This window comes from Triticum dicoccoides, chromosome 6A (genome assembly GCF_002162155.2).
Source record: "Triticum dicoccoides isolate Atlit2015 ecotype Zavitan chromosome 6A, WEW_v2.0, whole genome shotgun sequence".
NCBI classification, from domain to species: domain Eukaryota; kingdom Viridiplantae; phylum Streptophyta; class Magnoliopsida; order Poales; family Poaceae; genus Triticum; species Triticum dicoccoides.
Genome location: NC_041390.1, coordinates 182,492,261 through 182,560,839, shown reverse-complemented (window position 1 = coordinate 182,560,839; position 68,579 = coordinate 182,492,261). Strand labels below are relative to the sequence as shown.

General features: G+C 42.7%; 1 pseudogene; it reads right to left on the bottom strand.

The window, feature by feature from the left end:
* Nucleotides 1-31,783: 31,783 nt before the first annotated feature.
* LOC119315785 lies at nt 31,784-33,306 on the bottom strand (annotated as a pseudogene).
* Nucleotides 33,307-68,579: the final 35,273 nt, after the last annotated feature.

Below are 68,579 nucleotides of genomic sequence, written 5' to 3'. Positions count from 1 at the left end.
CGCCGCCGCCGCAGCCCCGCCGCCCCGCCGAACCCGCCTCCGCCCGCCGGACCGCCGCCGCCACCGTTCGCCGGAGGTAGTTTTTTTTGCTCCGGTTTTTCCGAAGGTTTTGCTCGTTTTTTTTTTGTTTCGGTTTTTTTAAATAGATCGGTTTTTCCGGTTTATTTATTTAGCGAGCGTTCGCCCGTTAGGTCGTTTTAACGAACGTTCGTCGTTTTTCTTTTTCTCGGATTAATCTGCGATTTTTCTGTTCGCGATCTCTGATCCGATTTTCGTTTTAGTCTAATTTTTTGCTCGTTTATCGGAATCAGGCGATTCAAGCGCCTGGAGTTTCGTCTCGAAACCTTCTTTCCGATTAACCAACTTAAACAAGTTTTTACCACTGTAAAAATTGCCTTAGATCCAGAATAGTAAATGAAGCATGTTTCTTTTGCCGTTTGTCTTTCGTTGCTTCGTTCGATTTGATTCTTTTTGCCAACCGGAGTTCTTAAGTTGAACTTTCTGGTTAGATCTCTTATTTGAGTTTACATGTGCATTAGTTGAGTACTTATTGTATGCTTGTTTGCTTGCGATAGAGTACCCGGAGTGCACCGCTTGCTACCGAATCGCTAGGTTTCCCGGATCATCAGCAAGGCAAGTAACACTTTGATCATGTTTTCCCTCTACCCAGTTTTATTGCATTAGATCAATCCTCACACATTGCATGATTAGGATCTAAATAAATTGTGGGTTTGGGAAGTAGTTGAGGTAGTACATATTACCTGTTTTTATCAAACCTTGGGAGTTACTTCTATGTTTGCTTATTATTGCCATGCTATGCTAGTAGACGTGGATTGGGAGAGTGTTTCCATGACAGATGTGAGATTGTTAATTAATGGTTTATCTAAGGTGGCAACTTAAATACACATCTGGGTGGATTGAGTCACCTGGGTATTCCAGCGATTGCCTGTTTTTTTATGGACCGCCACCCAGGCTCAAAGGGATCATGAGATTATTCATGCTAGAAACTTCCATGTGCAGCCACAAGCTATTATGGGCTCTAGCATAGTTGACTAAGTTGTGCGAACTCTTACAGTGGTGGACTAGCAGATGTAGGGGAAAGTAGGTGTAACGGTCTACCCGATCGTAAGGTGCTAGCGCTTCTGAAAGACTATGTCTCGGTCATCCGTCTTCTCAAACACCATGTAGTGCGAGAAACCAAACGGAGGCGATCGAGTCTTGTGGGGAAAAGTGCGCAAACCTCTGCAGAGTGTATAAACTAATCATGATTAGCCGTGTCCCCGGTTATGGACATCTTGAGTATCTAGTACCTAGATTATCATGTGAATCTCAACATGTTACTCTAAAATTAATTTTGTTGGGTTTTGTTTAATGATGATGCTTAATTGGGATTGAGAATGTTGTCAACCATTCTCAATGTTTAACAACTACCATGATAGTTAAATAAAAATTTATTCCTTTGCAGTAGGGAAAAATTGGCTTTAGGAAAAACTGTAACCATAGAGCTTTCCACCAGCCAAATTTGCATATAGAATAGCTGTTTCATTCCATTACTCTCTATGTGTTACTTTGCCAGCATATTCCATGTGCTGACCCATTTCGGGCTGCAACGTTAATGTTGTAGACTTTTCAGACGATGATTAAGGAGTTTTTAGGTCGTGGTTCTATACTCAGTGATGCCGTTGGAGTTGATGGACTCACTTATCTTCCAAGCCTTCCGTTGTTATCGTTATTAGATGGCCTTAAGCCATATTTATTGTAATAAGTTCTCTTTTGAGACACTCGATGTAATAGGTGTGTGATTGCTACTCTGTTATAAATCCTTCAAGTACTGCATGGTGTCGGCATTATTGATCCAGGGATGACACCTGAGCACAGAGATTGGACCGTTTGAGGTCTGGTCGCTACACTCCCACTTGCAATTATTATGAGAGAGGAACTATATCTCCACCTCTCTATGTTTCTAATATGATAAAATTGCAAGAAATTGTTTATACTATGCATTGGCCTTTACTAGGTGTGCATGAATTGTTTTCTTTTATGACATGCCGATGCATAGGAAGAGAGTTAGACTTCGTTATTGCATGATATATGTTACTTTGTGCTCACTACTAAATTATAAATCATTGTTAATTAAAATTGGCTTTGATATACCTTGGGATCCGGGTGGATTCATTACTTGAGCACTATATGCCTAGCTTAATGGCTTTAAAGAAAGCGCTGCCAGGGAGACAACCCGGAAGTTTTAGAGAGTCGTTTATTTCTGTTGAGTTCTTTCATATAGTTTAGAAACAACAAAAATAAAGAGGGGAACCCAAAACTTTTTCAAAAAAGAAAGTGAGAGTGAGAAAGACAAGCATTGTTGAAGTGGGAGAGCTCCTTGAACTTTGTTCATGCTCACTGAAACTTTGTGAATCTTGATTACAGAAACTTTTCAACAAAAATAATTATCCCCTTGTACAATTCCATTGTATTGTTGAAGTGGGAGAGCTCCTTGAACTTTGTTCATGCTCACTGAAACTTTGTAAATCTTGATTACAGAAACTTTTCAACAAAAATAATTATCCCCTTGTATAATTCCATTGTATTATAAAAATAATGTGCCAAGGTTTGCCTTTAGGATGTTTACGATGCTTGTTGGTTTGTGCGGTGCAGGACAGAAACTTTGGCTGTAGTGCATGAATTTTAATTTTTTACTGGAACGTCAAATGGTTCTGATTCTTTTTGAAATGTCTCGCTGTACAAATTTTTTATTTTTCCTAATTTTGGTAGAATTGTTCAAGTATCAGAAGTATGGTGAATGTTCAGATTTCTACAGACTGTTCTGTTTTGGTCAGATTCTGTTTTTGATGCATAGTTTGCTTGTTTTGATGAAACTATCAACTTATATCAGTGGATTAAGCCATGAAAAAGTTATACTACAGTAGAAACAATGCAAAAACAAAATATGAATTAGTTTGCAACTGTACCTAGAGTAGAGATTTGCTTTATTATACTATTAGATCTTACCGAGTTTTCTGTTGAAGTTTTGTGTGGATGAATTGTTCGATGATTGAGGAGATTTCGATGTGAGAAGAAGGAAGAGAGGCAAGAGCTCAAGCTTGGGGATGCCCGAGACACCCCAAGTAAATATTCAAGGAGACTCAAGCGTCTAAGCTTGGGGATGCTGGGAAGGCATCCCCTCTTTCTTCAACAAATATCGGTATTTTTTCAGATTCGTTTCGTTCATGCTATATGTGCAAGTCTTGGAGTGTCTTTTGCATTTAGGTTTTTACTTTTCTTTTAGGCACCATGATGGTATGAGATAGTCCTTGGTTGATTTATAGAATGCTCTTTAAACTTCACTTATATCTTTTGAGTATGGCTTTATAGAATGCTTCATGTGCTTCACTTATATCATTTGAAGTTTGGATTGCCTGTTTTTCTTTACATAGACAACCGCCATTTGTAGAATGCTCTTTTGCTTCACTTATATTTGTTAGAGCATGGGCATATCTTTTGTAGAAAGAATTAAACTCTCTTGCTTCACTTATATCTATTTAGAGAGATGACAGGAATTGGTCATTCACATGGTTAGTCATAAAATCCTACATAAACTTGTAGATCACTGAATATGATATGTTTGATTCCTTGCAATAGTTTTGCGATATAAAGATGGTGATATTAGAGTCATGCTAATGGGTAATTGTGGATTGTAGAAATACTTGTGTTGAGGTTTGTGATTCCCGTAGCATGCACGTATGGTGAACCGTTATGTAACGAAGTCGGAGCATGATTTATTTATTGATTGTCTTCCTTATGAGTGGCGGTCGGGGACGAGTGATGGTATTTTCCTACCAATCTACCCCCCTAGGAGCATGCACATAGTACTTTGTTTCGATGACTAATAGATTTTTGCAATAAGTATGTGAGTTCTTTATGACTAATGTTGAGTCCATGGATTATACGCACTCTCACCCTTCCACCATTGCTAGCCTCTCTAGTACCGCGCAACTCTTGCCGGTACCATAAACCCACCATATACCTTCCTCAAAACAGCCACCATACCTACCTATCATTGCATTTCCATAGCCATTCCGAGATATATTGCCATGCAACTTCCATCATCATCATATACATGACTTGAGCATTCATTGTCATATTGCTTTGCATGATCGTAAGATAGCTAGCATGATGTTTTCATGGCTTGTCCGTTTTTTGATGTCATTGCTACGCTAGATCATTGCACATCCCGGTACACCGCCGGAGGCATTCACATAGAGTCATATCTTTGTTCTAGATCGAGTTTTAAGTAAATAAAAGTGTGATGATCATCATTATTAGAGCATTGCCCTAGTGAGGAAAGGATGATGGAGACTATGATTCCCCCACAAGTCGGGATGAGACTCCGGACTTTACAAAAAAAATAAAAGAGGCCAAAGAAGCCCGCAAAAAAAGAAAAGGGGCAATGTTACTATCCTTTTACCACACTTGTGCTTCAAAGTAGCACCATGTTCTTCATATAGAAGGTCTCTTGAGTTATCACTTTCATATACTAGTGGGAATTTTCATTATAGAACTTGGCTTGTATATTCCAACGATGGGCTTCCTCAAATGCCCTAGGTCTTCATGATCAAGCAAGTTGGATGCACACCCACTTAGTTTCAGTTTGAGCTTTCATACACTTATAGCTCTAGTGCATTTGTTGCATGGCAATCCCTACTCCTCACATTGATATCTATTAATGGGCATCTCCATAGCCCATTAATACGCCTAGTTGATGTGAGGCTTTCTACCTTTTTGTCTTCTCCACATAACCCCCATCATTATATTCTATTCCACCTATAGTGCTATGTCCATGGCTCACGCTCATGTATTGCGTGAAAGTTGAAAAGGTTTGAGAATGTCAAAAGTATGAAACAATTGCTTGGCTTGTCATCGGGGTTGTGCATGATTTAAATACTTTGTGTGGTGAAGATGGAGCATAGCCAGACTATATGATTTTGTAGGGATGAGCTTTCTTTGGCTATGTTATTTCAATAAAACATAATTGCTTGGTTGGTATTCTTGAAGTGTTATTGTTTTTATGTCAAAGGATAGACTATTGCTTTGAATCACTCGTGTCTTAATAATCATGCCATGATTAGACATATGATCAAGATTATGCTAGGTAGCATTCCACATCAAAAATTATTTTTTTATCATTTACCTACTCGAGGACGAGAAGGAATTAAGCTTGGGGATGCCAATACGTCTCCGTCGTATCTATAATTTTTGATTGTTCCATGCCAACATCATTCAACTTTCATATACTTTTTGGCAACTTTTTATATTATTTTTGGGACTAACATATTGATCCAGTGCCCAGTGCCAGTTCCTGTCTGTTGCATGTTTTTGGTTTCGCAGAATATCCATATCAAACGGAGTCCAAACGGGATAAAAACGGGCGGAGCTTATTTTTGGAAAATATGGAAAATTCGGAAGGAAAATCAACGCGAACCAGTGCCCGAGGTGGTCACGAGGCAGGGGGCGCGCCCCCCCTAGGGCGCGCCCCTACCCTCGTGAGCCCACCGTAAGGCGGTTGACGCTATTCTTTTGCCGCAAGAAAGCTAATATTCGGAAAAAATCACGGCGAAGGTTTGAGGCCAATCGGAGTTACGGATCTCCATATATATACGAAACGGTGAAATAGAGCCAGAACAGAATGTAGAACCAGAGAGAGACAGAGAGACAGATCCAATCTCGGAGGGGCTCTCGCCCCTCCCGTGCCATGGAGGCCATGGACCAGAGGGGAAACCCTTCTCCCATCTAGGGAGAAGGTCAAGGAAGAAGAAGAAGAAGAAGAAGGAGGGGGGCTCTCTCCCCCTCGCTTCCGGTGGCACCGGAACGCCGCCGAGGGCCATCATCATCACCGCGATCTACACCAACACCTCCGCCATCTTCACCAACATCTCCATCACCTTCCCCCCTCTATCTACATCGGTCCACTCTCCCGCAACCCGCTGTACCCTCTACTTGAACATGGTGCTTTATGCTTCATATTATTATCCAATGATGTGTTGCCATCCTATGATGTCTGAGTAGATTTTCATTGTCCTATCGGTGGTTGATGAATTGCTATGATTGATTTAATTTGCTTGTGGTTATGTTGCTGTCCTTTGGTGCCCATCATATGATTGCACGCGTGGATCACACCATAGGGTTAGTTGTATGTTGATAGGACTATGTATTGGAGGGCAAGAGTGACAGAAGCTTCAACCTAGCATAGAAATTGATGCATACGAGATTGAAGGGGGACCAATATATCTTAATGCTATGGTTGGGTTTTACCTTAATGAACATTAGTAGTTGCGGATGCTTGCTAATAGTTCCAATCATAAGTGCATAGAATTCCAAGTCAGGGATGACATGCTAGCAGTGGCCTCTCCCACATAATACTTACTATCGGTCTAGTAAAGTAGTCAATTGCTTAGGGGCAATTTTGCAACTCCTACCACCACTTTTCCACACTCTCTATATTTACTTTATTGTTTCTTTATCTAAACAGCCCCTACTTTTTATTTACGTACTCTTTATTATCTTGCAAACCTATCCAACAACACCTACAAAGTACTTATAGTTTCATACTTGTTCTAGGTAAAGCGAATGTCAAGCGTGCGTAGAGTTGTATCGGTGGTCGATAGAACTTGAGGGAATATTTGTTCTACCTTTAGCTCCTCGTTGGGTTCGACACTCTTACTTATCGAAAACTGTTGCGATCCCCTATACTTGTGGGTTATCACTTGCCCGATGATCGGCAAGCCATAGAGAATAAATGGATGTTCAAGAAGAAGGCTGACGCTGACGGTAATGTTACTGTCTACAAAGCTCAACTTGTTGCGATAGGTTTTCGACAAGTTCAAGGAGTTGACTACGATGAGACCTTCTCACCCGTAGCAATGCTTAAGTTCGTCCAAATCATGTTAGCAATTGCGGCATTTTATGATTATGAAATTTGGCAAATGGATGTCAAAATTGCATTCCTTAATGGATATCTTAAAGAAGAGTTGTATATGATGCAACCGGAAGGTTTTGTCGATGCAAAAGGTGCTAACAAAGTGTGCAAGCTCCAGCGATCCATTTATGGACTGGTGCAAGCATCTCAGAGTTGGAATATACGCTTTGATAGTGTGATCAAAGCATGTGGTTTTATACAGACTTTTGGAGAAGCCTGTATTTTCAAGAAAGTGAGTGGGAGCTCTGTAGCATTTCTGATATTATAAGTGGATGACATATTGTTGATCAGAAATGATACTAAATTTCTGAATAGCATAAAAGGATACTTGAATAAGAATTTTTCAATGAAAGACCTCGGTGAAGCTGCTTATATATTAGGCATCAAGATCTATAGAGATAGATCAAGACGCTTCATTGGACTTTCACAAAGCACATACCTTGATAAAGTTTTGAAGAAGTTCAAAATGGAACAATCAAAGAAGGAGTCATTGCCTGTGTTGCAAGGTGTGAAGTTGAGTAAAGACTCAAAACCCGACCATGGCAGAAAATAGAAAGAGAATTAAAAGTCATTCCCTATGCCTCAGTCATAGGTTCTATAAAGTATGCTATGCTGTGTACTAGACCTATTGTATGCCTTAGCATGATTTTGGCAAGGGAGTACAATAGTGATCTCGGAGTAGATCACTGGACAACGGTCAAAATTATCCTTAGATTACTAAGGAAATATTTCTCGGTTATGGAGGTGATAAAAGAGTTCGTCGTAAAGAGTTACGTCGATGCAAGCTTTTGACACCGATCTAGATGACTCTAAGTCTTGATCTAGATACATATTGAAAGTATGAGCAATTAGCTAGAGTATCTCCATGTAGAGTATTGTAGACATAGAAATTTGCAAAATACATATGGATCTGAATGTTGCAGACCCATAGACTAAACTTCTCTCACAAGCAAAACATGATCACTTTTGGGTGTTAAATCACATGACGATGTGAACTAGATTATTGACTCTAGTGCAAGTGGGAGACTGAAGGAAATATGCCCTAGAGGCAACAATAAAGTTGTTATTTATATTTCCTTATATCATGATAAATGTTTATTACTCATGCTAGAATTGTATTAGCCAGAAACTTAGTACATGTGTGAATACATAGACAAAACTAAGTGTCCCTAGTATGCCTCTACTTGACTAGCTCATTAATCAAAGATGGTTAAGTTTCCTAGCCATAGACATGTCTTGTCATTTGTTGAATGGGAGCACATCATTAGAGAATGATGTGATGGACAAGACCCATCCGTTAGCTTAGCACTATGATCGTTTAGTTTATTGCTATTGCTTTCTTCATGACTTATACATGTTCCTATGACTATGAGACTATGCAACTCCCGAATACTGGAGGAACACTTACTGTGCTATCAAATGTCACAACGTAACTGGGTGATTATAAAGATGCTCTAGAGGTGTCTCCGATGGTGTTTGTTGAGTTGGCATAGATCGAGATTAGGATTTGTTACTCCATGTATCGGAGAGCTATCTCTGGGCCCTCTCGGTAATGCACATCACAATGAGCCTTGCAAGCAATGTGAATAATGAGTTAGTCACGGGATGTAGCATTACAGAACGAGTAAAGAGACTTGCTGGTAACTAGATTGAACTAGGTATGATGATACCGACGATCGAATCTCGGGCAAGTAACATACCGATGACAAAGGGAACAACGTATGTTGTTATGCGGTTTGACCGATAAAGATCTTCATAGAATATGTAGGAACCAATATGAGCATCCAGGTTCTGCTATTGGTTAGTGACCGGAGATGTGTGTCGTTCATGTCTACATAGTTCTCGCACCCGTAGGGTCCGCACGCTTAACGTTCGATGACGATATGTATTATGAGTTATGTGATTTGATGTACCGAAGGTTGTTCGGAGTCCCGAATGAGATCACGGACATGACGAGGAGTCTCTAAATGGTTGAGACATAAAGATTCATATATTGGATGATTACATTTGGACACCGGAATGGTTCGGGTCGTTTCAGATAAGTTTCAGAGTACCGGGGGTTACAGGAACCCCCTCCGGGAAGCTATTGGGCCTTATGGGCCTAGTGGTGGAAGAGAGGAGGCAGGCCAAGAGGTGGAGCACGCCCCCCTAGCCCAAACCGAATTGGACTAGGGCTAGGGGGGCCGCCCCCTTTCCTTCTCTTCTTCCTCTCCTTCCTTCTTGTCCTAATAGGACTAGGAAAGGGGAAACCTACTCCTACTACGAGTAGGATTCCCCCCTTGGGCGCGCCCCTTGTGGACGGCCGGCCGGCCTCCTCCTCCCCTCCTTTATATACGGGGGATGGGGGCACCCTATAGACACACAAGTTGATCTTTAGCCGTGTGCGGTGCCCCCCTCCACGGTTTTACACCTTGGTCATTTTGTCGTAGTGCTTAGGCGAAGCCCTGCATCGGTAACTTCATCATCACCGTCAACACGCCGTCGTGCTGATGGAACTCACCCTTGGGTTCAGTTGGATCAAGAGTACGAGGGACGTCACCGAGATGAACTTGTGCAGATCGCGGAGGTGCCGTGCATTCGATACTTGATCGGTTGGATCGCGAAGATGTTCGACTACATCAACCGCGTTACTAAGCTCTTCCGCTTTCGGTCTACGAGGGTACATAAACACACTCTCCCCTCTTGTTGCTATGCATCTCCTAGATAGATCTTGCGTGACCATAGGAGATTTTTTTAAATACTGCGTTCCCCAACAGCCTGGCCCGCGGCCCAACGCCCGGCGGGCTTTTAGCATCATGGGCCGTGCTCGGGCCTGATTTTTAGGCCCGACGGCCGGGCCGGGCTCAGTCCTGGGTTTTTTGCATCGGGCTTTGGTAGGCTGATACGTCTCCAATGTATATACTTTTCCAAACACTTTTGCCCTTTTTTTGGACTCTAACTTGCATGATTTGAATGGAACTAACCCGGACTGACGCTGTTTTTAGCAGAATTACCATGGTGTTATTTATGTGCAGGAGCAAACGTTCTAGGAATGACCTGAAACTTCACGGAGCCACTTTTTAGAAAATAAGAAAAATACCTGCAAAATATGAAGGCCAGGGGGCCCACCACCTTGCCACGAGGGTGGGGGGAACGCCTGCCCCCCTAGGGCGCGCCCCTACCTCATGGGCCCTCTGTTGCGTCTCCGACTCCAACTCCATATATTGGGTTTTGGGGAGAAAAAAATCAGAGAGAAGAAATCATCGCGTTTTACGATACGGAGCCGCTGCCAAGCTCTAAAACCTCTCGAGAGGGCTGATCTGGAGTCCGTTCGGGGCTCCGGAGAGGGGAATCCGTCGCCATCGTCATCATCAACCATCCTCCATCACCAATTTCATGATGCTCACCGCCGTGCATGAGTAATTCCATCATACGCTTGCTGGACGGTGATGGGTTGGATGGGATCTATCATGTAATCGAGTTAGTTTTGTTAGGGTTTGACCCCTAGTATCCACTATGTTCTGAGATTGATGTTGCTATGACTTTGCTATGCTTAATGCTTGTCACTAGGGCCCGAGTGCCATGATTTTAGATCTGAACCTATTATGTTTTTATCAATATATGAGTGTTCTTGATCCTATCTTGCAAGTCCATAGTCACCTATTATGTGTTATGATCCGTTAACCCCAAAGTGACAATAATCGTGATACTTACCGGTGATGACCGTAGTTTGAGGAGTTCATGTATTCACTATGTGTTAATGCTTTATTCAGGTTCTCTATTAAGAGGAGGCCTTAATATCCCTTAGTTTCTGTAAGGACCCCGCTGCCACGGGAGGGTAGGACAAAAGATGTCATGCAAGTTCTTTTCCATAAGCATGTATGACTATGTTTGGAATACATGCCTACATTATATCAATGAACTGGAGCTAGTTCTGTGTCACCCTAGGTTATGACTGTTACATGATGAACCGCATCCGGCATAATTCTCCATCACTTATCCATTGCCTACGAGCTTTCCATATATTGTTCTTCGCTTATTTACTTTCCCGTTGCTATTGCTATCATCACTACAAAATACCAAAAACATTACTTTTACTACCGTTACCTTTTGCTACCATTACCACTACTATCATATTACTTTGCTACTAAACACTTTGCTGCAGATATTAAGTTTCCATGTGTGGTTGAATTGACAACTCAGCTGCTAATACTTGAGAGTATTCTTTGGCTCCCCTTGCGTCGAATCAATAAATTTGGGTTGAATACTTTACCCTTGAAAACTGTTGCGATCCCCTATACTTGTGGGTTATCAAGACTATTTTCTGGCGCCGTTGCTGGGGAGCATAGCTCTATTCTTTGAGTCACTTGGGATATATATATATCTGCTTATGATTATGAAGAACTTGAGAGATCCAAAAACCAAGATCTATCCCTCAACTATGAGGGGAGGTAAGGAACTGCCATCTAGCTCTTCACTTGATTCACCTTCTGTTTTAAGTAAGCTTGCGACATCTACACCTGCTTCTGCTATTCGTTCTGATATGTCGCATGTTATTGATGATGCCACTTCTGCTATGCATGATACTTATGATGAAACTACCTGTATGCCTGATACTACTGTGCCACTTAGTGATTTTCTTGATGAACAAATTGCTAGGGCTAGAGAAATTGAAAATATTGAATATGATGATACTGATGAAAGTGATGATGAAGAATCATTTGTTATTCCTAAGGGTTATGTTTTTGATCAAGAAGCTTCTTTCGCTATTTTATCTTGCAAAAATAGAAATGAACTAAAAAGGTTATTAGCTAAATGGAGTAAGCAATCTCTAAGTGCTAGAATGAAACCTGACCCTGCTTTTGCTACTTCACCTATCTGTGTTACCGATAAGGATTATGAATTCTCTGTTGATCTTGATATAATTACTTTGATTGAATCTGATCCTTTTCATGGTTATGAATCTGAAACTGTTGTGGCACATCTTACTAAATTGAATGATATAGCCACCCTGTTCACTAAAGATGAGAGAACTCATTAATTTTACATCCTTAAAATATTTTCATTCTCATTAAAGGGTGATGCTAAGATATGGTTTAATTCTCTTGATCCTGGTTGTGTGCGTAGTCCCTAAGATATGATTTATGACTTCTCTGCTAAATATTTCCCTGATCATAAGAAACAAGCTGCTTTAAGGGATATATATAATTTTGTGCAAATTGAAGAAGAGAGTCTCCCACAAGCTTGGGGGAGGCTGTCACATCCCTAGCCTCTGGTGCTGCCTGGTGTTTGCATCATGTTTAAATTTTGAAACTTGAACTGAGGAACTTTGGAAGCCTCAAAACCCTAAATAAAAAAAGGGCAAAAACCCTAAAATCTCATTCATTGTTCCAAAATGCTCTTCTTAGATGTTTAATATTTTTGGCAAGGGTTTTGATCCAAACCAAAAATATTGAACATTTTTAAGGATTTATTTTTGGGACTTTGAATTTAAATCATTAGCTATTTGAATTTGAATTATATTCATATAATTAGAATATAATTTCAAATACCCCTGAAATATTTTATGAGCTTTTGGAAAAGTCCATCTAGCAAAACAAAAATATTCAGAGGAGTTTTTGGCATTGTTTGAATTATTTTTAAATTCAAAACAGTGGCAAAACAAATTTAAAAAAAAATAGAAAACAGAACAGAAATATAAAACAGAGCAACTTACCTGGCCTTACCTGGTAGCCCACCAGCAGCCCAACCACTTACCTGGCGCTCACCTGCAGCAGAGCCGGCCCAGCTTCCGTTCCGGCCCAGCCCACCGCCGCCTCCCTCCCCTGTCGTCTTCCTCCCTCGCCAGAAGGACAGAGGCGAGGCGTGGCGAGCGCCGACGCCGCCCCGGCCACCTCCTGCTTGCCGCTTCGCCCTGGCCTCTTCGGGTGAAGCCACGCAGCCCCCTCGCTCCTCTCTCTCACTCTCTCCCGACCCCTTCTCCCTTCTCTGCTCTCCCCCTCTCGCGCCCGAGCGCGCTCGTCGCCGCCGTCCACTGCCACCACGGCCACCGGGCCTCCCTCGCTTCCCCGACTAGCCCACAAGCTCCGCCACTCCGTCCTCGACCCATCTCACCGAGCCACGCCTCTCCAGAAGCCCCCGAACAACCTCACCGGGCTCGTCTTCTACCTCGGACCCACCGGCCATCACCGTCAAATTCGTCGGCCCCGGACCGTCCCCGACCTCGCCGAGCGTTCCGTCGTCATCGCCGTGAGCTCCTGCTCCTGCTCCCCCTCTCCGCTCCCTCTCTCGCACGCTGTAGCTGCCGCACCACATCCAACCGCACGCGCCGCCGCCCGCACTCGTCGCCGGTGATGCTCCGGTGACCATTTGGTCCCGGGCATGCGCCCAACGCGCTCCCCGCATCGCGTAGAGCCTCCGAGGCACCTCGCCGCGCTCGTTTGCGCACCGCAGCCCCATCCCCACTTGCACCCGAGCTTCAGCCGCCGACGAGGTCGTCGCCGACGCCGATTCCGGCCGCCCCGACCCCAACCAACTCCACCAGAAGTTGCGGCATGTTCCCAGCTACCCATAGCCACCCTCTGTGGCTCGTTTGGTTGCCGAAACGGCCAAAACCACTCTCGCCGCCGCGTCGGGCTCGCCGTCGGCTAAACGCCGGCGACCGTTGACCCTTGACCGGCGTGGGTTGACCCCACTGCCCGGTTTGACTCTCCCCTCTCTCCCACTGACATGCGGGCCCCGCCCGGCTAACCAAGTTAGTTAGGGTTAATTTTAATTAGGTTAGTTAGTCCAGACACTGACACGCAGGGCCCACAGGTCAGTTTGACCCGGACTAGCCCCTGTTGACTCTGCTGAGGTCAGCATGACGCCATGCTGACGCAATATTCCTTTTCTAGAATTTAATTTATTTTATTAATAATCAGGAAATTCCAGAAATAGCTAAAACTTCAATAAATCATAGAAAATTAACCGTAACTCCAAATGAAATAATTTATATATGAAAAATTATCAGAAAAATCCAATCTATCCATCTATACCATTTTCATGCATGTTAGAACAACTTATAGCTGCTGTTTAGCACAATTCAATTAAATGGCATTTAAATAACCACATGTGGAGTTTGAATTTGAATCCTGGATTCAAACCAACTTCATTTAATCTGGTTTAGTTGCATCAGCACAAATCACATCATATTGCCATGTCACATTCATGCATCATATTGTCGCATTGCATTGATTGCGTTCTTCCTTGTTTGCCGGTAATTGTCCCCTCTCGATAGACGTGTACCGGCGATGTGATCGATGACACCGATGAAGAACTATATTATCTTCAGAAGTGCCAGGCAAGCAAAACCCCCTTGTTCATTCCGATACAATCCCACTCTCTCGCTCCTGCTCTCTTTTACTGCATTAGGACAACAATGATTCATCTGTTATTTGCTGCGGTAGCTGAACCCCTTTATCCTTTGCATGACCTGTCATTCCACAGTAAATAGATGAAACCCACTAGTATGAGTAGGAGTTGTTTGAGCCCTGTTGTGCCTACTCATTCATGTTTGTTTGTCATGCCTGCTACTGCTTAGAGTTGAGTCAGGTATGATTCATCGGGGATGAATCAGAGGTGTGTGAACATGTCCTACTATGTGTGAGCTAAGTGTGTGAACACGATTTGGTAAAAGGTATCGGTGAGAGGCCATGTAGGAGTACATGGTGGGTTGTCTCATTGAAGCCGTCCTCAGGAACTGAGTTCTGTGTTTGTGATCCATGATTCAGCTACTACCATACATTGGGCCCTGAAATATGACCCCGCTCGACTTCTTATTCACCCTTGTCCTCTGTCCAGGAGTTGCAAGTAGTTTCTGGTGCTTGTAGTATGCTGGAGGCCGTGGACAGCGCTGACCGTAGGGGTGGGCTGTGATGCGGTAGGCACGTGGCTGGGTATACCGGGCGCCCGTTTGGTGTCACGGAACCCTGTTCACATTGTTTGGGGCTGTGAGCGAAACTCCGGCCGGATCTCCTCATGGATGGAACCCGAATAGGCGATAAACCTGGACTAGAGACTTGAGTGTTTAGGTAGGTCGTGGTCTACACCCACGTCGGCTTTCGCTTGAAGTCTGCCAAGCACATGTCGTGTGCAGACGCTAAGTGGTGGAAACATGTATGAAGAAGTACACCCCTGCAGGGTTAACATCATCTATTCGAATAGCCGTGTCCGCGGTAAAGGACTTCTGGGTTGCTTATATCAGTTCATAGACAAGTGAAAGTGGATACTCTAAAATACGCAAGATAAGCGTGAGTGCTATGGTTGGCGTTCTCGCAGGGAGACGGGAGCGGATCCATAGTGGTGTATTGATATGGTGAATATATGGACTCGTGTGCGCCACCTCGAAAGAGTTACTTGCAGTCGTAGTTCAGGATAGCCACCGAGTCAAAGCTGGCTTGCTGCAGTTAAACCCCTCCATCCCCTTTGTTGATAATGATGCATATGTAGTTAGTTCTGATGTAAGTCTTGCTGGGTACATTTGTACTCACGTTGCTTAATTTATGTTTTTGCAGAGAGACTTCGGTCTCGCTAGTAGTTCCGCGTGGACTTCGATGTTTAGCTTGTTACCTCAGCTACGATCTAGTGCCCTCGGCAGGATCTGGTAGATAGTCAGGCTTCTCAGCCTTTTTCATTTATAGATGTCTGTACTCAAACATGATAGCTTCCGCTTGTGTTTTGATTTGTATGCTCTGAATGTTGGGTCATGAGACCCATGTTTGTAATATCTCGCTCCTCGGAGCCTATTGGATAAACTACTTGAGTCGTAGAGTTATTTTGTGATGCCATGTTGTATTGCACATATCGAGCATATTGTGTGTATGTTATTGAAATGCTTGGTATGTGTGGGATCTGACTATCTAGTTGTTTATCTTTAGTAGCCTCTCTTACCGGGAAATGTCTCCTAGTGTTTCCACCGAGCCATGGTAGCTTGCTACTGCTCCAAAACACTTAGGCTGGCCGGCATGTGTCCTTCTTCGTTCCTGTGTCTGTCCCTTCGGGGAAATGTCACGCGATGAATACCGGAGTCCTGTTAGCCCGCTACAGCCTGGTTCACCGGAGTCCTGCTAGCCCAGTGCTACAGCCTGGATTCACTCGCTGATGACCAACACGTTCGATGCTGGGTCACGGATGCCTGTCCCTATAAGTTTGTGCCACTTTGGGTTTACGACTAGCCATGTCAGCCCGGGCTCCTTATCATATGGATGCTAGCGACACTGTCATATACGTGTGCCAACAGGCGCAAACGGTCCCGGGTAAAGGTAAGGCGACACCCGTGGGAATACCGTGCGTGAGGCCGCAAAGTGATATGAGGTGTTACATGCTAGATCGATGTGGCATTGAGTCGGGGTCCTGACAGCGTTGGTATCAGAGCTTGACTGCCTGTAGGATTACCAAGCCAAACTGGTCGAAGTTGAGTCTAGAAATTCTTTAGTTATATAAGGGAATTGATTGTGGGATGGAACGTAAGGCTCTTTTTACTCCTTATACTTTATGCCCTTCTGATCTGAGTCATCTTATCTTTCCTACGGGGATTAAGAACTAGGCTATCTCTTCTTTCTATCAGGATCACGTGTTACTAATCCGTAGACTTATAAGATTGTTGGATTTAAGCTTGAGTTCAGTTCCTACTACTTTTGTATGTTAACTGTTGATCTCCAAACCTTGATATTGTGCCTCTGAGTGGCTATGCCACCATTTTTGTAGCATGTTTCAAATCTTTTTGAGCATTTACAGCCGTTATGCTGTCCGAGTCATCTCAGGTCTCTAAACAGTCTGATGCACTTGCAAATTCCTTCCTCCCGTTTCAATGTTCCTTTGGGCCAGATTAACCACACTAATCAGTGAGTTGAGGTACTTTGTTACCTTGACATATATGTTGGAGATATTATTATGACCCTAGGTGTCTTAGGGGATCATCTAGTAATTTAGCCACGATTTGTGTTCCCAGTGTGATGATTCTGGCCATCATTCTCGAAAGCATCCCGTGATGCTACTTAGTAATAGGTATTCTGTTCCTGGGTTCTTGAACCCGAGATTCACTCTACCTACTTCATGTTGATAGTAATTGCTAGTGCCTTTAGGATATTAGTAACCTTTGCGATAGTCCTTGAAGTCCGTGGTATCTTCTTCTTCCAAATACCATGAACTACTTATGGCAGAAGTTCCTCGTTGCACTGAAATATCACAACAGGATTATTCTTGATGAGTTCTCCATTATATATTGTGGCTCTGCTAGTTCTACCTTTCTGCATGGGTTATCCGGCAGAAATATGTTGAACTTCGTCCGACATGCTAAACCATGCATCCACAACTCAGAAAATCGTATGTTCCTTTGAGTTGTCCCTCTTTAGTTGTCTTCTGACCCTCGTTTATCAATTGATAGTCAAGAGTATGCATGCAATCGTTCATCGATACCTATTACTCTTGTGGTCCGTCAAGCCATTCTATTCCGGAATGACTAGGAGAAACAAACTCCAGTACCTCATCCATATCTAGGATTGGGTCAAAACAATTGTACTCCGCAGATCAAAATGCCAATCCAGCTTTTGCTCTGTTCTACCTTGGAGTATTACCATCTTTATATCAAGAATGTCATGGGAATTGCACACCATCCTATGAACTCTTGACACAGTGATACTTCTCACCATCATTAGTCATTCCTCGGTCTTCGTGTTGATGCAACCGGAATGTCGACAAGTGAGTCGTGATGTGTGAAATCAATACTGCTAGCAACTCCGTTGTTTGGTAGTTAAAGGACAATAATTTCATTCTTAGCATGTTGGTTAGTGAATCATCATTCTAAGATTGATCGTGCTACCTAGTCCATTCTCCTGGTTCACTCCTCGATCGATGAGTTAGGATTATTTCAAATCCTTGCCCTATTGATCATATCGTCTTGCCCTAAAAAGCAGGATTGTCCTCGATCTTAGTAACATATCGGTGGTTCGTGATTTTCCGGATATCTTCTCGAAAGTATCACCAGGTTGTCACCTGACTGTTATGTTGAGCTCGTGATCAAGTTGGTTTATCCTGTAAACCACCCTTTCTCCAAGAATCCGTGTTGGATACCCCTGAGCTAGTTGGTTAAGCTATGCATCAACTTGGAGAGTTGGAAGATAGAACTTGTCCGATATAGTTCATTATAAGGGATGTCTTGTATGTGTTGAAGAAAGTTGATATTTTCATCGACTGAACCTCGTGATCAGTTAATGGACCTATCATTTTTATCCAACCTTTGATTGGAGTATGGTCTATCATCCAATCAGACCAGAACCAATGATATTCGTAATGTTGTCTTACTCGTGGTTGATCCCTCGAGCATACACCATTATATCTTTTGGGTCTGACCAATGCTATCACTTGTTCACTTAACTATGGAATTCCTTTTAAAAGGAAACCCAGATGAATTGTTGTTGTGCCCATTGACAACATCCTTGTCTTCTCCATAATTTTGCTGAACATTAAGCTAGTGTTGGAAACTTTTGAAAGCATTTGTTCATGCTAGCTCATGAAGCATATGTTCGGATGTAAGAAGTGACTTCCTCTAGTTCATGTGCATTTGATGCAAGTTGCCGCCATGGACTCGAGAAAGTCAATGTTGCTTCCTCTGGAATCATCGCAAGTCAGTCATGCACACGTGCGAAGTATTCTGTGGTCTGGAGACTTGCAACCTTCATTCCATATGTGTATCCTAGCACACCAAGCCACTGACTGATTTGTTCAAGGAGAAGGAGTATCTTCATAAGAGCTAATCCGGACTTATGAAAGAACTTCGATATCCTCGCTGATGGTTCCCAACCAGAACTCGGTAGTGTTTTATTGTAAGACTACCATGTGGGCATGCTTGTCTGGGACAACGTGTTCACATGTTTGTAGCAGAACCAGCTCATGTTTTGGAGCTTGCTATCGTAGTTCATCTCCCGAGAATCCCGCAACGTCATCTCGTCGATTTGTGTTGCAAACTTTCATTTTTCTTCCTAGACTCGATGAGTCTGGAATATCCTGACACCAACCAGATCTGAATCTCAGGCAGATATGATGGTTGGAACATTTCCCCAAGAACTATAATATTGGTTCCTCGATAACTGGTAAAGTGGATGTCGTGGCCAGCACCACCCAGCCGAAAGACCTATTATTGTAGTATCTTGATTGAAGAAGTTGGCCACCTCCCCATAAGGATTTCGTAGGATTTACCTCCGTAACTGTTCCTTATGGATTCTATTGCTCCCGAAGTCCGACCTTTTACTTGATGTTCTAGTTATCAAACCATATCTATGAATGGGATACACTAGCACATCAAGGAGAACATTAGAAGCGGAGTGCTAAATGTCTCTCGGTCGACCATCCAGATTTTCTTTCCTTGGCATTGCTAGGGTGAAATCTGAGAAAGTGTTATCTTCCTTTGCATCTGCATCATCCATCATCATTCATCATGGTAGCAAGTTGTGTTGCCAGGATCCTTGACACGGATGTTGGTAAAACCTTGATGATTATGGAAATGCTCAAGTTCTTGAGAGCACGCACAAGCGCTACGTGTTATCATCGGCTCTAACTGGGATTCCTCTCAGTTTCCTCGGCAATGCTATGACCTTTTCAAACAGTGAATCCACTCTCTATTGTTGGGTTCTTCCCTAGTTACCAGAATCATTCCCAGCATTTGCATTTTGTTCCTAGCTTGCACCGCCAATGTGCCATTCTACCATGGGTCTCTTCCATTTCCGGTGATAAGCAAATTCATCCATTACTTTGTCTTCAACAAGGTAATCCACATCATCCAAGTCCGAGTATGCCATTCTACCGACCCCCGCCAAACGATCGCTTGAGAATTGCCTTAGGCTGGTATAAAGGTTTTCAATGATCTCTGAATCAAAGGTAATTCTTTTTGCCACTTAAGGAAATAATCTACGAATCACCCTCCTCCAGGATGTTTCGTCGTGGTATCATGGCAACTCAACTCCTCGCTACGTGGACAATCGTTTACCACCTTCTTAAGTGTGGAATTGTTGTCCACCTAGTGAACCTTTGTCATCCGTTTCTTTCCACCCCTCTTGATGTGTATCTCGTGTCTCAACCCGAGAGATGGTTCTATGTCTCATTCCGTGAGTTGTTCGACCTTTGAGAAGATCGATCCTTCCAGAATCTTTTTTTCCCTCTCGTTGTCATGTTAGCTAGAGTTCTCAGAGCAAGACATCAAGACAAAGATGGTGATCAAATCAACGTTCCTATGAAGTGCAAGTTGGATCGTGAAGATTGCGTTAGTTGCGTTCCCCTTCATCCTACCCTACGCTTGAATCTCGGGACGAGATTCTTGTTTAGTGGGGGCGAGTTGTCACATCCCTAGCCTCTGGTGCTGCCTGGTGTTTGCATCATGTTTAAATTTTGAAACTTGAACTGAGGAACTTTGGAAGCCTCAAAACCCTAAATAAAAAAAAGGCAAAAACCCTAAAATCTCATTCATTGTTCCAAAATGCTCTTCTTAGATGTTTAATATTTTTGGCAAGGGTTTTGATCCAAACCAAAAATATTGAACATTTTTAAGGATTTATTTTTGGGACTTTGAATTTAAATCATTAGCTATTTGAATTTGAATTATATTCATATAATTAGAATATAATTTCAAATACCCCTGAAATATTTTATGAGCTTTTGGAAAAGTCCATCTAGCAAAACAAAAATATTCAGAGGAGTTTTTGGCATTGTTTGAATTATTTTTAAATTCAAAACAGTGGCAAAACAAATTTAAAAAAAAATAGAAAACAGAACAGAAATATAAAACAGAGCAACTTACCTGGCCTTACCTGGTAGCCCACCAGCAGCTCAGCCACTTACCTGGCGCTCACCTGCAGCAGAGCCGGCCCAGCTTCCGTTCTGGCCCAGCCCACCGCCGCCTCCCTCCCCTGTCGTCTTCCTCCCTCGCCAGAAGGACAGAGGCGAGGCGTGGCGAGCGCCGACGCCGCCCCGGCCACCTCCTGCTTGCCGCTTCGCCCTGGCCTCTTCGGGTGAAGCCACGCAGCCCCCTCGCTCCTCTCTCTCACTCTCTCCCGACCCCTTCTCCCTTCTCTGCTCTCCCCCTCTCGCGCCCGAGCGCGCTCGTCGCCGCCGTCCACTGCCACCACGGCCACCGGGCCTCCCTCGCTTCCCCGACTAGCCCACAAGCTCCGCCACTCCGTCCTTGACCCATCTCACCGAGCCACGCCCCTCCAGAAGCCCCCGAACGACCTCACCGGGCTCGTCTTCTACCTCGGACCCGCCGGCCATCACCGTCAAATTCGTCGGCCCCGGACCGTCCCCGACCTCGCCGAGCGTTCCGTCGTCATCGCCGTGAGCTCCTGCTCCTGCTCCCCCTCTCCGCTCCCTCTCTCGCACGCTGTAGCTGCCGCACCACATCCAACCGCACGCGCCGCCGCCCGCACTCGTCGCCGGTGATGCTCCGGTGACCATTTGGTCCCGGGCATGCACCCAACGCGCTCCCCGCATCGCGTAGAGCCTCTGAGGCACCTCGCCGCGCTCGTTTGCGCACCGCAGCCCCATCCCCACTTGCACCCGAGCTTCGGCCGCCGCCGAGCTCGTCGCCGGCGCCAATTCCGGCCGCCCCGACCCCAACCGACTCCACCAGAAGTTGCGGCATGTTCCTAGCTACCCATAGCCACCCTCCGCGGCTCGTTTGGTTGCCGAAACGGCCAAAACCACTCTCGCCGCCGCGTCGGGCTCGCCGTTGGCTAAACGCCGACGATCGTTGACCCTTGACCGGCGTGGGTTGACCCCACTGCCCGGTTTGACTCTCCCCTCTCTCCCACTGACATGCGGGCCCCGCCCGGCTAACCAAGTTAGTTAGGGTTAATTTTAATTAGATTAGTTAGTCCAGACACTGACACGCAGGGCCCACAGGTCAGTTTGACCTGGACCAGCCCCTGTTGACTCTGCTGAGGTCAGCATGACGCCATGCTGACGCAATATTCCTTTTCTGGAATTTAATTTATTTTATTAATAATCAGGAAATTCCAGAAATAGCTAAAACTTCAATAAATCATAGAAAATTAACCGTAACTCCAAATGAAATAATTTATATATGAAAAATTATCAGAAAAATCCAATCTATCCATCTATACCATTTTCATGCATGTTAGAACAACTTATAGCTGCTGTTTAGCACAATTCAATTAAATGGCATTTAAATAACCACATGTGGAGTTTGAATTTGAATCCTGGATTCAAACCAACTTCATTTAATCTGGTTTAGTTGCATCAGCACAAATCACATCATATTTCCATGTCACATTCATGCATCATATTGTCGCATTGCATTGATTGCGTTCTTCCTTGTTTGCCGGTAATTGTCCCCTCTCGATAGACGTGTACCGGCGATGTGATCGATGACACCGATGAAGAACTATATTATCTTCAGAAGTGCCAGGCAAGCAAAACCCCCTTGTTCATTCCGATACAATCCCACTCTCTCGCTCCTGCTCTCTTTTACTGCATTAGGACAACAACGATTCATCTGTTATTTGCTGCGGTAGCTGAACCCCTTTATCCTTTGCATGACCTGTCATTCCACAGTAAATAGATGAAACCCACTAGTATGAGTAGGAGTTGTTTGAGCCCTGTTGTGCCTACTCATTCATGTTTGTTTGTCATGCCTGCTACTGCTTAGATTTGAGTCAGGTATGATTCATCGGGGATGAATCAGAGGTGTGTGAACATGTCCTACTATGTGTGAGCTAAGTGTGTGAACACGATTTGGTAAAAGGTATCGGTGAGAGGCCATGTAGGAGTACATGGTGGGTTGTCTCATTGAAGCCGTCCTCGGGAACTGAGTTCTGTGTTTGTGATCCATGATTCAGCTACTACCATACATTGGGCCCTGAAATATGACCCCGCTCGACTTCTTATTCACCCTTGTCCTCTGTCCAGGAGTTGCAAGTAGTTTCTGGTGCTTGTAGTATGCTGGAGGCCGTGGACAGCGCTGACCGTAGGGGTGGGCTGTGATGCGGTAGGCACGTGGCTGGGTATACCGGGTGCCCGTTTGGTGTCACGGAACCCTGTTCACATCGTTTGGGGCTGTGAGCGAAACTCCGGCCGGATCTCCTCATGGATGGAACCCGAATAGGCGATAAACCTGGACTAGAGACTTGAGTGTTTAGGTAGGTCGTGGTCTACACCCACGTCGGCTTTCGCTTGAAGTCTGCCGAGCACATGTCGTGTGCAGACGCTAAGTGGTGGAAACATGTATGAAGAAGTACACCCCTGCAGGGTTAACATCATCTATTCGAATAGCCGTGTCCGCGGTAAAGGACTTCTGGGTTGCTTATATCAGTTCATAGACAAGTGAAAGTGGATACTCTAAAATACGCAAGATAAGCGTGAGTGCTATGGTTGGCGTTCTCGCAGGGAGACGGGAGCGGATCCATAGTGGTGTATTGATATGGTGAATATGTGGACTCGTGTGCGCCACCTCAAAAGAGTTACTTGCAGTCGTAGTTCAGGATAGCCACCGAGTCAAAGCTGGCTTGCTACAGTTAAACCCCACCATCCCCTTTGTTGATAATGATGCATATGTAGTTAGTTCTGATGTAAGTCTTGCTGGGTACATTTGTACTCACGTTGCTTAATTTATGTTTTTGCAGAGAGACTTCGGTCTCGCTAGTAGTTCCGCGTGGACTTCGACGTTTAGCTTGTTACCTCAGCTACGATCTTGTGCCCTCGGCAGGATCTGGTAGATAGTCAGGCTTCTCAGCCTTTTTCATTTATAGATGTCTGTACTCAGACATGATAGCTTCCGCTTGTGTTTTGATTTGTATGCTCTGAATGTTGGGTCATGAGACCCACGTTTGTAATATCTCGCTCCTCGGAGCCTATTGGATAAACTACTTGAGTCGTAGAGTTATTTTGTGATGCCATGTTGTATTGCACATATCGAGCATATTGTGTGTATGTTATTGAAATGCTTGGTATGTGTGGGATCTGACTATCTAGTTGTTTATCTTTAGTAGCCTCTCTTACCGGGAAATGTCTCCTAGTGTTTCCACCGAGCCATGGTAGCTTGCTACTGCTCCGAAACACTTAGGCTGGCCGGCATGTGTCCTTCTTCGTTCCTGTGTCTGTCCCTTTGGGGAAATGTCACGCGATGAATACTGGAGTCCTATTAGCCCGCTACAGCCCGGTTCACCGGAGTCCTGCTAGCCCAGTGCTACAGCCTGGATTCACTCGCTGATGACCGACACGTTCGATGCTGGGTCACGGATGCCTGTCCCTGTAAGTTTGTGCCACTTTGGGTTTACGACTAGCCATGTCAGCCCGGGCTCCTTATCATATGGATGCTAGAGACACTGTCATATACGTGTGCCAACAGGCGCAAACGGTCCCGGGTAAAGGTAAGGCGACACCCGTGGGAATACCGTGCGTGAGGCCGCAAAGTGATATGAGGTGTTACATGCTAGATCGATGTGGCATTGAGTCGGGGTCCTGACAGAGGCTTCTCTAATTACTTAATGCTTTGCCTGATCATCCTCTTAAGAAAAATGAAATACTTGATATCTTTTATAATGGACTAACCGATGCCTCCAGAGATTACCTGGATAGTTGTGCTGGTTCTGTTTTCAGGGAAAGAACACCAGATGAAGCTGAAATTCTATTGAACAATATGCTAACAAATGAAAATAATTGGACACCTCCGGAGCCAATTCCTGAGCCTATTCCAAAACCAACTTCGAAGAAGAGGGGTATTCTATTTCTCAGTCCTAAAGATATGCAAGAGGCAAAGAAATCTATGAAATAAAAAGGTATTAAAGCTGAAGATGTTAAGAATTTACCTCCTATTGAAGAAATACATGGTCTTAATTTACCGCCTGTTCAAGAAACATATAATCTTAATCCATTACCTATTGAAGAAACTCATGGTCTTGATAACCCAACACAGGTAGTAAAGGTAAATTCTCTCTATAGATATGATAAAGCTGAAATCCCATTTACTAAGTTTGCTAGCCCATGCTTAGATGAGTTTGATAAATTTATGGCTAAGCAAGAAGATTTTAATGCTTATTTTGGTAGAAAATTGAAATACAATTCAAATATGCTTGAACACTTGGGTGATTATATGGCTAATGTTAAAGGTGAACTTAAACTTATTAGTAAACATGCTTCTATGGTTACCACTCAAGTAGAACAAGTACTTAAAGCTCAAAATGATTTGCTCAATGAATTTAATAGTAAGAATAATGATTATGCTGTTAGAGTGGCTACTAGAACTGGTAGAATGACTCAGGAACATTTGTATCCTGAAGGCCATCCTAAGAGAATTGAGCAAGATTCTTAGAGAAATAATATAGATACACCTAGTTCTTCTAAAAAGAAGAAAAATAAAAATGATGGGACTTTGCATGCTTCTAGTGATCCTATTGTTGAAACACCTGAGAATCCAAATGATATTTCTATTTCTAATGCTGAAACTCAACCTGGTAATGAACCTGAAACTAGTGATAATGTTAATGATAATGTTCATAATGATGCTCAACCTAGTAATGATAATTATATAGAAATTGAACCTGTTGTTGATCTTGATAACCCACCATCAAAGAATCAATGTTATGATAAGAAAGACTTTGTTGCTAGGAAACACGGTAAATAAAGAGAGCCTTGGGTTCAGAAACCCATGCCTTTTCCTCCCAAACCATCCAAGAAAAAGGATGATGAGGATTTTGAGCGCTTTGCTGAAATGATTAGACCTATCTTTTTGCGTATGCGATTAATTGATATGCTCAAAACCAATCCTTATGCTAAGTACATGAAAGATATTATTACAAATAAAAGAAAGATACCGGAAGCTGAAATTTCCACCATGCTTGCTAATTATACTTTTAAGGGTGGAATACCAAAGAAACTTGGAGATCCCGGTGTACCAACTATACCATGCTCAATTAAAATAAATTATGTTAAAACTGCTTTATGTGATCTTGGAGCCGGTGTTAGTGTTATGCCTCTCTCTTTATATCATAGACTCGATTTGAATAAGTTGACACCAACAGAAATATCTTTGCAAATGGTTGATAAATCAACTGTTATACCTGTCGGTATTTGTGAGGATGTACCTGTTGTAGTTGCAAACGTTACTATTTTAACGGAATTTGTTATTCTTGATATTCCCGAGGACGATAGTATGTCTATTATTCTTGGAAGACCCTTTTTGAATACTGCAGGGGCTGTTATTGATTGCACTAAAGGCAATGTCACTTTTCATGTTAATGGTAATGAGCATACGGTACACTTACCGAGGAAACAACCCCAAGTTCATAGTATCTACTCTATTGGAAAAATTCCATCAATTATATTTGGAGGTTTTGAATTTCCTCTTCCTACTGTCAAGAAGAAATATGATATTCTTATTATTGGGGATGTGCATATCCCCGTTGAGGTAACATAGTGTTATTCGAAATTTCTCCGGTTCCATGTTATTCAGAATGAGTTCGCTAACAAGACTTGATCAACCTTGTTAGTGGATTCCTTTTGATGATCATGAGATGGATGAAACTAGAAGGCACAACCCTCTGTACCGCACTTTTACTTTCTGTTATTTATATTAAATAAAGTAAAAATAAATATTTTTCTGTCTGTTACCTGATTATCCGTGCAATATAAAAATACCTCGAAAATAAAAGTTCTCCAAATGCCCTGAAATTTAAATATGATTTTTTCTAGAATATTTGAGAATATTTGGCACAGAGAACACAGTAGGGGGGGGGGGGGTCAACCACCTGCCCACAAGGGTGGAGGGCGCGCCCCTGCCTCGTGGGCCCACGGTGGCCCTCCTCCACTTATCCTTTCACCCACACACTCCTTCTTCCTCCCCCAAACACGAATATCCAGCTCAAGCACGAGTTCAAGCTCACTTTGCTGCCATTTTCGATCTCCTTGCTCAAAGCACCTCTCACAAAACTGCTTGGGGAGATTGTTCCTTGGTATGTGACTCCTCCATTGGTCCAATTAGTTTTTGTTCTGGTGCTTTATTCATTGCAAATTTTTGCTGCTTAGGTGACCTTGTTCTTGAGCTTTCATGTCAAATTTATATGGTCAAAAGTAGTTTTAATGCATGATATAGGCCCTAGGCACTTGTAGGAGTAGTTTCTATGAATATTATTGAGTTTGGTTTACTTTTATTTTGAAGTTACTAAAAATTTCAGATTTTTTCAGAAAATGATGAGGAGACTATTGAGGGGCTCATCGAGCCAAAGCTCGAAGGAAACGGCACCGAAGCCTAAGTATAATCTGCCTCGCACCGCGGAGGTTCGGGCGTGTGAATGGCCTTCTGATGATTTCTTGAGAGCAGCCGGTATCTATGAATATTTTCATGAAATGGCTAGGAATGCATGCCTCACCACTTTCCTCCACGACCAATGCGATCAGTATCTCTTACTCACAAATACCTTTGTGCAAAACTTTCATTTCCATTCTAGGAACTCGCCACCTACGGTGGAGTTTCATTTATATGATGAAGCATAAGGAGATGTCACTTTATGATTTCTTCGGATTTGTTTAGTCCCTTTTGAGGGCAAGACAGAAGAACCACATCACGATGATGTGGATGGGTTTATTGATACTATCACTGTAGGGGAAACAAGGAAGGTTTTCGATGCACGAATCACTAGCATACATTTTCCTGTTTTATGTTATTTTGCATTATTTGCTAGTCGTTGCTTAATTGGTCGCGGAAACTGTGTAAACCTTAGTATCCCTAATATTATTATTCTGCTCCACGGTTTATACAGTGATAACACTTTTAGTATGGGCGGTATTATTGCCAAACGATTAAGTCTGAACCGTACCAAGGGCCCCATCTTTGGAGGCATCTATGCTTCATGCCTAGCTGCTCATTTTAACATACCTACTAGGCATTTTGAGAAGGAAGAAAAAGTGTTGCCTCGTGTTTATTTAGATTATAAAAGTATGGTGGCACATCATTTTATTGTTAAGAATAGGGGAGGAGAGCTTAGATATCAATTTTTCTTTAATAAACATCATCCTGAGACTATTACCCTGCCTGCTCCTTCTTTGTTTGATTTATCTTCAGGCACATACCTTGTTCCGTTGAAGGCTATTCACGCCCGCAGGAACCCTACACCAGCCGAGGAGCCAGAGCCGGAACCACAAGTTGATCCTTCACGACCGTCTAATTACCAGTGGGATCCGGAGATGATTATACGCCAGTGGGAATCGGAGCCTTCCTCTTCTTCATCGCAGTATGACCCCAACTACTATTATGGATATCCGCCAGGCCAGCCGTGGCCATAGACCAACTTAGGCCAAAAAGCCTAAGCTTGGGGGAGTACGTATTTCCCACCGACATTATATTTATGTTCACACACTCATTTCTAGATGTCAGTGCTCATACTTTTTCATTGTATCATCCATGCTAGTTTACTTTCCTTTTTATTGCTTTCTTCTTGTGTGTTTAATAAACCTTAAGAAAAACCAAAAAAAATTAGTTGTAGCTTTTAGCTAGTTTTAATTTCCATGCTTGTAGTAGTAATTAAAAAGAAAACCCAAAAAGATTTCCTGTTCTTCTTTTGCTTGTTGGGAGATTTCCCGTGTAAATAGTTTTATTTCTTTTCTTTTCTTTCGGGGTCGATAGGAGAAGACCATGATTAAATTGTTGAAGTGGCTCTTATATGCATTATTGTTGACCTGACAGAAGAGCCCATATTGCCTTGTCTTCTCCTGTTTATTGAATGCCCACAGATTCAAGCTTAGTCCAATGCACGTGCACTATTATTATTATTCACACTATTCGGTCGTGCAAGTGAAAGGCAATTATGATGATATATGATGGACTGGCTGAGATGAGAAAAGCTGGTATGAACTTGACCTCTTTTGTTATTGTAAATATGATTAGTTCATCGTTCCTAATTCAGCCTATTATGAATGAACATGTTTGCAAGGACAACTAGAGATCATAGTTTCTTGTGCCATGCTTGATTAGCTATGAGTTATAATGGTTTACCTTGCGTGCCAACATGCTATTGAGATAGTTATGATGTGGTATGATAGGGTGGTATCCTCCTCTGAATGATTTAAGTGACTTGACTTGGCACATGTTCACGCATGTAGTTGAAACAAAATCAACGTAGCCTTCACGATATTTATGTTCATGGTGGATTATATCCTACTCATGCTTGCATTCAGTGTTGATTAATTTTAATGCATGTTCATGACTATTGTCGCTCTCTAGCTGGTCGCTTCCCAGTCTTTTGCTAGCCTTCACCTGTACTAAGCGGGAATACTGCTTGTGCATCCAAACTCCTTAAACCCCAAAGTTATTCCACATGAGTCCACTATACCTACCTATATACGGTATCTACTTGCCGTTCCAAGTAAATTTGTATGTGCCAAACTCTAAACCTTCAAATAAATATCCTGTTTTGTATGCTTGAATAGCTCATGTATCAACTAGGGCTGTCTGTATCTTCCATGTTAGGCGGGTTATTCTCAAGAGGAGTGGACTCCGCTCCTCACTCATGAGATAGATGGCTGGTCACCGGGATGCCCAGTCCCATGCTTTATGCAAACTAAATCAAAATAATTGCAAACAAAACTCTGCCTAGGACTCTTATTAGTTGGAGGCACTCGTTGTTTTGAGCAAGCCATCGATTGATGCTTGTTGGTGGAAGGGGGAGTATAAACTTTACCATTCTGTTTGGGAACCACCTATAATGTGTGTAGCATGGAAGATATCGCCATCTCTTGGTTGTTATGTTGACAATAAAAGTATACCGCTCAAAATATTATTAGCCTCCATTTCAAAACCAAGCTCTGGCACCTGTACAAATCCCTGCTTCCCTCTGTGAAGGGCCTATCTATTTACTTTTATGCTAAGTCATCATCCTCTTATTAAAAAGCACCAGTTAGAGAGCACCGCTGTCATTTGCATTCATTATTGTTAGTTTACATTGAGTATGACTTGACTAGATCTCTTTTACCATGAATTACAATGTCTAGTCAGTCCTTGGTCTTTAAAGGTGCTCTGCATTTATGTTTTGCGGTCTCAAAAAGGGCTAGCGAGATACCATCTTGTTATATCATATTATGATTGTTTTGAGAAAGTGTTGTCATCCGAGATTTATTATTATTGCTCGCTAGTTGATTATGCTATTGATATGAGTAAACTTGAGAACTATGCGCTATTGTTAATGTGGTTAGTTATAATCTTTGCTGAAAACTTGAATGATGGCTTTACATATTTACAACAACAAGAGCAAACAGAGTTTGTAAAAGTTTTTCTTTATCACTTTCAGTTTGTCAACTGAATTGCTTGAGGACAAGCAAAGGTTTAAGCTTGGGGGTGTTGATACGTCTCCAACATATCTACTTTTCCAAACACTTTTGCCCTTGTTTTGGACTCTAACTTGCATGATTTGAATGGAACTAACCCGGACTAACGCTGTTTTCAACAGAATTACCATGGTGTTATTTATGTGCAGGAGCAAACGTTCTCGGAATGACCTGAAACTTCACGAAGCCACTTTTCAGAAAACAAGAAAAATACCTACAAAAGATGAAGGCCAGGGGGCCCACCACCTTGCCACGAGGGTGGGGGGCGCGCCCCCTACCTCGTGGGCCCCCTATTGCGTCTCCGACTCCAACTCCATATATTGAGTTTTGGGGAGAAAAAAATCAGAGAGAAGAAATCATCGCGTTTTACGATACGAAGCCGCCGCCAAGCCCTAAAACCTCCCGGGAGGGCTAATCTGGAGTCCGTTCGGGGCTCCGGAGAGGGGAATCCGTTGCCATTGTCATCATCAACCATCCTCCATCACCAATTTCATGATGCTCACCGTCATGCGTGAGTAATTCCATCGTAGGCTTGCTGGACGGTGATGGGTTGGATGGGATCTATCATGTAATCGAGTTAGTTTTGTTAGGGTTTGATCCCTAGTATCCACTATGTTCTGAGATTGATGTTGCTATGACTTTGCTATGCTTAATGCTTGTCACTAGGGCCCGAGTGCCATGATTTTAGATCTGAACCTATTATGTTTTTATCAATATATGAGTGTTCTTGATCCTATCTTGCAAGTCCATAGTCACTTATTATGTGTTATGATCCGTTAACCCCGAAGTGACAATAATCGGGATACTTACCGGTGATGACTGTAGTTTGAGGAGTTCATGTATTCACTATGTGTTAATGCTTTGTTCCGGTTCTCTATTAAAAGGAGGCCTTAATATCCCTTAGTTTCCGTAAGGACCCCGCTGCCACGGGAGGGTAGGACAAAAGATGTCATGCAAGTTCTTTTCCATAAGCACGTATGACTATGTTCGGAATACATGCCTACATTATATCAATGAACTGGAGCTAGTTCTGTGTCACCCTAGGTTATGACTGTTACATGATGAACCGAATCCGGCATAATTCTCCATCACTGATCCATTGCCTACGAGCTTTCCATATATTGTTCTTCGCTTATTTACTTTCCCGTTGCTATTGCTATCATCACTACAAAATACCAAAAACATTACTTTTACTACTGTTACCTTTTGCTACCGTTACCACTACTATCATCTTACTTTGCTACTAAACACTTTGCTGCAGATATTAATTTTCCACGTGTGGTTGAATTGATAACTCAGCTGCTAATACTTGAGAGTATTCTTTGGCTCCCGTTGTGTCGAATCAATAAATTTTGGTTGAATACTTACCCTCGAAAATTGTTGCGATCCCCTATACTTGTGGGTTATCATAGGCCCGTCCCGAAGCCCAGCCCGGCTCGACAGATGGCCAAGTATAGACGACATCATCTAGAACAGCAGCTCGCTCCACATGTCGATCGGCCCGGGCAAGCACCAGTGCAAGCAGTCCACCCATGAAGCTCCCCTCCACCCTCCCGCCCAGCGGGTGTCAGTACCGGCTCAGGTGCCAGTCCGGTCGCAGCTCCATCGCCTCTGTGATGTCCAGTAGCCGCATCTCCACGCCGTTCCGGCTCTGCTACGATGCTGCCTCTGTCTTCCTGAGTGTGTCAACCTACGCATGCACAACCAAAAGACAAACCATCAGACCACATCACGTCTCCGCCTGTTGCCGCGTTGAGAGAGAGAGAGGGGCATGTGTATGGGGTTGCATGCATGGTTTCCGTCTCCCACATGCGCGGCGCGGAACTCGGCCACCATGGCGTCGTGGGCGCGCTTGCCGCGGCGAAGTGGCCGCGTGCGGACGCAGTTGCCGCCGTTGTTCCACTCCCCGTTCGAAGTGCACGGGCATGCCCGTCCAGACCACAGCCTTGCCGTGGAACCCCTCGTGGGCCGGGGCCGTGATGGTGCCGAGCGCCGTGTGGAACACGGCGCGCGCCGCACCGAAGATGGGTGTCTCAATCGCGTTGTGGGCACCCCTGGCGCCGCCGTGGTGCCCGAAGGCCCGGCTGCCCTCGTAGTACACGCATGGGCAGAAGAACCAGTAGGTGCCGGACAGGACGATGTAGTCAAAGTCGGCGATGTGCGTCGCCCACCGGGCATCCAGCGTGTCGAGGTGCACTTCCCACACTCCACAAGCCCAGGCCGGGCACCGCGTCGGAGAGGTTGACCTTGACCAGGAAGGGCGACCAGAAGAGCGAGACGTTGAGGCCATGGCTGCCATAGTGGAAGTCTCGTCGGACGGCCCTCCCCATCACGTCGGTCTCCATCATGGTGACGAGCTCAACCGAATCTGCCACCTACAACATGTTCAAACGCCAGCTGCATCAGTAGGGAGATCTTTGATACGTCTCCAATGTATCTATAATTTTGATTGTTCCATGCTATTATATTATCTATTTTAGATGTTAATGGGATTTATTTTACACTTTTATATTATTTTTGGGACTACCAATTAACCAGAGGCCCAGCCCAAATTGCTGTTTTTTTCCTATTTTAGTGTTTCGTAGATAAGGAATATCAAATGGAGTCCAAACGGAATGCAATCTTTGGGAATGTGATTTTTGGAACAAACGTGATCCAGAGGACTTGGAGTGGACGTCAAGCAACGAACGAGGCAGCCACGACGTAGGGGGCGCGCCTACCCCCTGGGTGCGCCCTCCCCCCTTGTGGGCCCCTCGTGGCTCAACCGACCTACTTCTTCCTCCTATATATGTTCACATACCCCGCAAACATCCAGGAGCAGCACGAAACCCTATTTCCACTGCCGCAACCTTCTATACCAAAGAGATCCCATCTTGGGGCCTTTTTCGGAGCTCCGCCGGAGGGTGCATTGATCAAGGAGGGCCTCTACATCAACTCCATGGCCCCTCCGATGACGTGTGAGTATTTTTTCCTCATACCTTCAGGTCCATAGCTAGTAGCTAGATGGCTTCTTCTCTCTCTTTGGATCTCAACACAAAGTTCTCCTTGATTCTCTTGGAGATCTATTTGATGTAATCTTGTTTTGCGGTGTGTTTGTCGAGATCCAATGAATTGTGGGTTTATGATCAAGTCTATCTATGAACAATATTTGAATCTTCTATGAATTCTTTTATGTATGATTGGTTTATCTTTGCAAGTCTCTTTGAATTATTAGTTTGGTTTGGCCTACTAGATTGATCTTTCTTGCAATGGGAGAAGTGCTTAGCTTTGGGTTCAATCTTGCGGTGCTCGATCCCAGTGACAGAAAGGGAAACAACATGTATTGTATTGTTGCCATCAACGATAAAAAGATGGGGTTTACATCATATTGCATGAGTTTATCCCTCTACATCATGTCATCTTGCTTAAGGCGTTACTCTGTTCTTATGAACTTAATACTCTAGATGCATGCTGGATAGAGGTCGATGTGTGGAGTAATAGTAGTAGATGCGAGCAGGAGTCGGTCTACTTGTCATGGACATGATGCCTATATACATGATCATACCTAGATATTCTCATAATTATTCACTTTTCTATCAATTGCTCGACAGTAATTTGTTCACCCACAGTAATACTTATGCTATCTTGAGAGAAGCCACTAGTGAAACCTATGGCCCCCGGGTCTATTTTCCATAATACAAGTTTCCAATCTATTTTATTTTGCAATCTTTACTTTCAATCTATATCATAAAAACACAAAAAATATTTATCTTATTATTATCATCTCTATCAGATCTCACTCTTGCAAGTGGCCGTGAAGGGATTGACAACCCCTTTATCGCGTTGGTTGCGAGGTTCTTATTTGTTTGTGTAGGTATGAGGTGACTCGCGCGTGGTCTCCTACTGGATTGATACCTTGGTTCTCAAAAACCGAGGGAAATACTTACACTGCTTTACTGCATCACCCTTTCCTCTTCAAGGGAAAACCAACGCAGTGCTCAAGAGGTAGCAAGAAGGATTTCTGGCGCCTTTGCCGGGGAGATCTACGCCAAGTCAAGACATACCAAGTACCCATCACAACTCTTATCCTTTGCATTACATTATTTGCCATTTGCCTCTCGTTTTCCTCTCCCCCACTTCACCCTTGCCGTTTTATTTGCCCTCTTTTTCCGTTCGCCTCTTTTTCGCTTACCTCTTGTTGCTTGTTGCCCTTATGGCTTTACCAAAAGGAGTTGATCCTCACCTTAGAAGGTTGGAAGAAATCTAAAACAACGTTAGAAGTTTTATGTCCTTGCAGTTTGAGCATAATAATTTCTTTAGAAACAAGCTTAAAGAACAAAAAAGTTTTATCAGTTTCATGAGTAAAGATCTTGACGATATGTCTAAGGAATTTTATGGTTTAAAATATCAGCTTGCTCATCTTGAAAAATTAATTGTTGAAATCTCGGATAAGCATGCCACCTTAGTTAATAAGATGGCCGCTAAACAGGAAAGTTTTTATGAGAATAAAGATGAAGATATAAAAGTGATTGATGTGTCCCCTATTAAATCCTTGTTTTTCAATATGAATCTTGATAATGATGGGACTGGAGATGAGTCAACTTTAGTTAGAAGGGGTCCCAATAATTCGGAGTTTTTAGATCTTGATGCAAAAATTGATAAAAGTGGGATAGGAGAGGTCGAAACTTTAGATAGCAACGAACCCACTATCTTGGATTTCAAGGAATTTAATTATGATAACTTCTCTTTGATAGATTGTATTTACTTGTTGCAATCCGTGCTAAATTCTCCGCATGCTTATAGTCAAAATAAAGCTTTTACTAAACATGTCGTTGATGCTTTGATGCAATCTTATGAAGAAAGACATGAGTTGGAAGTTCCTATCCCTAGAAAACTTTATGATGAGTGGGAACCTACTATTAAAATAAAAAATTAAAGATCATGAATGCTATGCTTTGTGTGATTTGGGTGCTAGTGTTTCCACGATCCCAAAAACTTTGTGTGATTTGCTAGGTTTCCGTGAATTTGATGATTGTTCTTTAAACTTACACCTTGCAGATTCCACCATTAAGAAACCTATGGGAGAATTAATGATTTTATTATTGTTGCAAATAGGAATTATGTGCCCGGAGATTTCATTGTTCTTGATATAGATTGAAATCCTTCATGTCCTATTATTCTTGGTAGACCTTTCCTTAGAACGATTGGTGCAATTATTGATATGAAGGAAGGGAATATTGAATTCTAATTTCCATTAAGTAAAGGCATGTAACACTTCCCTAGAAAGAAAATTAAATTACCATATGAATCTATTATGAGAGCCACTTATGGATTGCCTACCAAAGATGGCAATACCTAGATCTATCCTTGCTTTTATGCCTAGCTAGGGGCGTTAAACGATAGCGCTTGTTGGGAGGCAAACCAATTTTAATTTTATTCCTTGCTTTTTGTTCTTGTTTAGTAATAAATAATTTATATAGCCTATGTTTTGGTTGTGTTTTTTTTGTTTAATTAGTGTTTGTGCCAAGTAGAACCGTTGGGAAGACTTGGGGAAAGTCTTTTTGATCTTGCTGTAAAAAAACAGAAAATTTAGCGCTCACAAGAATTGCTGCCATTTTTTACTGGAGAGTGCTATTTAGTTAATTATTTTTGAAGATGATTAATATATAAATTCCTCACGTCCAGCAATTTATTTTAGAATTTTTGGGGTTCCAGAAGTATTGGAAACCTACAGATTACTACAGACTGTTCTGTTTTTGACAGATTCTGTTTTTCGCGTGTTGTTTGCTTATTTTGATGAATCTATGGCTAGTAATAGAGTTTATGAACCATAGAAAAGCAGTAGGTTTAACACCAATATAAATAAAGAATGAGTTAATTACATTACCTTGAAGTGGTGGTTTTTTTTTCTTTTACTAACGGAGCTCACGAAGATGTTCTTTTAAGTTTTGTGTTGTGAAGTTTTCAAGTTTTGGGTAAAGATTTGATGGATTATGGAACAAGGAGTGGCAAGAGCCTAATCTTGGGGATGCCCAAGGCACCTCAAGGTAAAATCCAAGGACACCAAAAAGCGTAAGCTTGGGGATGCCCCGGAAGGTATCCCCTCTTTCGTCTTCGTCCATCGATAACTTTACTTGGAGCTATATTTTTATTCGCCACATGATATGTGTTTTGCTTGGAGCGTCCTGTATGATTTGAGTCTTTGATTTTTAGGTTACCACAATCATCCTTGCTGTGCACACCTTTTGGGAGAGACACACATGAATTGGAATTTATTAGAATACTCTATGTGCTTCACTTATATTTTCTGAGTTGTATAGTTTTTGCTCTAGTGCTTCGCTTATATCTTTTAGAGCATGACAGTGGTTCTATTTTATAGAAATAATTGATCTCTCATGCTTCACTTATATCATTTTGAGAGTACTTTAGAACAGCATGGTAATTCACTTTGGTTATAAATTTTAAATGCTAAGAGAAGTTGGATGCTTGATAGATGGTTTTGAGATATAAAGGTGGTAATATTAGAGGTGTGCTAGTTGAGTAATTGTGAAATTGATGAATACTTGTGTTGAAGTTGGCAAGTCCCGTAGCATGAACGTATGGTAAACGTTATGTGACAAATTTGAAGCATGGGGTGTTCTTTGATTGCTTTCCTTATGAGTGGCGGTCGGGGACGAGCGATGGTCTTTTCCTACCAATCTATCCCCCTAGGAGCATGCGCGCATTGCTTGGTTTTGATGACTTGTAGATTTTTGCAATAAGTATGTGAGTTCTTTTATGACTAATGTTGAGTCCATGGATTATACGCACTCTCACCCTTCCATCATTGCTAGCCTCTTCGGTACCGTGCATTGCCCTTTCTCACCTTGAGAGTTGGTGCAAACTTCGCCGGTGCATCCAAACCCTGTGATATGATACGCTCTATCACACATAAGCCTCCTTATATCTTCCTCAAAACATCCACCATACCTACCTATTATGGCATTTCCATAGCCATTCTGAGATATATTGCCATGCAACTTTCCACCGTTCTGTTTATTACGACACGCATCATCATTGTCACATTGCTTTGCATGATCATATAGCTGACATCGTATTTGTGGCAAAGCCACCGTTCATAATTTTTTCATACATGTCACTCATGATTCATCGCAATCCCGGTACACCGTCGGAGGCATTCACATAGAGTCATATTTTGTTCTAAGTATCGAGTTGTAATTCTTGAGTTGTAAGAAAATAAAAGTGTGATGATCATCATTATTAGAGCATTGTCCCAGTGAGGAAAGGATGATGGAGACTATGATTCCCCCACAAGTCGGGATGAGACTCTAGACGAAAAAAATAAGATAAAATAGGCCAAAAAAGAAAGAAAGAAGGCCCAAATAAAAAAAGAGATAAAACATATAAATGAGAGAAAAAGAGAGAAGGGACAATGTTACTATCCTTTTTCCACACTTGTGCTTCAAAGTAGCACCATGATCTTCATGATAGAGAGTCTCTTATTTTGTCACTTTCATATACTAGTGGAAATTTTTCATTATAGAACTTGGCTTGTATATTCCAATGATGGGCTTCCTCAAATGCCCTAGGTCTTCGTGAGCAAGCAAGTTGGATGCACACCCACTTAGTTTCTTTGATGAGCTTTCATATATTTATAGCTCTAGGGCATCCGTTGCATGGTAATCCCTACTCCTTGCATTGATATCAATTGGTGGGCATCTCCATAGCCCATTGATTAGCTGCATCAATGTGAGAATTTCTCCCTTTTGTCTTCTCACATAACCTCAATCATCATATTCTATTCCACCCATAGTGCTATGTCCATGGCTTGCGCTCATATATTGCGTGAAAGTTGAAAGAGTTTGAAAAGGCTAAGTATGAAACAATTGCTTGGCTTGTCATCGGGGTTGTGCATGATGAGAGCATTTTCTGTGACGAAAATGAAGCATGGCCAAACTATGTGACTTTGTAAGGATAAGTTTTCTTTGGCTATGGTATTTTGATAAGACATAATTGCTTGATTAAAATACTTGGAGTATTACTATTTTTATGTCAACAATAAACTTTTATCTTGAATATTTCAGATCTGAAAATTCATGCCACAATAGATAAAAATACATTGAAGAATATTCTAGAAAGCATTCCACATCAAAAATTCTATTTTTATCATTTACCTACTCGAGGACGAGCAGGAATTAAGCTTGTGGATGCTTGATATGTCTCCAACGTATCTATAATTTTTGATTGTTCCATGCTATTATATTATCTATTTTATATGTTAATGGGATTTATTTTACACTTTTATATTATTTTTGGGACTAACCTAGTAACCGGAGGCCCAACCCAAATTGCTATTTTTTTGCCTATTTCAGTGTTTCGTAGAAAAGGAATATCAAACAGAGTCCAAACGGAATGAAACCTCCGGAAACGTGATTTTTGGAACAAACGTGATCCAGAGGACTTGGAGTGGACGTCAAGAAACGAACGAGGCGGCCACGAGGCAGGGGGGCGCACCTACCCCCTTGGGCGCACCCTCCCCCCTCGTGGCTCAACCAACCTACTTCTTCCTCCTATATATGTTCACATAACCCGCAAACATCCAGGAGCACCACGAAACCCTATTTCCACCGCCACAACCTTCTATACCCAAGCGATCCCATCCTGGGGCCTTTTCCGGAGCTCCACCGGAGGGGGCATTGATCATGGAGGGCATCTACATCAACTCCATGGCCCCTCCGATGATGTGTGAGTATTTTACCTCAGACCTTCGGGTCCATAGCTAGTAGCTAGGTGGCTTCTTCTCTCTCTTTGGATCTCAATACAAAGTTCTCCTCGATTCTCTTTAAGATCTATTCGATGTAATCTTCTGTTGTGGTGTGTTTGTCGAGATCCGATGAATTGTGGGTTTATGATCAAGTCTATCTATGAACAATATTTGAATCTTCTCTGAATTATTTTATGTATGATTGGTTTATCTTTGCAAGTCTCTTCGAATTATCAGTTTGGTTTGGCCTACTAGATTGATCTTTATTGCAATGGGAGAAGTGCTTAGCTTTGGGTTCAATCTTGCGGTGCTCGATCCCAGTGACAGAAAGGGAAACAACACGTATTGTATTGTTGCCATCGAGGATAAAAAGATGGGGTTTACATCATATTGCATGAGTTTATCCCTCTACATCATGTCATCTTGCTTAAGGCGTTACTATGTTCTTATGAACTTAATACTCTAGATGCATGCTGGATAGCGGTCGATGTGTGGAGTAATAGTAGTAGATGCAGGCAGGAGTCGGTCTACTTGTCACGGACGTGATGCCTATATACATGATCATACCTAGATATTCATAATTATTTGCTTTTCTATCAATTGCTCGACAGTAATTTGTTCACCCACCGTAATACTTATGCTATCTTGAGAGAAGCCACTAGTGAAACCTATTGCCCCTGGGTCTATTTTCCATCATACAAGTTTCCAAACTATTTTATTTTGCAATCTTTACTTTCAATCTATATCATAAAAATATAAAAAAAATTATCTTATTATTACCATCTCTATCAGATCTCACTCTTGCAAGTGGCTGTGAAGGGATTGACAACCCCTTTATTGCGTTGGTTGCGAGGTTCTTATTTGTTTGTGTAGGTACGAGGTGACTCACGCGTGGTATCCTACTGGATTGATACCTTGGTTCTAAAAAACCGAGGGAAATACTTACGCTGCTTTACTGCATCACTCTTTCCTCTTCAAGGGAAACCAACGTAGTGCTCAAGAGGTAGCAATCTTCCTGGAGAAGGGGTTGCTCTTGTGGGGCTTCATGGTCTAGGGATGTACGTCATAGAGATCAGGAGCTCAGGACGCTAGCTACTCGCTCTCTTTCTTATGTAACAGACATCTCTCTCTCTATATATATATATTTCTATCTCTATATCTCTATCTCTATTTTGCATAAGTTATCATAATTTTCATTTACTATCATTAGTATCAACATGTTTCTAAATAGTTTTTACTCAGTCCATGATGCTAGATTCAACACGAGATCAAAAGTTATGTGTGAAGGCAACCATTTAGATGTTGGCAACTTTGTTTGATAGCTCGCCTGAAATAGACAACAACATCTCAGCATGCAACATAGCAAGTAAGGTCTTTTGTCCATTGTTTGTCATGGTTTATTGTTGTTTCTAATAGCTACCACTTGTAGATTTATCTTTCATATGCATTCATCAGACGATACATCTTGTACCTCATCAACAAAGAGGCATGTCGTGTATCTATTCTGGACCCTATTTATATATCATAGTCGTCGGAGCTAAAAATTCTGGGGCATCTAGAGAAATTAAAAAGTTTTGCGAGGGAATTCAAAGAAACACTTGAAATAAAGCAACCATGATGAAATTCCGATATATCAATATAGCAACGTTTATTTCTGTGTGGTATTCCAACGAGTATAGACGGGTAGTAAATTCCATATACAAACATTTATTTTTATTATCACTTTATTTAATATAATAAAAAATTGTAAATTGCAGGGATATGTGTGGTTATTTTCTTTTTAATTTTTTGATCTCATGGAACGGTAATGAACTGGTGAAGCCGGTTCGCGTAGTGAGTATTGTCCGTTACACATGTTTTAAGACCTACCACGTGACATATTCATGCTAACTACATATATTGCTTTTGTTGGATGGGTATGAGTTGAGGAAATAGTTTTTATTATACTTGCTCAAACATTGTGCGAATGAAGCTAAAGATAACTTTTTTGATTTTGTGCGAGAATTTCCTAAGTGCATCAAGTAGATCTTAGTAATTTGTAAAAGATTTTTAATTAGATCATCGCTTTATATGTATATATTGTCAATTTGCCTTTTAGTTATCAATTTACATTACAAGTGAAGTGGACATCAATTATTATGCAATTGTGACTGTGTTATATTGTCTCTACATGTCAAATTTAACATGCATTATCTTTATATAATTTCAGCAAAATATTTCAGAAGCTCGTAGAAACGCATGGGCATTCTACTAGTACCTACTAATGAAGGGATTAGTGCTTCTGCCCGGATGACAAATTTAACATGCATTATCTTTATATCATGGGCATTCTACTAATACCTACTAATAAAGGGATCAGTTTTGTTTTCAATCTGATGAACTTTTTTGTCAAAATTTTGAACTTCTTCAGAATTGATGATTTTTTTCATAATCGATGAACTTCATCCAAAATTGAAGAATTTTTAAAATTTTGTGATTTTTTTGAAATTGATGACTTCTTTCAAATTCATGACTTTTTTTCAAAACCTATGAACTTTTTCCAATTTTGTGAACTTTTTTCAAAATTATTGATTTTTTTCAAAAGCGATGAACTTTTCTTCAAAATAAATGAACTTAGCTTATGGAATTCATCGATCATATGCCTCTAAAAAGAATCTATTAATTAGGTTAATCAAGTCTTATTAATGAACTATTTCCAAGCAACATAAAACCGAAGAACTTTTGTAAAGCACTAAGTTACCTCAACTTGGATAGGCATGGTTCCAATCATTATAGTTTGATATTTCTTTTCAGGAACCGGAAGAGAAAATTCAAAGCCTCTAATAGTAATAGCCATAATATTTTCAATAGAATCGAGGATATTTCCTTTAGTTGGCTTTCCCGAAAGATAAATCGTATGCTCACTGCCATAACATGAAAAAGAACCTTGCTTTTATTACAATTAATAACGACCCTTACAATATTAAGAAAAGGTCTTCCAAGGATAATCGACATATTATCGTCCTCGGGCATATCAAGTATAACAAAGCCCGTTAAGATAATAACATTAGCAACCACAACCGAAACATCCTCAGAAATACCAACACGAATAATTGTAGACTTGTCTGCCATTTGTAAAGAAATTTCGATGGATATCAACTTATTCAAGTCAAGACATTTATAAAGAGATAATGGCATAACGCTGACATGAGCTCCTACATCACATAAAGGAGTTCCTAACATAATTATTCTTAATTGAGCATGGTGTAGTAGTGAAAGTGCAACTAATCCTTGGGTGGTTTTGGTAATTAATGACAACATATATCTCATTGACTAATATACATGCAAGTTAAAGATTTCGGGAAGTTCAATGATTGGCATGGAAAGGACTAGTGAATGTGGACCCCTCAAAATGCTAAGGACATGGATTGGCAAAAGCTCAAGACTCTGCATTTTTGGTTAAGTGATCCAAGATCACATTGAGTCCATAGGAAAACCAATACTACTAAAAGGGGATGAGGTTTTTATGATGATCTGGTTGCTCAAGTGCTTAGTGATATTGCTCCAAAACCCTCAGCCACTTTCTTTATCTAAACTTGTCCAAAAACCCTAAAAGCCAACTCGGACCCATCGAAATCTATCTATCCGGACCCACTGAGTTCATGTGGACAGTGCCACAACCAAACCCTAACAAATCAGATCCATCAATATGGATCTCGGTCCCACCGAGATGGCCCTGCCAACTCTCTATCATCTGTTGCAATTATTTTGGTCTAACCGAGTTTTGTAATCGGTGCCACCGAGATGGCTTGCCAACTTTTTGTTGCCTTATTGCTTCACTTCGGTCTTACCGAGATGATGCAATCGGTGCCACCAAAACAAGGTTTGCTTTACCATTGCACATCAGTTGCTCTGAGTTGTTTCCCATTCGGTCCCACTGAGACCTCCAACGTTCACATTTTTTGCATAGGTTAGTCTCACCGAGAATTCCTGTCGGTGCATCTAGGTTTGGTTAAAAGTGTGTAATGGTTGGATTTCGTGTGGAGGCTATATATACCCCCCAACCCCTCTTACTCAGTAAGAGAGCCATCAGAATGAAGCTACACTTCCACCATTCATTTTTTGAGAGAGAACCACCTGCTCATGTGTTGAGATCAAAAGTTTCCAATCCAACCATTTGAACCCTGATTTCTAGCCTTCCCCAAATTGCTTTCCACTAAAATCCCTCTTCCACCATAGCCAAATCTGTGAGAGAGAGTTGAGTGTTGGATAGACTATCATTTGAAGCACAAGAGCAAAGGAGTTCATCATCTACACACCATCTATTACCTTTGGGAGAGTGATGTCTCCTAGATTGGTTAGGTGTCACTTGGAGCCTCCAAGATAATGTGGAGTTGAACCAAGGAGTTTGTAAGGGCAAGGAGATCACCTACTTCGTGGATATCTACCCGAGTGAGGCTAGTCCTTCGTGGACGGAAGCCATGGTGGAATAGACAAGGTTACTTCTTCGTGGATCGTGGGTGGAGCCCTCCATGGACTCGCGCAACCGTTACCCTCAGTGGGTTGAACTCTCCGTCAATGTGGATGTATGATAGCACCACATATCAGAACCACATCAAAAATCTTTGTGTCCCCATTGCGTTTGCCTTCTCCCAACCCCTCCTTTACTTACATGTGGAATGTTTTACTTTCCGCTGCTATACTCTTAGAATTGCATGTGTAGGGTGATATCTGGCTTGCTAGATTTTCTAAAATCTACCCACAACTAAAATTGGGAAAAGGTTAGATTTTTATCTGGTCAAGTAGTCTAATCACCCCCCTCTAGACATACTTTCTATCCTGCAAGTAGGCATCCCTGGATCTCCAAGTTTTTCAGGATTTTTCCTTTGAAATAATAATTAGCAAGCATAGTGGAAATTTCAGCCTCATGAATTTCCTTTTATTAGTAACAAACTAACAATATCTTTCATGTAGTTAGCATAAGGAGGCATTTTCATAGCATCAGTCAAAGGAAGCAATTCAACAGAACGATTAAAAGCATCCTCATCTTTAGACTTTAAAGCTTTACTAGGGAAATTCATGGGTTTTTATACCCATGGTTTCCTTTCTGTACCATGCTTCCAAGCAACAAAATCTCTTTTATCATATCTCTTATTTTTAGGAGATGGGTCATCAAGCTCAACTTCAGGTTCTACCTCTACCTCATTATCATCTTCATTATTATCATTAGGTGGAGCATCATTACCAATATTATTATCATCAATAACATCATTATCAATAGGTTCACGCTCATTACCAGATTGAGTTTTAGCATCAGAGATCGATACGTTATTGGTTCTCAATAGGTTTTTCTACAACAGGTTCATGAGACGTCTCCAACGTATCTATAATTTTTGATTGTTCCGTGCTGTTATATTATCATTCTAGGATGTTTTACAATCATTATATAGCAACTTTATATCATTTTTTGGGACTAACCTATTAACATAGTGCCTAGTGCCAGTTCTTGTTTTTTGCTTGTTTTTTACTTCGCAGAAAATCAATACCAAATGGAGTCCAAACACAGAAAAACTTTTTTGAGAATTTTTCTGGGCCAGAAGAGACACGAGGGCCAAAGAAGTACTAGAGGGGTGCCCCGAGGGGGGCACAACCCGCCTGGGCATGACTGGGGGCCCAGGCGCGCCCTGGTGGGTTGTGCCCACCTCGGTGGCCTCCTGCACCACCTCTTTGCTCTATAAATACCCCAATATTCTAGAAACCCTAGGGGAATCGACGAAACACAATTCCAACTGCCGCAAGTTCTAGAAACCATAGATCCAATCTAGACACCATCACGGAGGGGTTCATCATCCTCATTGGTGCCTCTCCGATGATGCGTGAGTAGTTCATTGTAAACCTATGGGTCCGTAATTAGTAACTAGATGGCTTCCTCTCTCTCTTTTGATTCTCAATACAATGGTCTCTTGGAGATCTATTTGATGTAACTCTTTTTGCAGTGTGTTTATTGGGATCCGATGAACTTTGAGTTTATGATCAGATCTATGTTTTTATCCATGAAAGTTGTTTGAGTCTTTTGATCCCTTATATGCATGATTAATTATAGCCTCATATTTCTTCTTCGAATCTTTGGTTTAGTTAGGCCGACTAGATTGATTTTTCTTTCCATGGGAAGAGGTGCTTTGTGATGGGTTCGATCTTACAATGCTTGATCCCAGTGATAGAAGGGGAACCGACACGTATGTATCGTTGCTATTAATGATAACAAGATGGGGTCTATTTCTACATAAATAGATCTTGTCTACATCATGTCATCATTCTTATCACATTACTCCATTTATCCATGAACTTAATACACTAGATGCATGCTAGATAGCGGTCGATGTGTGGAATAATAGTAGTAGATGCAGGCAGGAGTCGGTCTACTAATCTTGGACGTGATGCCTATTTAATGATCATTGCCTGGATATCATCATGATTATTTGAAGTTCTATCAATTGCCCAATAGTAATTTGTTTACCCACCGTATGCTATTTTTCTCGAGAGAAGCCACTAGTGAAATCTACGGCCCCGGGTCTCTTCTTTATTATATTTGCCTTCACGGTCTATTAATCCAAAAATACAAAAATAACTTTCTTCAATGTATTATTATTTATTTTATCTAGTGTTCCCGCGAGATCTGTTTATCCAATCTAGTACAATTTTACCTATCTTTTTACCCGTGAGGTATTGAGGACCCCTCTCTTACGTCGGGTTGCAAGTATTTGTTCTTTGTGTGCAGGAGCTATTTACGTGGTGTTTCATGGTTCTCCTACTGGTTTGATAACCTTGGTCTCATCAATGAGGCAAATACCTACCGTAGCTGGGCTGCATCATCCCTTCCTCTTTGGGGCAATACCAACGTAGTTCAAGCCGCATCAAATGGAATATCTGGCGCCGTTGCCGGGAAGACATCATCAACATCTACCAGGTTCCTAATCACAAATCTCCTCTCCTTGCAATTTACATTATTTTCCGTTTGCCTCTCGTTTTCCTCTCCCCCACTTCACAAAAAAATCCCGTTTTATTCGCCCTCTTTTTCGTTCATCATTTTTCTCGTCAGATCTTTTTTTTGAGTGCAATCTTGTTGCGTAGTCACTATGACTCGGGAGAACACCAAGTTGTGTGATTTCTCCAATAGCAACAATAATGATTTTATTAGCATTCTGATTGCTCCTCCCGCCACTAGTGCGGAGTCTTGTGATATTAATGCCACTTTGTTGAATCTTGTTATGAAAGATCAATTTTCCGATACTCCTAATGAGGATGCCGCGTCCCATCTTAACACATTCGTGGAATTATGCGATATGAAAAAGAAAAACGATATGGACAATGATATTGTGAAGTTGAAACTATTTCTGTTTTCTTTGCGAGATCGCGCAAAAAATTGGTTTTCTTCTTTACCTCGCAATAGTATCGATTCTTGGGATAAGTGCGACGATGCTTTATTACTAAACATTTTCCTCCCGTGAAAATTATTTCGCTTAGGACGCAAATCATGAATTTTAAGCAACTTGAGCATGAACATGTTGCGCAATCTTGGGAAAGAATGAAATTGATGCTAAGAAATTGTCCTACTCATGGTTTAAGTCCTTGGATGATCGTACAATTTTTTATGCTGGATTGAATTTTGTTTCTAGAAATCTTTTAGATTCCGCCATAGGGGGGTAGTTTTATGGAAATTACTTTGGGTGAAGCTACTAAATTGCTTGATAATATTATCACAAATTATTCACAATGGCATACCGAAAGAGCTCCTACTAGTAAAAAAGTCAATTTGATAGAAGAAATAAATTCTTTGAGTGAAAAAGTTGATGCTCTTATGAAGTTGGTTGCTAATAAAAATGCTCCTATTGATCTTAATGATGTGTCTTTGTCTACTTTGATTGAGGAAAATAGTAATGCCATAGATGTGAATTTTGTCTCGCGAAACAATTTTAATAGCAATGCTTATAGAGGTAATTTTAATCCTAGACCTTTTCCAGGAAATTCCTCTAATAATTATGGTAATTCCTATGGCAATACTTCTTATAATAATAATAGGAACACCTCTGATCTTGAGAATAATAGTTCAAAATAATTTAATACTATGATAGAAGAAAAGTTGAGTAAGATTGATGATATGTCTGGAAGCATTGATAAAATTTCTAATGATGTAGAAAATCTCAAGATGAACATTTTTGTGACTAAGGTAGAATAATCAATTAAATCTTTATATGTTTCTATGGATGAAAGTAAGGAAAGAACTGCTATTCTTAGATCTAAAAGAGAATTTTTAGAAAAAGCGTTTTCTAGTGATTGCTTTCATTAAAATGATGAAGATCTTAAAATGATTGGTGTTTCTTCTATTGATTCTTTGTTTAGTAAAATTAAGATTCATGAAAAAGGGACTGAAGAAGAGTCAACTTTAGTTGGAAGGCATCCCGATAATTCGGAGGGTGAAAATCTTGTTGAGAAAATTGATAAAAGTGGGTTTGAAGAGGTCAAAACTTTAACTAGTGATGTGCCCACTCTTTTGGATTACAAAGATTTTAATTATGATAATTGTTCTTTGATTGATTGTATTTCTTTGTTGCAATCCATGCTAAATTCACCCCATGCTTATGAACAAAATAAAGCTTTTACCAAACATATTGTTGATGCTATGATGAAAGCTTTGGAGAAAAGTTGGAATTAGAGATTTCAATTCCTAGAAAATTGCATGATGAATGGGAACCTACCATCAAAGCCAAGATTAAAAATTATGAGTGTTTTGCTTTATGTGACTTGGGTTCTAGTGTTTCTACAATTCCGAAATCTTTATGTGATGTGCTTGGTCTTGTCGATATTGAAGAATGTTCTTTAAATTTGCACTTGCAGGATTCCACTATTAAAAACCCTATGGGAAGAATTAATGATGTTCTTATTCTTGCAAATATGAATTATGTGACCATAGAATTTATTGTTGTTGATATTGATTGCAATCAGTCTTGTCCAATTATTCTTGGTAGACCGTTTTACACACTACTGGTGCCGTGATTGGTATGAAAGAAGGCAATATTAAATTTCAGTTTCCACTAAGGAAGGGCATGGAACACTTTCCTAGAACAAGAATTAAGCCACCATATGAATCAATCATGAGGGCATCTCATGGATCTAGAAATAAATATGACAATACTTAGATCCTTGCATTATGCCTAACTAGGGGCGTAAAACGATAACACTTGTTGGGAGGCAACCCAATGAATAAAATTTAATTTTTTCTTTTTCTTTCTGTTCTTGAGAGTTTGCACAATTATGCTACTATTCTGATTGTGTTGGCCCCCGGGTGAGATATATTTTTCTCGAGAGAAGCCACTAGTGAAATCTACGGCCCCCGGGTCTCTTCTTTATTATATTTGCCTTCGCTATCTATTTTTATTTGCTTTTATTTCAGATCTATTAATCCAAAAATCCAAAAATACCTTGCTGCAATTTATTAATATTTATTTTATCTCGAGTTCGCGTGAGATCTATTTATCCATTCTACTACAATTTTACCTATCTTTTTACCTGTGAGGGATTGACAACCCCTCTCTTACGTTGGGTTGCAAGTATTTGTTCTTTGTGTGCAGGAGCTATTTACGTGGTGTTGCGTGGTTCTCCTCCTGGTTCGATAACATTGGTCTCATCACTAAGGGAAATACCTACCGTAGCTGTGTGATGCGGCTTGAAGCTACATCGGTATTTCCCCAAAGAGGAAGAGATGATGCAGCACAACGGTGGTAGGTATTTCCCTTAGTGATGAGACCAAGGTTATCGAACCAGTAGGAGAACCAAGCAACACAACGTAAACAGCCCCTGCACACAAATAACAAATACTCGCAACCCGACGTGTAAAAGGGGTTGTCAATCCCTTTCGGGTAGCGGCGGCCCAAGATAGGCAAACGAACATGATATAAATTGTAGTAGGTTGATAGATCGAGCGCCAAATAAAACAAATAATAATAAAATGCAGCAAGGTATTTTGTATTTTTTTGTTTAATAGATCTGAAAATAAAAGTAAGGAAAAGTAGACCGCAAAGGCAAATAATATGAAAAAGAGATCCGGGGGCCGTAGGTTTCACTAGTTTCTTCTCTCAAGAAAAATAGTAAATGGTGGGTAAACAAATCACTGTTGGGAAATTGTAGAACTTCAAATAATCATGACGATATCCAGGCAATGATCATTACATAGGCATCACATCCAAGATTAGTAGACCGACTCCTGCCTGCATCTACTACTATTACTCCACACATTGACCGCTATCCAACATGCATCTAGTGTATTAAGTTCATGGGGAAACGGAGTAATGCAATAAGAACGACGACATGATGTAGACAAGATCTATCTATGTAGAGATAGACCCCATTGTTTTATCCTTAGTAGCAACGATACATACATATCGGTTCCCCTTCTGTCACTGGGATCAAGCACCGTAAGATCGAACCCACTACAAAGCACCTCTTCCCATTGCAAGATAAATAGATCAAGTTGGCCAAACAAAACCCAAATATCGAAGAAGAAATACGAGCCTATAAGAAATCATGCATATAAGAGATCAAAGAAACTCAAATAACTTTCATGGATATAAAAAAGATAGATCCAATCATAAACTCAAAGTTCATCCGATCCCAACAATCGCCAAGAGACAATCGTATTGAGAATCAAACGAGAGAGAGAGAGAGAGAGGAAGCCATCTAGCTACTAACTACGGACCCGAAGGTCTACAAAGAACTACTCATGCATCATCAAAGAGGCACCAATGGAAGTGGTGAACCCCTTCGTGATGGTGTCTACATTGGATCTGGTGGTTTTGGACTCTGCGACGGCTGGAATTGATTTTCGTCGACTCCCCTAGGGTTTCTGGAATATTGGGGTATTTATAGAGCAAAGAGGCGGTCCGGGGGGCACCCGAGGTGGCACGACCAGTGGCGGAGCTTGAAAGAAATTTCTGGAGGGGTGAAGCTGTAAAAAAACTCAAATACAAAATCTGAAGGATGTGGTCCGTGTTGCTCAAATTCGAGCAACAATAGAGGAGGCTGAACACAATCTGTTGGCTGAACGCTTCAGTTTCTGTTGGTTCATCAACTGAATCACCTCTCCTTCTCTTGAAAAATGCATCAATAGTTTTGCCCTTAAGCATCACTGCTTCCCTCTAACTGTAAAGGGCATTTTCTATTCAGTACAAAATGCAATTGAATAAATCCTTGATGAGATGACCTAATTAGGATTTTCCTCAACTAAGGTGAAATAAAATTCAGAATCAAAATAATTGAACTTTCTACAATTTCCATAGGGGAGAGATAGACACCGATCCAGCAAGCAGTGTTGACAGGGTCCAAATAACTTTGACAGAGTTAGCTACATTGTTGTTTATCTAGCTAGCTTGCTAGGTCGCCAAGATGGGAGAGATTGACCAGCAGACTAGGCAATGTACGGGAGCAAAAGCAAGATCCAGCAAGAGCAGCTGCTCACCGGCCGACGTGGTTGCCTGATGTTGTCTGCAGCAGAGGCCGGAGTGGAGAAGTGGATGGAACAACGTCTAGCCTTAGCTTCCCCCCCCTGCCAGTGGCCAGCGGCCCTCTGATGATGCCACACCGGCAATCCATAGCCGATCCGCCGGACGCCGGTAACCCACGCCCACGCTCAGGCGTCTGTGGTTGCGAGCGGCAGGTCAAAGGGGAAATCGATTTGGTCGCAGGCGTCCACAGTCGCATGTGGCTGGATTCGTTTGTCTCTAGGTTGATAGATGGGCCTTCTGGTTATGGGCTGTAGGTAATATATAGGTGTAGTAAACAAAATTCATTTTCGCTGGGGGGGCGATGGCCCAGGTTCGCCCAACATAGCTCTGCCGTTGGGCAGAACCCACCAGGGCACGCCTGGGCCTCCTGGCGTGCCCTGGTGGGTTGTGCTCCCCTCGGAGCACCCCGTAGGCGTTGCCTTGGCCCATTGGGTGTCTTCTAGTCCATAAAAAAATCTCCGTAAAGTTTCGTTGCATTTGGACTCCGTTTGGTATCGATTTCCTGGGATGTAAAAAATATGTAGAAAACAACAACTGGCACTTGGCACTATGTAAATAGGTTAGTACCAAAAATGACATAAAATGACTATAAAATGATTATAAAACATCCAAGATTGATAACATAACAGCATGGAACAATCAAAAATTATAGATACGTTAGAGACGTATCACTGTGCAGCATCATCCCTTCCTCTTTAGGGAAATACCGACGTAGTTCAAGCCGCATCACCTCCCACTCACTTCTTTCGAGAGAAACTCCTTCTCTAGAAAGGTTCCATTCTTGGCAACAAAGATCTTGCCTTCAGATCTGTCATAGAAGGTGTACCCAATTGTTTCCTTAGGGTATACTATGAAGACGCACTTCTCCGATTTGGGTTCAAGCTTATCAGGCTGAAGCCTTTTGACATAAGTGTCGCAACCCCAAACTTTAAGAAATGACAACTTAAGTTTTTTGCCAAACCACAGTTCATACAGTGTCATCTCAATGGATTTAGACGGTGCCCTATTTAACATGAATGCAGCTGTCTCTAATGCATAACCTCAAAATGATAGTGGTAAATCGGTAAGAGACATCATAGATCGCTCCATATCTAATAAAGTACGGTTATGACATTCGCACACACCATTACACTGTGGTGTTCCAGGTGGCGCGAGTTGTGAAACAATTCCACATTGTTTTAAATGACGGCCAAATTCATAACTCAAATATTCACCTCTGCGATCAGATTGTAGAAACTATATTTTCTTGTTACGATGATTCTCCACTTCACTCTGAAATTCTTTGAACTTTTCAAATGTTTCAGACTTGTGTTTCATCAAGTAGGTATACCCATACCTACTCAAATCATCTGTGAAGGTCAGAAAATAACGATAACCACCACGTGCTTCAACACTCACCGAACCACATACATCGGTATGTACTATTTCCAACAAGTCATTAGCTCGCTCCATTGTTCCAGAGAACAGAGTTTTAGTCTCTTGCCAATGAGGCATTCGCAAGTATCAAACGATTCATAATCAAGTGATTCCAAAAGTCCATCTGCATGGAGTTTCTTCATGCGCTTTATACCAATATGACCTAAATGGCAGTGCCACAAGTATGTTGCACTATCATTATCAACTTTGCATCTTTTGGCTGAAGGAAATATGCCCTAGAGGCAATAATAAAGTTGTTGTTTATATTTTCTTATATCATGATAAATGTTTATTATTCATGCTAGAATTGTACTAACCGGAAACTTAGTACATGTGTGAATACACAGACAAACAAAGTGTCACTAGTATGCCTCTACTTGACTAGCTCGTTAATCAAAGATGGTTAAGTTTCCTAGCCATGGACAAAGAGTTGTCATTTGATGAACGGGATCACATCATTAGAGAATGATGTGATTGACTTGACCCATCCGTTAGCTTAGCACAATGATCGTTTAGTTTACTGCTATTGCTTTCTCCATAACTTATACATGTTCCTATGACTATGAGGTTATGCAACTCATGAATACCGGAAGAACACTTAGTGTGCTATCAAATTTCACAACATAACTAGGTGACTATAAAGATGTTCTATAGGTGTCTCCGATGGTGTTTGTTGAGTTGGCATAGATCAAGATTAGGATTTGTCACTCCGTGTATCAGAGAGGTATCTCTAGGCCTTCTCGATAATGCACATCGCTATAAGCCTTGCAAGCAATGTGACTAATGAGTTAGTTATGGGATGTTGCATTATGGAATGAGTAAAGAGACTTGCTGGTAACGAGACTAGGTATTCAGATACCGACGATCGAATCTCGGGCATGTAACATACCGATGACAAAGGGAACAATGTATGTTGTTATGCGGTTTGACCGATAAAGATCATTGTAGAATATGTAGGAACCAATATGAGAATCCAGGTTCCACTATTGGTTTTTGACTGGAGATGAGTCTCGTTCATGTCTACATAGTTCTCGAACCCATAGGGTCCGCACATGCTTAACATTCGGTGACGATCGGTATTATGAGTTTATGTGTTTTGATGTACAGAAGGTTGTTTGGAGTCCCGGATGTGATCACGGGCATGATGGGGAGTCTTGAAATGGTCGAGACATAAATATCGATATATTGGAAGCCTATGTTTGGACATCAAAATGGTTCTGGGTGAGTTCGGGAATATACCGGAGTACCGGGAGGCTAGCGGAACCCCCCGGGAAGTATATGGGCCTTATTGGGCCATGGTGGGTGAGAGCAGAAGGGAGCCTAGGAGGGGGCGCGCCCCCCAAGCCCAATCCTAATTGGGTGGGGGGCCGCCGCCCCTCTCCTTTCCCCCTCCCCCCTTCCTTCCTCTCCTAATCCAACTAGGGAAGGGGGGATCCTACTCCCGGTGGGAGTAGGACTCCCTTGGGCGCACCATAGAGGGCCGGCCCCTCCCCCTCCTCCACTCCTTTATATACGGGGAGGGGGCACTCCATAGGCACACAAGTTCACAATTTTCTTAGCCGTGTGCGGTGCCCCCCTCCACCATAATCCAGCTCGGTCATATCGTTGCATTGCTTAGGCGAAGCCCTGTTCCGGTAGCTTCAACATCACCGTCATCACACCGTCGTGCTGACGAAACTCTCCCTCGACACTCAGCTAGATCTAGAGTTTGCGGGACGTCACCGAGATGAACGTGTGTAGATCGCGGAGGTGCCGTACCTTCGGTGCTAGGATCGGTCGGATCGTGAAGACGTTCGACTACATCAACCGCGTTGTCATAACGCTTCCGCTTACGGTCTACGAGGGTATGTGGACAACACTCTTCCCCTCTCGTTGCTATGCATCACCATGATAGATCTTGCGTGTGCGTAGGAATTTTTTTGAAATTACTGCGTTCCCCAACAGTGGCATCCGAGCCAGGTCTATGCGTAGATGTTATATGCACGAGTAGAACACAAAGGAGTTGTGGGGGTGGGTATATACATATTTTTTGCCGTCACTAGTTGATTCTTGATTCAGCAGTATTGTTGGATGAGGCGGTTCAGACCGACATTATGCGCACGCTTACGCAAGACTGGTTCTACCGACGTGCTTCACACACAAGTGGCTGTTGGGTGTTAGTTTCTCCAACTTTAGTTGAATCAGATTCAATGAACAGGGTTCTTTCTGAAGATCAAAAAGCAATCACTATACCGCGTTGTGGTTTTTGATGCGTAGGTAAGAACGGTTCTTGCTCAGCCTGTAGCAGCCACATAAAACTTTCAACAACAAAGTAGAGGACGTCTAACTTGTTTTTGCACGGTATGTTGTGATGTGATATTGTCAAGACATGATGCTAAATTTCATTGGTATGAGATGATCATGTTTTGTAACAGAGTTATCGGCAACTGGCAGGAGCCATATGGTTGTCGCTTTATTGTATGAAATGCAATTGCCATGTAATTGCTTTACTTTATCACTAAGCGGTAGCGATAGTCGTAGAAGCAATAGTTGGCGAGACGACAACGATGCTTCGATGGCGATCAAGGTGTCAAGCCGGTGACGATGGTGATCTTGACGGTGCTTTGGAGATTCAGATCAAAGGCAGTAGATGATGATGGCCATATCATATCACTTATATTGATTGGATGTGATGTTTATCCTTTATGCATTTTATTTTGCTTAGTTCGACGGTAGCACTATAAGATGATCTCTCACTAAATTTCAAGGTATAAGTGTTCTCCCTGAGTATGCATCATTGCTACAGTTCGTCATGCCGAGACACCACATGATGATTGGGTGTGATAAGCCCTACGTTCACATACAACGGGTGCAAGCCAGTTTTGCACATGCGGAATGCTCGGGTTAAACTTGACGAGCCTAGCATATGCAGATATGGCCTCGGAACACTGACACCGAAAGGTCAAGCGTGAATCATATATATAGTAGATATGATCAACATAGTGATGTTCACCATTGAAAACTACTCCATCCCACGTGATGATCGTACATGGTTTAGTTGATATGGATCACGTGATCACTTAGATGATTAGAGAGATGTCTATCTAAGTGGGAGTTCTTAAGTAATTTGATTAATTGAACTTTAATTTATCATGAACTTAGTACATGATTCAATTTTGCATGTCTATGTTGTTGTAGATAGATGTCCCGTGCTGTTGTTCCGTTGAATTTTAATGCGTTCCTAGAGAAATCTAAGTTGAAAGATGATGGTAGCAATTACACGGACTGGGTCCGTAACTTGAGGATTATCCTCATTGCTGCACAGAAGAATTATGTCCTGGAAGCACCGCTAGGTGACAAACCCGTTGCAGGAGCAACGCCAGATGTTGTGAACACATGGCAGAGCAAAGCTGATGACTACTCGATAGTTCAGTGTGCCATGCTTTACGGCTTAGAACCGGGACTTCAACGACGTTTTGAACGTCATGGAGCATATGAGATGTTCTAGGAGTTGAAGTTAATATTTCAAGCAAATGCCCGGATTGAGAGATATGAAGTCTCCAATAAGTTCTATAGCTGCAAAATGGAGGAGAATAGTTCTGTTAGTGAACACATACTTGGAATGTCTGGGTACCACAACCACTTGACTCAACTGGGAGTTAATCTTCCTGATGGTAGTGTCATTGACAGAGTTCTTCAATCACTGCCACCAAGATACAAGAGCTTCGTGATGAACTATAATATGCAAGGGATGGATAAGACGATTCCCGAGCTCTTCGCAATACTAAAGGCTGTGGAGGTAGAAATCAAGAAGGAGCATCAAGTGTTGACGGTCAACAAGACCACCAGTTTCAATAAAAAAGGGTAAAGGGAAGAAGGGGAACTTCAAGAAGAACAACAAGCAAGTTGCTGCTCAAGTGATGAAGCCCAAGTATGGACCTAAGCCTGAGACTGAGTGCTTCTACTGCAAAGGGATTGGTCACTGGAAGCGGAACTGCCCTAAGTATTTGGCAGAGAAGAAGGATGGCAAAGTGAAAGGTATATTTGATATACATGTTATTGATGTGTACCTTACTAATACTCGCAGTAGCGCCTGGGTATTTTATACTGGTTCTGTTGCTAATATTTGCTACTCGAAACAGGGGCTACACATTAAGCGAAGATTGGCTAAGGACGAGGTGATGATGCGTGTGGGAAATGATTCCAAAGTTGTTGTGATCGCCGTCGATAGGCTACCTCTACATCTACCTTCTGGATTAGTTTTAGACCTAAATAATTGTTATTTGGTGCCAGTCTTGAGCATGAACATTATATCTGGATCTTGTTTGATGCGAGACAATTATTCATTTAAATCAGAGAATAATGGTTGTTCTATTTATATGAATAATATCTTTTATGGTCATGCACCCTTGATGAGTGGTCTGTTTTTACTAAATCTTGATAGTAGTGATACACATATTCATAGTATTGAAGCCAAAAGATATAAGTTTAATAATGATAGTGAATTTATTTGTGGCACTACCATTTAGGTCATATTGGTGTAAAGCGCATGAAGAAACTCCATGTTGATGGGATTTTGGAATCACTTGATGCTTGCGAACCATGCCTCATGGGCAAGATGACTAAGACTCCATTCTCCGGAACAATGGAGCGAGCAACAGACTTGTTGGAAATAATACATACTGATGTATGCGGTCCGATGAGTATTGATGCTCGCGACGGGTATCGTTGTTTGCTCACCTTCACAGATGATTTGAGCAGATATGGGTTTATCTACTTGATGAAACATAAGTCTGAAACATTTGAAAAGTTCAATAATTTCAAAGTGAAGTGGAAAATCATCGTAACAAGAAAATTAAGTTTCTACAATCTGATCGTGGAGGTGAATATTTGAGTTATGAGTTTGGTCTTTATATGAAACAATGCGAAATAGTTTCGCAACTCACGCCACCTGGAACACCACAGCGTAATGGTGTGTCCGAATGTCGTAACCGCACTTTATTAGATATGGTGCGATCTATGATGTCTCTCACTGATTTACCGGGTTATGCTTTAGAGACAGCTGCATTCACATTAAATAGGGCACCATCAAAATCCGTTGAGATGACACCTTATGAACTGTGGTTTGGCAAGAAACCAAGTTGTTGTTTCTTAAAGTTTGGGGCTACGATGCTTATGTGAAAAAGCTTGCTGATAAGATCGAACCCAAATAAGAGAAATGTGTCTTCATAGGATACCCAAAGGAGACTGTTGGGTACACCTTCTATCACAGATCCGAAGGCAAGATATTAGTTGCTAAGAATAGATCCTTTCTAGAGAAGGATTTTCTCTTGAAAGAAGTGAGTGGGAGGAAAGTAGAACTTGATGAGGTAATTGTACCTGCTCACTTATTGGAAAATAGTTCATCACTGAAATCAGTTCCAGTGATTCCTACACTAGTAAGTGAGGAAGCTAATGATGATGATCATGAAACTTCTGATCAAGTTACTACCGAACCTCGTAGGTCAACCAAAGTAAGATCCGCACCAGAGTGGTACAGTAATCCTGTTCTGCAGGTCATGTTACTTTACCATGACGAACCTATGCACTATGAGGAAGCGATGATGAGCCCAGATTCCGCAAAATGGCTTGAGGCCATGAAATCTGAGATGGGATCCGTGTATGAGAACAAAGTGTGGAGTTTGGTTGACTTGCCCGATGATCGGCAGGCCATAGAGAATAAATGGATCTTCAAGAAGAAGACTGACGGTGATGGTAATGTTACTTTCTACAAAGCTCGACTTGTTGCAAAAGGTTTTTGAGAAGTTCAAGGAGTTGACTACGATGAGACTTTCTCACCCGTAGCGATGCTTAAGTACGTCCAAATCATGTTAGCAGTTGCCGCATTTTATGATTATGAAATTTGGCAAATGGATGTCAAAAATGCATTCCTTAATGGATATCTTAAAGAAGAATCGTATATGATGCAACCAGAAGGTTTTTTCGATCCAAAAGGTGCTAACAAAGTGTGCAAGCTCCAGCGATCCATTTATGGATTGGTGCAAGCCTCTCGGAGTTGGAATATACGTTTTCATAGTGTGATCAAAGCATATGGTTTTATACAGACTTTTGGAGAAGCCTGTATTTACAAGAAAGTGAGTGGGATTTCTGTAGGATTTCTGATATTATATGTGGATGACATATTGCTGATTGGAAATGATACTAAATTTCTGAATAGCATAAAAGGATACTTGAATAAGAATTTTTCAATGAAAGACTTCGCTGAAAGCTGCTTATATATTGGGCATCAAGATCTATAGAGATAGATCAAGGCGCTTAATTGGACTTCCACAAAGCACATACCTTGATAAAGTTTTGAAGAAGTTCAAAATGGATCAAGCAAAGAAAGGGTTGTTGCCTATGTTACAAGGTGTAAAGTTGAGTCAGACTCAATGCCCGACCGCTGCAGAAGATAGAGAGAAAATGAAAGTCATTCCCTATGCTTCAACCATAGGTTCTATCATGTATGCAATGCTGTGTACCAGACTTGATGTGTGCCTTGCTATTATTTTTGCAGGGAGGTACCAAAGTAATCCAGGAGTGGATCACTGGACAACGGTCAAGAACATCCTGAAATATCTGAAAAGGACTAAGGATATGTTTCTCGTTTATGGAGGTGACAAAGAGCTCGTCGTAAACGGTTATGTCGATGCAGGCTTTGACACTGATCTGGATGACTCAAAGTCACAAACTGGATACATATTTTTATTAAATGGTGGAGCTGTCAGTTGATGCAGTCCCAAGCAGAGCGTCATGACGGGATCTACATGTGAAGTGGAGTACATAGCTGCTTCAGAAGCAGCAAATGAAAGAGTCTGGATGAAGGATTTCATATCCGATCTAGGTGTCATACCTAGTGCATCGGGTCCAATGAAAATCTTTTGTGACAATACTGGTGCAATTGCCTTGGCAAAGGAATCCGGATTTCACAAGAGAACCAAGCACATCAAGAGACGCTTCAATTCCATCCGCGATCAAGTCAAGGAGGGAGACATAGAGATTTGCAAGATACATACAGATCTGAATGTTGCATACCCGTTTACTAAGCCTCTCCCATGAGAAAAACTTGATCAACACCAAGACTCCATGGGTGTTAGAATCATCACAATGTAATCTAGATTATTGACTCTAGTGCAAGTGGGAGACTGAAGGAAATATGCCCTAGAGGCAATAATAAAGTTGTTATTTATATTTCCTTATATCATGATAAATGTTTATTATTCATGCTAAAATTGTACTAACCAGAAACTTAGTACATGTGTGAATACACAGACAAACAGAGTGTCACTAGTATGCCTCTACTTGACTAGCTCGTTAATCAAAGATGGTTAAGTTTCCTAGCCATGGACAAAGAGTTGTCATTTGATGAACGAGATCACATCATTAGACAATGATGTGATTGACTTGACCCATCTATTAGCTTAGCACGATGATCGTTTAGTTTACTGCTATTGCTTTCTCCATAACTTATACATGTTCCTATGACTATGAGATTATGCAACTCCCGAATACCGGAGGAACACTTAGTGTGCTATCAAACGTCACAACGTAACTGGGTGACTATAAAGATGCTCTACAGGTGTCTCAGGATTTGTCACTCCATGTATCGGAGAGGTATCTCTGGGCCCTCTTGGTAATGCACATCACTATAAGCCTTGCAAGCAATGTGACTAGTGAGTTAGTTATGGGATGTTGCATTACGGAACGAGTAAAGAGACTTGCCGGTAATGATATTGAACTAGGTATTGAGATACCGACGATCGAATCTCGGGTAAGTAACATACCGATGACAAAGGGAACAACGTATGTTGTTATGCGGTTTGACCGATAAAGATCTTCGTAGAATATGTAGGAACCAATATGAGCATCCAGGTTCCGCTATTGGTTATTAACCGGAGATGAGTCTCGGTCATGTCTACATAGTTCTCGAACCCGTAGGGTCCGCACGCTTAACATTCGGTGACGATCGGTATTATGAGTTTATGTGTTTTGATGTACCGAAGGTTGTTCGGAGTCCCGTATGTGATCACGGTCATGACGAGGAGTCTCGAAATGGTCGAGACATAAAGATCGATATATTGGAAGCCTATGTTTGGACATCGGAATGGTTCCAGGTGAGTTCGGGAATATACCGGAGTACCAGGAGGCTACCGGAACCCCCCGGGAAGTATATGGGCCTTATTGGGCCATAGTGGGAGAGAGGAAAAGGGAGCCTAGGAGGGGGCACGCCCCCCAATCCCAATCCGAATTGGGTGGGGGGCCGGGCCCCCCTTTCCCCCTCTCTCCCCTTCCTTCCTCTCCTAATCCAACTAGGGAAGGGGGGGGGGAATCATTCCCCGGCGGGAGTAGGACTCCCTTGGGCGCACCATAGAGGGCCGACCCCTCCCCCTCCTCCACTCCTTTATATACGAGGGGGGGGCACCCCATAGACACACAAGTTGAGAATTGTCTTAGCCATGTGCGGTGCCCCCATGCACCATAATCCACCTCAGTCATTGTCTGTGTCAAAACCAGCGGATCTCGGGTAGGGGATCCCGAACTGTGCATCTAGAATCGATGGTAACAGGAGACGGGGGACACAATGTTTACCCAGGTTCGGGCCCTCTCTATGGAGGTAATACCCTATTTCCTGCTTGATTGATTTTGATGAATATGAGTGTTACAAGAGTTGATCTACCACGAGATCGTAATGGTTAAACCCTAAAAGTCTAGCTTGGTTATGATTATTCGGGGCTATCTATAGACCTAGCCCTCCGGTTTATATAGACATGGGAGGGATCTAGGTTTACACAAGGTCGGTTACAGAGAAAGGAATCTTCAGAGTTGATCGCCAAGCTTGCCTTCCACGCCAAGGAGAGCCCTATCCGGACACGAGTAGAGTCTTCGGTATTCGTATCTTCACGTCCCAACAGTCCGAACCATATCCAATAGGCCGGATGCCTGAGGACCCCTTAGTCCAGGACTCCCTCAGTAGCCCCTGAACTAGGCTTCAATGACAATATGTCCGGCGCGCAGATTGTCTTCGGCATTGCAAGGCGGGTTCCCTTTTCCGAATACCCCAAGAAAGTCTTCGGATAAAACGAAGGTGTCTCGATCTGCAACACATATACCACACACGACTACAGGGAATATAATATTTCATGAGTCCCATCTGCTGACAACTTTTTGTGAAATGACATCACGTCTGTCCGGCCACTATATCGAACCGTTTTTGTCCGCCGTTCCGTGTTTCGAGATGCGGTTTTCATTGACACGTCTTGTCAAAGAAGAGGTCATGTCCCCTTATTGCGGGATTCTCATCAATACGGGTATTGGTAACCGAACCGTGCCGTTTACACATCCCTTGAGAATAGGCGAGTTTTAGGGCGAGTGGGGAGGCGTTCGATATTCACTGCCCTGATAAGGGGATAAGGATTCCCCCTTCTTCTCCCACGCCTTCTCTCTTCCTCTGCCCTTCCACTCTTGAGCTCTAGCGCCCAAGTTCTCATCTTTCCCCACTCGAGCAAGCACTCAACCATGTCTGGATCCGGAGGTCAAGACAAGTGGATGGCCTCCTCCATCAAGGAGAAGGACATTACTGAGCTTTGGGCGGCTGGGTATCTGGCGAAGGAAATCGCCCACCGTCTTCCGGCCCAGGGGCAAGTCGTCCCCACGCTGAAACCCAATGAGAGGGCGGTATTCATCCCTCATTTGCTCCACGGGCTAGGGTTTCCATTCCACCCTTTCGTCCGCGGGCTAATGTTCTATTACGGGCTAGACTTCCATGATCTATCCCCGAACTCTTTCCTCAACATCTCGGCGTTCATCGTCATGTGTGAGGCCTTCCTTCGCATCCAACCCCACTTCGGCATGTGGCTCAAGGCTTTCAACGTGAAGCCGAAGGTGGTGGATGGCCAACACGTGGAGTGCGGAGGCGCCATGGTGAGCAAGCTGACCAATGTCTCTTGGCCAAAAGGCACTTTCATGGAGACTGTCAAGGAATGGCAGAAACAGTGGTTCTACATCACAGAACCCCGTGGCACCACCTGGGCCACAGCTGCCAAATTCAACTCTGGCGCTCCCATGCGACTCACCTCCTGGGTTGAGAAGAGCCCGAATTGGTCTTCGTCAGATGAGCTGATACCGCTGCAGACGCGCGTTCAAAGCATGGTGGACAAAGATATCAAGCTCGACGATGTAATCCAGGTGATGCTAGTTCGTCGGATTCTCCCGTGCCAAAGCTGAAGTCGCCCTTTATGGGAGTTCAATCCGAAGAAGCACCATACCCTGAAGAGGCTCTTCAAAATCACTCATGAAGATGCTTGGAACTTGCTCTTCAAGGGCAACGAGACACCGCCAACCACAGACTCGGACCGCGGGCACGACATTAACCACCCCGCCAATGAGGTATGTTTTTTAACGCATCCTCTACTTGCTTGTTTCAAGGATGATATCTGAGATTTTATAATCATTGCTTCTTCAGGAATGGATGGAGAGGACGAAGCGGATCCAGTGTCTGGCTCCGCTGCCTGAAGAACCAGTCATCCCGCGTCTAGCGAAGATGCTGGTGTCGGCGCCCTATAAGGCACCTGAGAAGAAGGGAAAGGGAAGGCCAAGGGGGTCCGGAGTGGCCCCTGCCGCAAGGGCGCTTAGGACGCGACGTCCGAAGACAAGACCCGCTCCTCCGCCGCCGAAGATGACGACGATGAGGACGAGGAGAGTGACTCTCCCCCTGAAGGGGGAGGAAGAAGAAGGCATCCTCCACAAATCTAGAGGCGGAGGCGCCCAAGAAGGGGAAAGGCCCTCCCGCGGGCAGCTCCGCGTGGTACGTCGACAGCAGTCCAGAGCGACGCCCCCGGAACAAGCCCCTGGCCGCATCGTGAGTACTAAGAACCCGTACACGTCCATTTATCTGGCCTCTCCACCTTACGATATTTTATATGGTTTTATAATGTCACTGTAGTCCGGCCCACGATAGCTCCCAGCGATCCTCATCAAGGGGCTCGTTGGACTCAAAGGAGATGGCCAGCGAGGCACCGCCGGCCGCTTACTCTCCCAAGGCCAAGGGAGACGACGAGGTGCTGTCCCAAAGGACCTTCCCAGGCCATGGAGAGGTTCAGGAGGCCGTCATGGCAGCGCCGGAGGGCGACACCTCGGCCGCCGAACACATGGGGGAACAGGCCCCCATGGAGACTGACGATGGGGGCCGTGCTCAATTCGGCCCCCATCTGAGCACGGATCCGGAGACCCATACGGCCTCGAAGTCCGACAAGCAGCCTCCTTCAAGAGGAGGAGGCGTGCCCGTCCCACAGGCGACCTCTGTCCAACCAGAGGCGCCAGATAATCTACTGGAAGCTCTACGAGGCGCTTCCATTATGGAAGAACACTGTATCCTTATGGGTACGGTGATTGAGAAGGTTCAGTCCGTCAAGAGCGTACTGACCGAAGCCTACAGTGGCCTGCTGACAGGTTTTGAGGTAAGCGGCGTTAACCGAGAAAATCCCAATATAGACAGTAGCCCCTGAGACACTGTCCGGTGTTTGGAAAGAAAAACCAGACAGAGGTTCAATTAAATTTCGTAGGAAACTAACCAAATTGTGTCTAATGTGAATAAGCAGGCGTCGCTGCTGGCAGCGACCGCTCACATTGCCGAAGTCTCCGGACTAAAGTAGAGACTAGAGCGGGCCGAAGAAATGCTCGTCCAGGCGAGGAAGCAGCTGGAAGACCAACAAGGTATGTAGTGACTCTCTATGTATTCAGAAAGAATAAATGATGTATACTGACCGTAGTGTCATGATACGTGTAGGGGCGACGACCGAGGTCGAGGCCCTGAAAAAGGCCCTGGCCGAAGCCGAGGGGAAAGCTATCAAGGAGCAGGCAGCTCGTAAGAAGCTTAAGGCTAGGCTGAACGAGGTCCAGCAAGAGCTCCAAGATGCCGTGAAGAAGTATGAGGCATTGGAGGGACATGTTTTGGCTCGAGGGGCCAAACTCTCGAAGGCTCACCAAAGTGCGGAAGCGGCCTGGGTTGAAGCTAACTCATGAAATCCTTATTAGTGGTCAAGCAAAGCCCAAGAAAGCCATGGTGGCTAAGCCGGCGGAAGACCAAAAAGACCCTGCTCCTGAACAATTTGAAGCACTAGAAGACCCTGTTGCCAACATTCAATCTGACCTTCCTGAGCCGTCAGCTGATGAGACCATTCTCAATCCATCCACCGCCGGGCCGTCCAGCTCAGCTAACCCGCCGACGCCTTCTGACCATGACGTCCTAATCACTGGTAGTAGATTCGTCGAGCCGGGCAATCCAACTGTACTGGCCAGGCACTTTGCCAAACAAGAGGCTTTGGAAAGGCAGAAAGTGCGGTTTGACGTCTCTCACAATGCTCACCTAACTGTTAGTGACGTGCTGTCTGGATACCTCAGTCATGTGCATTCCAGCCGCGACTCTGAAATTGAGATGGTCAAGCAGCTGCAACTGAAATATGAGGTATGTTCTCCGGCTTTCACTAGTTTACATATGCTCTGCCAGCCCCCAAGTCTCCGGATTATGATGAACCTGAATGATCTGTAGAATTGTGATATAGGTTGATGCTCTGTCTTAGATTTTTCCTAAGTCCAGCGGATTAGCCTAAATTTCACATGTAGTCCCCAAGGGCCGGCTTAATTTATCATGAATGAGCTGGTACTTGACTTCATAACTGTCTTGAATCAGTCCAAACAAATAGTGTGATCCGGCTCAAGATGAAAAAACTTTCTTAATATCATGCACTAGCCCCCAAGTGCCAAGCGTTGTTACTTGTAAAACACTTGGGACTTTAATCATAGAAGAACCATTTTGCATTTAAAAAATGCTTTGGCAGACATTAGCCCCCAAGTGCCGAGTGGTGTTGCGTTGCAAAGCACTTGGGACTTTAATCATTATGACCTTTAGTGAAATAAATTTTTAACACACCTGTGCATGTCCGTAGACTGCCATAACTGAATTGGGTTCTCAATTGACTGATGCAACGACCCCGCTGGTGGATCAAGAGGCTGAGATAAAGAATGTTGACTCCAAACTCTAGTTGAGCCTCTCTGAAGCTGAAAAACTGAAGACCAGTTTTGATGCGGAGAAAAAATCCTGGGCCAATGAGAAAACCTTGCTGATACAGCATGCTGAGACAGCAGAGGTGGCTCTCAAGGAGGTTACCATGGAGCTCACCGGCTTAAAAAACAGTGTGTCTCAGATGGTCTCCACAATCTTTGGTGAGTCATTTGTATTATTTACTTGAACTCTGTTTTTGCCAGAAATATAAGTCGCCTGCTTAACCCCTTTTTTTTTAAATACTCATAGGTCCACGGAGCAGCAATCTGAGCCAAAACAGCATGACAAAACTCAAGGCGGTTTACACCCTGGTGGAGCAACTGTATACTGGGGCTCAACGGGTGCTTGCTATTATTCCCCAGCCAACCAAGGACCAAACCTCTTGAGTGATGTTTTGAAGAAGTTATCTATCTTACCCGCCAGATTCCAAGAGGTCAAGCGGTCTTGTGCAAGAACCAGAGCCCTAACTGCTCTAAGCCGCTCCAAAGCCTGGGTGCCGGAACTAGACCCGGCGGACGTAGCCAAGGGGTCTCCCCCCTTGAAGGAAGACGGGACTCCGTTTGATCAAGATGATTTTGTTGCTTGTGTGAGGGGAGTTTGTCCTCGGGCTACCATTCTTGGCGACGAGACCAACATTGATAAGTATCAGCCAGGCTTTGATGTGGATAATAAAAAGATGGCGACTCCTTCGTATAAAGTGACAGATCTCATCCCGCCGGTTCGCCAACACACCTTTGCCCCAGAAATTGACCTGGTTGGTCTAATTGATGATGAAGCTGAGTTCGTTGCTCTTCATGGTTTTGACTGGTCCAAGCCTAGCTTCCAACCAGTGGAGGGAGATGATCCGACGAGGGAGGAGTCATAACCGTCCAAATAATCCGGCCAAAACTTAATGAACCAGCCTTAGCTTAACATTTGCTTGAGAGAAAAACAGTTTTAACCTTTTGGGCTCCCAACACCTTGTAATAGGCTAGCTTGAAACTGCATGTTCTGCCTATGCCGTCGTGCATATCATATTGCGTACGACTATTTTTATCCATCATGTCAATATATGCTTCATATCCTTTATCACATCTGTAGTGTTTGAATCTGTTCCTGTATGTAAAAGATGAAAAACTCTCCTAGTGGTTGTCACTGGACAGGTCAAAACACCCAATGCATAACTATGAAATTACCATAACGGAATAATCAAGGCTAGATGTAAAGATAAATAAGGCTGGAAAGCCTTTGATTAAAGAAAACACAGATAAGTTTGTTTATGAACGACAATATCATACCTGTGTTCTTTGATTCTGGACTGCCGGTTTATGTGACCCGGACAGTAAGGGTGACAACCCAATCTTTTTAGAAGTCAATACCTCCATATGCCTGATGACTGTTATACATTGTCAACTCATTGTCAAATAACCGAGCCAGTTTAAATTGAAACCATATTTACAGTTAGATTCCAAACAACAAAAACCAGTACCACAAAAGAGCCTCTTTCAAACAATGTAAATCAATCATCAAGAAAAATTTGGAGGCTTCTGATTCGAATACGATCAGTAAACCGGACCAAAGGGGTTAAGCTAGGATTCGAATACGATCATGTAGCCCCCAGTGGCTTTGGCGTTGAGCCGATCAAGAGGGTACCGGCATCTATGTTCTCTTTGGTTCGAATACGACCTATGTTTGAACAGGAAGCCCCCAAATGACCTTGAGAGGTTTTTAACGACCCTGATTCGAATACGATCCAAGTCGGACCCAAAAGGAGTTAAGCTATGATTCAGATACGATCAAGAAGACCCCTAGTGAGTTTGGCTTTGCGCCGATCAAGAGGGTACTGACATCTATGTTCTCTTTGGTTCGAATACGACCTATGTTTGAATAGGAAGCCCCCTGGTGACCATAAGGTTTTAACAGCTAGATTTGAATACGACCATGAGTCGGACCGAGAGGGTTAAGCTAGATTCGAATACGACCATGAGCCGGACCGAGAGGGTTAAGCTAGATTCAAATACGATGAGGCGGGGTGGGCTAGTGTTCGGCTTGAGTTGTCGCTTTATCCCGACCATGTGGTGGTCGGTCAGCCGCATTGCGCGATGGTGTTATGTGTTCAGGCGCCTCATCGTCAAACTGAGGTAGCAATTTGCGCTTCGTGTAGCTTTTGGCTGGGTGCTTGAGGCTGTATTCTTCGGCTGCTAGGACACTAGTCCATTTATCATTGAGTAGATATTGGTCAGCTTGAAGCTACTGCTGCTTCTTCTTCAGGCTCCTTGCAGTGGCTATTAGCTGGTGCTTCAAGCGCTCCTGCTCAAGAGGTTCCTCAGGCATGATGAAATCCTCAGTGCTGAGGCTCGCCTCATCCTCGGAGAGCGAAAGACAATTACCGTCCTCTGAGTCTTCGTGCGTGACCTGTTTACCAGAGCTAACCCGCCCATCTTCCCGTTCGCCCTGTTCAGTAGTTGCGTCAATGGGGTCTTCGTTGTCTTCGGCACCTGATGTCTACTACACAACCTTCTTCTTGTAGACATTGTTGGGCCTCCAAGTTCAGAGGTTTGTAGGACAGTAGCAAATTTCCCTCAAGTGGATGACCTAAGGTTTATCAATCCGTAGGAGGCGTAGGATGAAGATGGTCTCTCTCAAGCAACCCTGCAACCAAATAACAAAGAGTCTCTTGTGTCCCCAACACACCCAATACAATGGTAAAATGTATAGGTGCACTAGTTCGGCGAAGAGATGGTGATACAAGTGGTATATGGATGGTAGATAAAGGTTTTTGTAATCTGAAAATAAAAAAACAGCAAGGTAACAAACGGTATTGCAATGCGTTGAAACAAGGCCTAGGGTTCATACTTTCACTAGTGCAAGTTCTCTCAACAATAATAACATAGTTGGATCACATAACTATCCCTCAACATGCAACAAAGAGTCACTCCAAAGTCACTAATAGCGGAGAACAAACGAAGAGATTATGGTAGGGTACGAAACCACCTCAAAGTTATTCTTTCCAATCAATCCGTTGGGCTATTCATATAAGTGTCACAAACAGCCCTAGAGTTCGTACTAGAATAACACCTTAAGACACAAATCAACCAAAACCCTAATGTCACCTAGATACTCCAATGTCACCTCAAGTATCCGTGGGTATGATTATACGATATGCATCACACAATCTCGGATTCATCTATTCAACCAACACATAAAACCTCAAAGAGTGCCCCAAAGTTCCTACCAGAGAATCACGACGAAAATGTGTGCCAACCCCTATGTACAGGTTCATGGGCGGAACCCGCAAGTTGATCACCAAAACATACATCAAGTGAATCACGTGATATCCCATTGTCACCACAGATACGCGCGGCAAGACATACATCAAGTGTTCTCAAATCTTTAAAGACTCAATCCGATAAGATAACTTAAAAGGGGAAACTCAATCCATTACAAGAGAGTAGAGGGGGAGAAACATCATAAGATCCAACTATAATAGCAAAGCTCGCGATACATCAA